General features: G+C 39.2%; 1 protein-coding gene across 1 annotated transcript; it reads left to right on the top strand.

Annotated features, from left to right (window-relative positions):
- Positions 1 to 5,766: 5,766 nt before the first annotated feature.
- LOC121328098 (collagen alpha-1(VIII) chain-like) lies at positions 5,767 to 55,642 on the top strand. Its single transcript, XM_041272586.1, has 4 exons — positions 5,767 to 5,826; positions 13,524 to 13,633; positions 49,526 to 49,832; positions 52,495 to 55,642. Exons 2-4 carry the CDS (start codon positions 13,622 to 13,624, stop codon positions 54,411 to 54,413), a joined length of 2,238 nt encoding a protein of 745 aa, XP_041128520.1. The 5' UTR covers positions 5,767 to 5,826; positions 13,524 to 13,621; the 3' UTR covers positions 54,414 to 55,642.
- Positions 55,643 to 72,089: the final 16,447 nt, after the last annotated feature.

Raw genomic sequence — 72,089 nt, forward strand, 5'->3', positions numbered from 1 at the left:
TTCTGTACTGGTTTGACATTTCCCTAAATGAAATAAACTGTACAATTTCTTTCTTATATCCATGCACATCTTGTTTTTTTTTTTTTATTTTATTTTATTGTTAGTATTTTAGCTTGTCTGTTTTTAAAGAAACAAGCTTGCAACATAGTTAAAGGTCAACACTTAGCTACAGGGAAACAACCCAAAATGATGACCATTTAGTACTAGAACTTCTGACAGCTCTACAGAGCAGACCTGCAAGCCCACTCCTGTCCTAAACCATTATGCACCTGAGAAAGAATTCAGTAATAGCACATGCCTGTAGTTGCTTTGTTACTAAACCAACATCTTGAATTTTGTGCCCTCATAGTTGCAAAACATTGATATAAGTGGGTTTAAAATTGTTTATTTACCATAGTATTTTGATGGACATTTTTCTTCTACCGATTTTGCCTCCATAACCCAGAGTCAATGCATTGCTTCCTATTGAATCTCCAGCAAAGAACAGCAACTGCACACAACCAGGACACAAACCTGCGCCAGAACCCCCCCCCCCCCCCCCCCCCCCCCCACTGTGCACCCTGCATCCCACAAGGCTGTGCCTTCACCAGGTGATATCCTTGGAGCCCCTGTAGATTGGTTTATTATGCTGTGTTTATCTTTCAGTTGCTTCACATTTCAGCACAAATATTATAACCACATCTGTGATCAGTCTTTTAAAAGAATAGGCTGACTAATGTTTAAACTCTTCCAAAACTTTGACAACAAAACCAACCCCCAAAATAGTCTATATAGCTGGAGCCTTAATAGAGTGTAATAATAACGTAATCAGGAAATGTATATCCTCAATAATGGTTGCTCATTCCTGTCTAGCAATGTAGAATATTTTAATATGAAATAGTATCTCGCAATGAAGGGTTTGGAACAGATCAGATGTTGTAGTTATACATATCATCTAGCTTGGGGAGAAAAACAGTACTGACCTATTTCTTTTGAAATGCACTTACTTGCTTGAAGCTTGACCCACTTTAAATTTTCTGTTGGAATAGTTTCCAAGCCATTTTAGTACAAACAAAAAATCGACATTGTCTGACATTGTCCAGAATGTTGGCTGTGATTTTTTGCACTTTATACATATTAATATCCTGTAATTTACCAAAGTTCTGTATTTCAGTGCTTCTATCTTGTATATTTCTATCCTGGATATATAGCCTGTTGTTATTGTGATTATTAATTGTTATTAATAATGCACGCCCTCCATTCAGTAACATGCAATGTCATACCTCTCATTGAGTCACAGGTAGACATAAGATGCACATTTCTTTGTGCAGTTGTACTATTATTGAGGAATGTGTCACACTACATTATATTCAATTCAATTTAATTTTGTAAAACAGCATGTTGTCAACCATATATGTAATGTGTTATTATATTGTTATTACGATGTGGTTACATATTTAATTTCAAGCATTTCTATACATATTAATTTGACAGATTTGTTTCCATACTTTGGAATCACTGTTGTCCTTTAATGGACAAGCTTTGGTGACATCTGTGAGTGAACTTGTTCTGGACCGAAATTCCTGCCGTTCAGCCTGCCTTGGGAACTGTTACCTTAGCAACATTAGTGAAAGAAGCAGATTCAGGAACAGGAAGAGAAAACACACACTTAAAATGAGAAGGGAAATCTACTTTTTATTCACATTGTTTCATACCCACCATCCCTTCCTCGTTAAATGTTACTCAATGTTAATCTGCTGTATCTCTGTTGGAAATGGGCACAGGAATTTAAGAAGTATCTACTTCCAGATTCATTTTCTAGATGGTATTTCCCAAATAAATGAAAATGTTTTTTTAAAACCCTGGTTTGTCCATGTACATTGTATTATTATTATTATTATTATTATTATTATTATTATTATTATTATTATTATTATTATTATTATTATTATTAATACAGATACATAGCCTGCCTTACATGAAAATTTTCTTTTGAAGCATTTTACCAGCTTGCACATGAAACTTGCTTTGAAAGGAGGTTGGTAATAACCCTATTTACCCTCGGTGGTGACTTTATGTTTAGACTAATAAAGTATTATGTATTCAGTGTATGTTCTTTTTTAATTTTTTCAAATTTTGATTTTGTCAGCCACCTTGACAAGAACTTTCTTGTAGAAGAAATCGTGATCGTTTTAATTGATTGCAGTGTAATTATCACAATTTTTTATTACAGTAATATCCCTTGGGTCCACTCTCCCAACACAATTTTACTATTTTTTTGTGTGTATGTGTTTTCCGTTGCAACCTGTAACACAAAATATTCTGTTTCTCTCATTCTCACTATACCAAGCATGTATTTGTATTGTCAGGTTAAGTCTGTTAGTATGCTCTATATTGCCATATGGTTTCACCTGCAGACTATATCAATGAATGATGTTTCACAAAGGTGATGTGCCATGCTGTAGATTTCACTGCTGTAGATTTCCACCAACAAGCCCTGAAAATACACTAGATGGTAATCATTGAAAAATGGGTAAATGTCCCTCCACAAAAATGTAAACATCTTGCAGATTTGCCAAACCAGTTTTATCCTGACTTGTCGTAGTCAATCTTGTGACAGGTGTGTCCAGTAGCAGTTGTTTCCATGTTGAGTGGCATCATTTCAGCCCATTGAATCTTCTCCCTGGGTTCTGTAGCGGGCAGTGCTGTGTAATACACTGCCCTTATGGATTCTGTCCTCTGTCAGTGAGATGAGAGGAGTTTAAAAGCTCTATAACCACAAATACAGGCAAGTCTCTTTTGCATAGTGGTTCACACCCTTTACAGCTCATTAAGCTCATTAAGAGTTACTGAATAACCAATAATGTTGAAGAGTAATAAGCCAGTCAACCCACTGTCTATTTTACAAGCACACCTCAAGCATATGGCAATGTTCAAAGGGGATGCTATTACACACCCCAGGCCTAGTCCCCAAGTTTCCTGAGGTTAGATTTTACTGTGGGGTTTATAGATCTATTCACTGATGTTAGCAATCACCTGATCCTACTGCTTAAACAGAAGATAAGAGAAATACAGTACATTCTTCGATAACATGTTGTGTGGGTTCCTGTTTCAACAGTGATTATAACACATTTTTAATTCTTGTAAAGCAGCCTTTAAATAAAACAAATCTTCTCTTAGCTCAAGATATCAAGCAATGTTTGATACAATTAGATACTCAGTTTGTTTTAATCAACCTTGCTATTTGATATCCCATTCTTTTAGGATTGATTTGTGTCCTGTCTGTTCAACACCCTTTTGGCAAGCTCACAATGCATGGCATATTCTCATTTTGCCTGGAGTAATGCAAGACAAGCCATCACTGTTTACTGTATCTCGCAAAAAAAAAAAAAAAATAGGAATGCAGTGGCACTAAAATAGCAAAGCAATGGTTAGATACCTCATTGGTAGAATAATACCACATTCACATTGTTTTTATGTTCCAAGTAGTATAATATATCTGTTATATTTGTTCCAAACCTTTTGTGTTTTAATGCAGGTCATGCTATTGCTTTATATAGGTTCCACTCAATGATTCAGGGATGCACACACTGCTATTATAATGGGATGCCAGTGCTGTTGTTTTTTTCATACATTTCTGTAAACCAGATTTATATATATATACAGTGCCTTGCAAAAGTATTCAGACCCCTGACCAATTCTATCATATTACTGAATTACAAATGGTAAATTGAAATTTCGTTCTGTTCGATATTTTTTTTTTAAACACTTAAACTCAAAATCAATTATTGTAAGGTGACATTGGTTTTATGTTGGGAAATATTTTTAAGAAAAATAAACTGAAATATCTTGCTTGTATAAGTATTCAGCCCCCACACAGTAATATTTGGTAGAGCCACCTTTCGCTGCAATAACAGCTTTAAGTCTTTTGGGGTAAGTATGTACCAGCTTTGCACACAGTGTCGGAGTGATTTTGGCCCATTCTTCTTGACAGATTTGCTCCAGGTTGTTCAGGTTGGTTGGATGACGCTTGTGGACCGCAATTTTTAAATAGTGCCACAGATTCTCAATGGGATTGAGATCAGGACTTTGACTGGAACACTGTAGGACATTCACCTTTTTGTTCTTGAGCCACTCCAATGTTGCTTTGGCCTTGTGCTTGGGATCATTGTCCTGCTGAAAGGTGAATTTCCTCCCAAGTTCCAGTTTTTTAGCGGACTGAAGCAGATTCTCTTGCAGTATTTTCCTGTATTTTGCTCCATCCATTCTTCCTTCAATTGTAACAAGATGCCCAGTCCCTGCTGATGAGAAGCATCCCCACAGCATGATGCTGCAACCAACATACTTCACTGTAGGGATGGTGTGTCTTGAGGCATGGGCAGCGTTAGGTTTGCACCACACATAGTTTTGGCCAAAAAGCTCTATCTTGGTCTCATCTGACGACAAAACCTTTTCCCACATCGCAGCTGGGTCACTCTCATGCTTTCTGGCAAACTCCAGACATGCTTTCAGATGGTACTTTTTGAGTAACGGCTTCTTTCTTGCCACCCTCCCATACAGGCCAGTGTTATGCAGAACTCGTGATATGGTTGACTGGGGCACCATTACTCCACTCCCAGCCACTGAACTCTGTAGCTCCTTCAAAGTGATTGTTGGCCTCTCTGTGGCTTCTCTCACAAGTCTCCTTCTTGTTTGAGTACTGAGTTTTGAGGGACGGCCTTTTCTTGGCAGTGCTGGGTGGTGTGATGCAGCTTCCACTTCCTGATTATTGATCCAACTGTGCTCACTGGGATATCCAAACACTTGGATATTATTTTGTACCCTTTCCCTAATCAATGCATTTGTATTACTTTATCTCTAACTGCTGTAGAATGCTCTTTGGTCTTCATTTTCCTTCAGATTCACAGCCTTACCAATGATCCTTCAACAGTGGAGTTTTTATCCATAAAATGTGACAGCACCTTTAATGGTTCACAGGTGGAGGCCAATGGTAAGGTAATTGTGTCCTCATTAGGGCAATTTCTTTCATCGGTGCAAACTGGGAGCTTCCACAGCACAGGGGTTGAATACTTATGCAAGCAAGATATTTCAGTTTTTTATTTTTCTTAAAAAATATTTCCCAACATAAAACCAATGTCACCTTACAATAATTGATTCTGAGTTTCAGTGTTTAAAAATAAAATATCAAACTGAACGAAATTTTAATGTACCATTTGTAATTCGGTAATATGAGAGAATTGGTCAGGGGTCTGAATACTTTTACAAGGCACTGTATATATATATATATATATATATATATATATATATATATATATTGTGAAAGATCCATGCCACTCTCACGGTTCGTTGCCCCTTTAAAAACAGACCCAGGAAACTGAAATGAATTGTTACTGCATCCTGGGTAGATTTGTTGTTTGCTAGTTATATATTTATTGTTAAATGTGAATAAATAAATAAATAAATAAACACTGGTACTGATGAATTTAAAACTTGGTGAGGGTTTGCCTAAGGACAGACTTTAGCTAGTAACAGTTGAGCTTTGACTGTAACTATAAAGGCCCAGTTACTAAAACAACTGTGACTCTTATGAGATGAATACGAATCTCCCCACACTGTCCTCCCCACCCCAAGCACACATACTGTACTCCACTCATCTCCACATCCCCATTCACACAGTGCCTGCCTGCATGTCTAACCCTCTGACTGCCCACCTCCTAACGGGGACGAAGGAGCTCCACCCACCTGCACATAAAAGCCAAGTACACGCTGCCAGCAGCTGATCAGAGTGCATTTCCAGTCCTCTGCTTGCAGTGATCACTTCTCTTAGTGGACTTCGCACAGCTTAAGGTAAGCAGTTATTTATTTATTTTTGCCCCAATCAGATCTTTCTGTTAGATTGCTGCTTGCAGCCAGCAGCCCTCAGTGCCACCTGTTCTGCTGGAACCTTTTTTCTGGGTCTATATGAAAATTATGCTGACCTGCTATTGCATATGACCAAGGGGTCTCAGGTGAGTGCAAGGACTTTTGAAAAAATGAAGCTAGTTTGGGGAAAGGTGCAGTTTAAAGGAAATATGCTGTTTGAAACAATATTTTGCTTTGTATTAGGAAGTCTAGAAGTGCTTTCTTTATTCATTTAAACAGAACAAAGTGTTACAAAGCACTAAAAGGTAGCAGAACCTCTATTTGATTTATCACACTAGTCATGCCAATGCAGAACACTTTCTCACATTTAAAACGTGAACAGTTTTCTATTTCAGTAGCATGGAATCCACTGAACATTGTGGTTGGAAATTATGTTGCTCCTGATTATTATTCAGAATTTGATGTAGTAACTTGTTTTACAGTGTTAACAGAAGCTTGGATGCCTTGTGTTTTGGGAGATACTGTACAGTAAATGTTTTAGCAACTTAGATGCTAACACATTTAAAGAAAGTGCATCTGCTTTATTTAATGTTTTGTACTTTTAAGACTGAAGCAATGTGACTCATCTATTAAGACAAAACAATCTGGGATTCATTGTAACTCTAGCAGAAAATCAAAAAGAGAACAGCAGGATTTTACATTGGCAGGATTAGTTTTTTTTATGATTATCTTCATATGTGCTGTAACTGATATAAATCTTTGTTCTGAGAATGATTGAAATTACAAATATGCTTAATGATAATGGCAAAATAAGATTACCTCTACTGTGTATATGCATGTGTACATATGCTCATAGATAAACACACTCATAATTCTAGACTAATCTTAAGGTATGCGTGTGTGTCTTCTGTAAGCAAATTGTGCTGCATTAAAACAAGCATGTGTTTTCAGCCCAGAGATGGTAACTTATTCACTCGATTCAGCTGTACTTCAATATTTGATTTAAAACCTATTTTTGTATTTTTCTACCTTTCCACTGTATTGCATTTTTTCATCAGTCGTTGTCTTGTTAAGTGTTTCTGGTAACAAAAGGACAGGATTTTGTTGCTCAGGCTCCCCTTAGTTACCTCCTGGCACAAACCCCAGGTCTGGGATGGTTGTCACTTTTCTTGTCTTGCTTCCCAGAAGGCTTTATTTCTTGACCCCATAGCATGTGGAGTGCTACCTCTGTATGCTAACCTCATAAAAAAACGGAAAAAAAAAACCTCGGCTTCCACAAAGGTGCTTCATAAAGGTGCAGAATTTGAAACTCCGGTGTGGTCTCCCTTCAGCTGCACTTTCTTGGGGAAAAGTCAATTTCCTCTGGAATTTTGTGGCTTAGCCTTAGCATCTGTAACGTGTGAACCGGGACCCTCGGCTCTCTTTGGTGCTTGCAGACAGTGTGTGTGTGAGAATGCTGAATGCTGCTCATCTCCCAGGTGCTTCTCAAATGTCGTATAAGTGTGATGAGTAACTTTGGAGGCTTAGGGCTGGGGTTAACATGCCAGCTCCATTCACATCCATGGTGCTGGTGAGGGTATTGGCAAAAAACTGTTTGTCCAAAGCATTTCAGTTGTGTGGGAAGGATGTACAAGGAGGGACTCACCCTAAGAACGATCATCTCCTTCATAGACCCAGCTTCTGTTATTTTACTGGGTTAACTGTACGGTTCAACGCTAAAGTAGAAAAGTGTTTGCTGTTTCAGTCCCCACAGATGTCCGCACTGATGTTGTTTGTGAGGCAGAGACAACCCTTAAAAAAGTTTACTGCACTACACCCGGGTAAAAGCATAGCAACCAACAAGGCAATGAAAAGAAAAGCATAGTAAAGCTCAGTTAATGGTCAACGACCAAAAAAGAAAATTGAAAATGTAACATGGTAACTGTTAAATGGATATATAATTTAAATGAAATCTTTTTGAAAATAAAAACAAGACAGACAGTGTTAAAAATTGAAATATAATTACTTATTTTCTCTTTTTCAGTTGAAAAGAGGTTTTAAGTAATTTGCTATATTTTCTTGCTAATTTGCCATTTAAAATGATTATTACTTAGGACTAAAAATAAGCAGTTAAAAAAAAAAAAACTTATGAACGTAGCCCTTATTTTCATGTCAAATGTATAGAACACACAAATCAATTAGTGTGCATATTTTAATGAGCAAAGACTAAAATAATACTAAAGTAAAATCCATTAACAAATACTCTGAATAAAAGTCTTTATTAATATATAAAAGTTATGGGTGATATCATCTATGAAATATATGCTCTGTTTCTATTCACTCATTTTTGCATTCCATAAATTGTCCAGATTACTGTATATACAGTTATACGAAAAAGGTCCTGCACACATATACATATTATATATTCTTCTAAACTACAAAACATGCGCATGCTGTGTGATTGTGTTCATTTTATACTGTAGTATGCTGCCGAGGCAGAGTATTTTTCTTTTTGTTATTTCAGCAAATGTCCTCTTACTTGACTGTGCCATGCAGTGCCCTAAAACTGATTATTTAAAAATCTGCGTAGCTGAGGATATTTACAGGTTGCTGTGGAACTTTCCTGTAAATAACTTTGAAAAAACTGATTGTCTTTCTGCAGGCACAGTTAAGCCTGAGAATGACAAACATCCAAGGCCTCCTCACTTCTCCCTTTTTAGCGGGGGGCAGCCTGTGAGGTCACCTCCGTCCTGAAGGGATCAGCGTGGAAAGTCGTAGTTTGCTGATGCATTTAAACTTCAAACTCACTGCTGGAAAGTCATTGGTCTGTTGTTATTTTTTCTTTTTCATATTCTTTTTTTATTATTATTCAAGAAATTCCAGCAATGACCAGCACTTTCTTTTTTTTTTAGTCAAAGCTGGTTGCTGTGCTGGTCATGCTGGTTAAAGAAAATGTGAATTTATCAATGACATAACACTTTTGTCGATGGCCACCATTTTTTTTTTTTTTTAAGAAATCCATCCAGATTGCATTAACCGATTGTAATCCAGGGTGATTCCCCAGTGCTGTAAGGTGTGTTATCCCAGTTGGGTATAGATTGATCACATCAGCCCTCAAGTGTGTAAAATCTCATGATCAATGAATCAAATCTGCTGGGGTAATATTAAAAATAAAAATATAAACACTATTAGTTTAAAAAAAACAACTCTTTTTGTTAAGGGTACTTTGAGCTTAACTTCAATTTTTTTTTTAATTTAGTTGTCGCCAATTACTTTTTTTTTTGTTATTTTCTCCCCAATTTAGTAGTGTCCAATAATTTTTTTAGCTTAGCTCACTGTCACCACCCCTGCACTGACTCGGGAGGGGTGAAAACAAACACACGCTGTCCTCCAAAGCATATGCCATTAGCCGCCTGCTTTTTTACACACTGCAGACTAAAAAAAACCCAAAAAACTCAAAGTTGCCTCAGTTGCTAAGGGTGCAGATAGTACAGTTTTACATTTTAAAACTGCCTCACTTCAGGTTGAAAAATGACTTTCTTCCTGGAAAAGTTAGTAATCATGGTAAATAATATTGTAAGCAACCACAACAAAATAGTGATTAAGAACACAGCTGTAATATACTCCTTACTGGGTAAGAAATACAAATTCTTAAAAAATGTATATTTAAAGTATTGCTTTGACCTGCCCTAAGTGCAACATATGTCTTACTTACACCAAAAATATTGCCATGCCAAAGCATTATACAGTCCATATTTTAGCTGTTAGGTTAAATTATTGGTCTCGCTTAATTTAGGAGCAACTTTCTTTGTTGATGAGATTTTTAAGATAAAAAGTCACAATGACAATGTTTTTAAAGCTGTTATTATACTTATTATAAGTATGTGATATATAAGCTTGATCCAGCATATAGAGCTCAGGAATAAAATGAAAAGAGTGCCTTGTGCTACAGTCTTCAGCTGTCTGATTGGGCCTAAAACAATAAAGCACTTAGAACACACTTATTACTGTCAGAAATGAGAAGTGTTCTGTGGAAAAGTTGACCAGACACAACTATAAAGATCTATGGACATGTATCCCTCATTTCTTTTGGCAGGACAGCATGCCGCACACTGCGTTCTAACTGTTTTCAAGTGGAAACAGCTGTATGTTTGTTTAGGAGAACATTCTTCTGTGGATCAGATTGTATCTCCAATTTTCTGGAGATACTTTCCTTTGTTATCTATGTGTTATATATAATTTATTAACCATGGAATCATTTCCATTTGAGTTAAAATAACTTGTTATAATTGTGGGCTGGAAATGTCTTTTTGGTCACTACTATAGGTCTGTTCTCTATGCCAGGTATTTTCCAGGTTTAATAGGTAAAATTAATGAATTAATTACTTTAGCGCTCGTATGGAAGTTTTATTGGTCCAATTAATCAATTTAGAAAATTGCTGGAACAAAGAGCCTGGCTGGGTCCATTTTGTTCACCTCTGCTGTGTGCAGTTCTGCTTATGACTTTAAGCTTCTTGCTACATTAGTTAAGCCATGTCAGGTTGAAACGCTGGAAAGATGATTTCAAGAACACAGAAATTACAGCATTTCTGCCAACAGCTTACTAAAGGAGTTTTTGTTTGTTTTGTCAACCAGCATTCATGATGGTGAAGGATTAGTGCAGCACTATCTGTAGAGTGTCTGCAATAGAGTAATTCACTGTACTGTTAAAAAAAAAAAAGGCTAATTAAAGTGCATTATGCAAAATTCTTTATGGTGTAGCTAGTGTTAACTATGGTTACTAATTAAGAAACAGCACAATGGATAGGACTAGGGGCATAGATGGAAGTTGAAGAGAAACAAAAAACAGTCCCATTTTGAAACATTTTCTCTAGAATAAAAGAATGCATATTTATAAATATGGTTAATATAAGGACACTATTTTTAAATGTCTTTAGAACAGTTGAGTGAAATGGTACAATGATACTGCAATGCAATACTATTATTAATGGTGGTATGTCACAGTATGACACACCATGGGATCATTCTACCAATGTAGCTACCCTTATGTTCAGAAACATTGCAATGCTATCGTAGTGTTACTGCGTTGTCACTGAAGATCATTTGGTAAGAACATTAGTTGGGATTTTGTCCTGTGCCACAGCAGTTGAGATATTGTTTTGTCCTCCAAATGGCTATTTTCCCCTTTTCCCAAAGCATTCCCAATTGAAGATCTCCTCTCTGGAAATTATATCCGCATTATTACATGATCAGTTGACAAACATCTGCATGCTTACATCACAAAACCTCTGTCGATAAAGTCAAGAGGAAAATCATGCACATTGTCTTTAAGCAGGTTATGTACAAAATAAAACGTGGTCCAGCAGTACATGTCCTACCTGACCAATGCTATTTTTTTAGATGAGGTTTTACAGCCCACCAGATGTTTTAACAGTGCTCGACTATAAGACACCTCATGCAATTGGAAGCTTACGGCATAGCATTTTATTTTTTAATTCAACACTCTAAAATTACTTTCCAGCTTTGCAGTCTAAACAGTGTTTTCTTCTTTACTTCTGGCCAATCAGTGAATTTCTTCGCCATGTACATTTATTTGCATTAAACTGAAACACAAAAGTACATAATGTTACATCAGATATGTATTGAAATACTGGTAAGCATTTACCTACAGCTTTAATGTTCAGCATTTAAAAAAAAAAACAAAAACAAAAAAAAACAAACACACAAATGTAAAATGCAGCAGGAGCAACTGTTCTCTCTGTAACTAATGCTGTCCCTTTACAAATACAGCAGTCAAAGTGACAGCTGGTATAATGCTGTATCCCTAATTATAATAATAACGATACACTTTTATAAAAAAAAAAAAAAAAAGAAAAAAGAAATGCTGTTGTGTTTTATTTCTTGATGCCACAATATTCAAAGAAACTACTTTTAGAGACCTTGGGTGACGAATGAAGGAATAAACAGACTAAATGTCTTCGTGATAAAAATTTTAAAAATGAATCCGGTAGGCCTTTGAGTTTATTCATCCAAGATGACACTGCTGCACATGATGTCAGGCAAATTGTATCCTAGCAACCTGAGCTGCTACTGTCTGTAAAACTTACCCCAGGGAAACTCTTGACTGAAAATATTAGATGTATCTACTGACTTTTATTGTGGTGTGTCTGGTACTACCTGACCGGAAAGAATGAAGACTCCAGTACTGCATCCAAACATGTAAACAATCCACCAAGCTTCGGGGATAAAAGGAATAAAATGAAAATGCCCAAAGCAGTTTAAAATGCCGGAAAAAGTACTGAAAGTTATTTCAAGTCATCCAGGAAGAAAGGAAACACCACAAGGTCCAACACATCATACAGGTATTGTTATAGCTTATATGGACATGATACTAGCTCTTTAAAGAGTTAGATTAATTTAACCTCCTCTATTTAGTCTATCAGCTGCTACGTCTTTACTTATAACTGCAGTCTGTTTTTACATGTAGAACTGTCAGAAGTTGTTGTTGCAGGCTGCCATTAAAATGTCAGAAGCTGTCTACTAAAATTTTTTTTATTTTTTTATGAATTTGCGAGATAGAAATTAGTCTTAATCTTACCTCTATCTTAATTGGTCAAAACAGGTCACATGGAGATGTGAATATTACAGTATATGTCAATGTGTTGAAACTTAAAAAGGGCGATTCACTTGTAGATATCCATACACCACTAGAATTTTGAAAAAAAAAAAAAAACAGTAGCCATATTTAAATTTATATTAATAAACATGACTAACCACATTTAATAAATAATTTTAGAAAAAAAAAACTGTAGCCATATTTAAATTTGCAATAAAGTTGACTGACGAGTGTATCAGTTTTGATCTTTGATAAGATTTTGGATGAGTCTGAATCAGACACCAATACTTATTCAAGTGGTGAAAAAAAAAGTAATACCACTAGGCATCGAACTTACCGAAGCACAGCTTCTGGACATAGAAAAAGAAAAGGAGAAAAAAAATCACACAGAAGTCCACCGCCTTGGCATCATGCCACTGTTCGAGTATTTCAAAATGCAAACATCTTTGTTGCCACTGTGAAACTGTACTGTAAATCTGGTATGGATACCTCCTGTCACTACTCCCGGATCACAAAGGACATATTAATAATAATAATAATAATAATAATTTTTTAAGTTTTGAGGGATTATTTTTTAGGTCAGAGGTGGAAGGATATTTAATTTTTTTTTTAAAATGTGTTAATTAAAACATGTTTTTACAGCTGTTAGTGTGGATATTATAGTATATCCCACATCCTGTCATGCCTTGGTGTGTGTGTGTGTGTGTGTGTGTGTGTGTGTGTGTGTGTGTGTGTGTGTGTGTATATATATATATATATATATATATATATATATATATATATATATATATATATATATAGTTTAATTGTAAATTAAGTCTCTATACAAAACAGTATTGTGAGATTATTAGTACCATGTGCCACAGTCTGCAGGTCAGATTCTTGTTAGCATTCTCTACTTTATGTCTAGACTGCTGGTGTAACTCTAGATCTTCCCTTTTTTGCATTGTACTGTATGTAGCAGAGGAGACAGATGGCATTGAAAGCACCCTGTGCAGCAGTGCCATCCAGTCAAAAAAGATTTCCATCTCTATCAAATAGAAATACGAGCCCTTGAAAACCCACTGTTGTCTATCTCTCACTGCAGGTTTCGGAGCTGGAGGCTTTCCCCAGTGCATTCCCAAAGTAAGTGCAGAGAGTTTCAATGAGAACACTTCGGGGTGCCTGACTAGAAATTTCGCAAAGATGCAAGACAAGGTAAGGCAGGTTTTTTTGGTTTGCTTTTTAATTTACAAGGCATCACATCCAAGGAATCTAGTTTAAAATAAATCATTAAAAAGCATTGAAGTTTATAATTCATGAGAGTTGAAGTTTAAAAGTATACTTATTTAGTCCTATTCAGTTTATTCAATATGGGCTACTATTATTCATTAAGGCCCCATGAATTAGGATATTTTTTCAGTGTGCATGATACAACCAGAATGCAATGCTGATGGTTAAACATTGTGATGGGTGGCTGGAGCGTAATAACCACAACTGTGTACTTTTATATTGGGGGGGGGGGATCAAGATATTTTAGTCCATTTTTTTCTGAAATGAATTAAATGCCTGCTTTAGTTACAAACATACAACCTTTATGGTATGGTTCTTAAATAGATAGTGGGGTTAAGTAATATTACATGTCCCCATGTGTTGCTACAACTGCTTAAATAATGTACCTTTAATTTTTCTTTTCATTGTTAGCATCCTGACAACTTTCTACACTTATATCTTTAAAGTCTGTTTCAAAGCTGTTTTCAAAATGACTGCTCTAATGCACCGATAGTGTAAGGATTATTGCTCACATTATCAAACAGGAAACAAAGCAATAACAATCCACAATGTGGTGTGGAAAAGGAAAGCCAGAGCGCTTGTTGTTATGTTTTTTTAGGTTTTTCTTTTAATCTCTCTTCCTGCAGTGATTTAGAGGGCAGATCTCAAACCCCGCTGCACTGGAGCAGCCATTTTGAAAAAAGCTTTGAAATAATAAATAAGTGTTTCTCCTTTCAGATCTTACATCAATGCCATACTTTCATTTTCACTTATATCTAGAGAAAGACTTACTGTATCTATTTGCCAAAGAAGTATTATAGAGAGTATCAGGGGCCCGTTTCATAAAAACAGTTTGCAACAACTTGCGATTGTAAGCACCTCGCAAATAAAGAATAGGATTTCATAAAACTTTAACCTGCGACAGCCAGACAGCAGCTACAAGTAACAATTTTCATTGCATATCCTACTAGAACATACAAGGGCGCTCGTACTACTAGTCAAAACCATTAGTTAAATCCTCTTGATGCATATTCAGACTCCAAATTAATATAAAAATAAAAACGATTGCCAAAGGTTGATAACTAATCTTCTGGTGGTCAAACATATTTTACATTTAAACAGAAAATAATCTAAATTGATTTTTTATTCATCAGTTTTAACCTTTATTTTGCTCTCAATACCAGCAATAGCTACTTAACCAATTACAGTGGCTTGCGGAAGTATTGACCCCCCTTGGCATTTTTCTTATTTTGTTGCCTTACAACCTGGAATTAAAATTGTTTTTTTGGGGGGTTTTATCATTTGATTTACACAACATGCCTACCACTTTGAAGATGCAAAATATTTTTTATTGTGAAACAAACAAGAAATAAGACAAAAAAAAACAGAAAACTTGAGCGTGCATAACTATTCACCCCCCCCAAAGTCAATACTTTGTAGAGCCACCTTTTGCAACAATTACAGCTGCAAGTCTCTTGGGGTATGTATCTATAAGCTTGGCACATCTAGCCACTGGGATTTTTGCCCATTCTTCAAGGCAAAACTGCTCCAGCTCCTTCAAGTTCGATGGGTTCCGCTGGTGTACAGCAATCTTTAAGTCATACCACAGATTCTCAGTTGGATTAAGGTCTGGGCTTTGACTAGGCCATTCCAAGACATTTAAATGCTTCCCCTTAAACCACTCGAGTGTTGCTTTAGCAGTATGCTTAGGGTCATTGTCCTGCTGGAAGGTGAACCTCCGTCCCAGTCTCAAATCTCTGGAAGACTGAAACAGGTTTCCCTCAAGAATTTCCCTGTATTTAGCGCCATCCATCATTCTTTCAATTCTGACCAGTTTCCCAGTCCCTGCCGATGAAAAACATCCCCACATCATGATGCTGCCACCACCATGCCTCACTGTGGGGATGGTGTTCTCGGGGTGATGAGAGGTGTTGGGTTTGTGCCAGACATAGCATTTTCCTTGATGGCCAAAAAGCTCAATTTTAGTCTCATCTGATCAGAGTACCTTCTTCCATATGTTTGGGGAGTCTCCCACATGCCTTTTGGCGAACAGTTTGCTTATTTTTTTCTTTAAGCAATGGCTTTTTTTCTGGCCACTCTTCCGTAAAGCCCAGCTCTGTGGAGTGTACGGCTTAAAGTGGTCCTATGGACAGATACTCCAATCTCCGCTGTGGAGCTTTGCAGCTCCTTCAGGGTTATCTTTGGTCTCTTTGTTGCCTCTCTGATTAATGCCCTCCTTGCCTGGTCCATGAGTTTTGGTGGGCGGCCCTCTCTTGCCAGGTTTGTTGTGGTGCCATATTCTTTCCATTTTTTAATAATGGCTTTAATGGTACTCCGTGGGATGTTCAAAGTTTCGGATATTTTTTTACAACCCAACCCTGATCTGTACTTCTCCACAACTTTGTCCCTGACCAGTTTGGAGAGCTCCTTGGTCTTCATGGTGCCGCTTGCTTGGTGGTGCCCCTTGTTTAGTGGTGTTACAGACTCGGGGGCCTTTTTTTAGAACAGGTGTATATATACTGAGATCAAGTGACAGATCATGTGATACTTAGATTGCACATAGGTGGACTTTATTTAACTAATTATGTGACTTCTGAAGGTAATTGATTGCACCAGATCTTATTTAGAGGCTTAATAGCAAAGGGGGTGAATACATTTATTTTTTTATTTTTTAGAATTTTTTGAAACAAGTTATTTTTTTCATTTCACTTCACCAATTTGGACTATTTTGTGTATGTCCATTACATGAAATTCAAATAAAAATCAATTTTAATTCCAGGTTGTAAGGCAACAAAATAGGAAAAATGCCAAGGGGGGTCAATACTTTCGCAAGCCATTGTATATTTAGACATTTGTTTCCTCCTCATTTGAGGTCTGTATTAATCTCCCTTCTTTTCCCTTCTTTTTATTTTATTCTAATTGCTAGATCTATCAGTTTTTTTTTCTTATTTCAGGTACCATTCTCTGCTCCACCCGTGATTATGTGCCACTTTTTTTTCTTCTCTTCGTTAGTTAAATTGCCAGACATCTTCCAAATAGAACAGATTTGTGCTGACCAACTATATGTATAATTATATCAATTTCTTCACTGAAAAAAATTGTTTTCCTTTGCACCTCTGCCATTGTGTAATCAGTTACTGGGCTTAAAATGGATTACGAAGTTAGTGATTTTTTTGAGCGCAGATCACAAAAGAGCGATAGCAAGCGACGGCCTGTGCAAAATGCTTTCTGAAACGCATGACCTCTATGTCCTTGCAACTTCATCGCAACCACATTGCAATGGCAGGAATTTTATGAAATGGGCCCCAGGATTAGAAAATGCACGGATGAGCTTGTCCTTCTCGCTTCAGTATGTCTCACTTATATTTTGACATGCACATAACATGAATAAGGTGCAGGTCTGTATTTATTTTATTTTTTTATATACAACTGTAAGTCGCCCAGAGTAAGGGCATCTGTTAATAAATAAATAATAAAAATAATAATATTGCTCTACTTTTTAATAATACTGATATCGATAGTTTGGTATGAGCAGCCCTTGTGAGGTGTGTATGCTACTAACATTACTGACAATTCTATACAAGCCATGGAAGAAAATGTGCAGATTTTATTAGAGGTAAAGGAAAGGGAGAAATAGGTAAGACAGTTAGGAATTTGTATCTTTTTGGACTGGGAACTTTTTTTTGAACAGTAGGCCTATGACTCATACCTGGAGTGAACACTTTTCCACTGCCTAGGCCAGTTTGGCCAGTTTGGCCATCTGTGTGCTGTCCCAATCTCTTTAGCAAGATACTGTGGTGGAGGCATCTGTTTCCAAAAATCAGTTTAAAAAAAAAATTAAATAAAAAATAAATCGTTTCAACATCACAATACTGTATCCTCTGCTGCACTATCCCAAAAGATCCTAAATTAGTAAGGAAGAATGACAGTTACCACATGAAGAGAATTACGGTTTACACATACTGCATGTCTTCTATCCCTCCATAAGATAAAAATCGGAGTTGCATGGTAAAACTGCATCAAGTAGATAAACGTTCTGGCTAGTGCCTTCTTCACAACACAGTACAAAAATGTGTCTGTCTGAGCAACTCAGTGCATATCTATCTATCTATCTATCTATCTATCTATCTATCTATCTATCTATCTATCTATACCAATTTAAACAGTGATGTTATTTACATCTGCTTCAGTTTAGATCAAGCGAGTGGTTGAAATTAAGGTCAGGTTGTTACTATTTAGGCTGCTTTGTGTGTCAAATTATTTCATTGAATTATTTCATTTTTTAAAGTGAAGAAGCCAATCAATGTATAAGGAAGCCTACTGATCTTTTTGTAGTGCAGTTGTGTGAAATACTATTAGCAGTTGTTTTAGATTGCTAACAATTCCAATTGCAGTTGTAAAGTGCCAGGGCTTGAGAAAGAAACAAATAAGATAGATGGATACCACTGTACAAAAAGGTCTTCCTCCCCTTATACCGATAGTTAAAAGTGTTCCCCTTACCTCATCTCACCTGCAGGGGTCAGACGCATTGCTTATCACAGAATGACCTGTGATGCTCTTCAATCTCAGCAGGTAGTTTTTAACAGTTGAATCCCTTTGTCTTGTCCTTTACAAAGGGACCCACATGATCCATCAATGAGATACGTGTTGTGTTTGAAGTCTATTATGGAACAAAGAGTAAGAAGAGAGGTTCTCAACCCACTGCCTAATTCACTGCGCTAAATGGGTTATAGTATTGAATTCTGTTGTGCTACAAAAAAGCAGTGGATTCCAAAGCTACAGTTGTAGTAATGTGTAGAAGCAGCTTCTTTGCCAGAACAAAAATATTCAGTTTTACACCTTGACAAAACACATCTTTATGAGTAATTACAGGAACAAGGTTCAAGATGCTTTCCTTCCTTGTGTACTGTATTGTTTTGTATACGCAGTTCTTGTGCCTTTTCAAATGTGCTCAATTTCTATATCTCCATAGCTTATTTGGAAAAGACGGGATTAAGTCTTTAAGTTAATCAAGGTGGAAAATGTTCATTTTTGTTTTTATATTAAAACTAATAACAGAGGGGCGATTTCCAAGCATTACTCCAAAGTTGACATGTAAATATTTACTTATATAAAAAATAGGTCACTTGCTTACTTTTAGAAAAGGGGCATTCTAATGGAACAATTAGTGTGGTTTATAATAATATTATATTGTACAAAAAAAGTGAATGGATACAGGCCTACCTCAACACACAACTTGAGGATCTTGGTCATGACTTATGGGAGAGGTCATTTCTTGGTAATGATGGTGGCCAACAATTCATTTTAGTGTGCAAGGAAACAAAAAAAAACAGCTTTGCCTGAAGGAAGTCATGCACTGCTTTAACTTACTGTAGAGAAGAGCAGACAGGAGCCTTGGAAAATAAAGTTACAGTCACTCCAACTCCGTCTCAACTGCTTTAGCTGACAGAAGCAATGTCTGTTTTTATGCCATTGAAAAACATCTCATTTAGCGAAACCCCTTTATCATATTCAACATACAACAAAACCATGGTTACCAACATTCTAATTGAAATAACGATTGGTCACAGCTGAGCTGTACATTTAAAAATGGTCTCAAATAAACCATAGTAAACGCAGCATATCAAAGTGTATTACACGGACCTTTACAGCATAAATTTACCAGTAAAAATTATATGTACAGAACAAAACATTAGATAGTTGAACAGAACTAACTTGCACTTATTATTTGGAGTCTGAGGTCCCTCCTCTCCTGCTTCAGCACAGCCAGACTCAGAGTCACTGGAAGGCAAGGCAGACAGGCCCACTTCATCCTACCATGGAGACTTCAGCAATCTGCAGGGTATTGTGCACAATAGTCATTAAGTGTTTTTCTCTTGCCCCCCATTTTCAAATCAAACTAGTAACTGTCACCATATACCTACAGCAAATGCTTACCTACACCTTAACCCACTAACTACAAAGTAGGCACTTTGAATGACAGGCGCTGTAGCTGGCAAATCAGAGCATTCTAGCACTGCTTCAGTCAGTGAGATCTGTCAGAACAGGGTAAAACTACAATACTAACAGACCACTGAGATGACTGAGCGACCCCCAGCCATTCAGAGCGGAACGGAGATGATTTCTAAATGATTATTTTTGATAAGAAAATAAAAAATAGCGGTGGTTTTGCCGACATTTATTGTATATAAATTTATTTCTGTGGCATTGAAGCAATATTTTGGGGGAATTCGACGTTTAACAAGCTTTACAGATTAATTTCGAAATGTAGCAAGCCTACTTATACCATAATTGTTGTGACAGAACCAGTTACTAACAGTAATAGGTAGGTTATTATTAAAACTACCTTCTTACATGCACTCCTCATCTTGAACTCTGACATAATTACACAACAGCGTAGCCAGGAATGATTTTCTGACTGGGCCCAAGGATAACATGGACAGGCACAAAGTATACAGACCCTAGCTGTGCTACATCATAATCTCAGTTACTAAAGTCATTCTAATGTTCAATTACTCCTGACAGTATTAAACGCTTCCAGAAGAAACACTGAAATAACATCTTTATGTGCCGATTTCTATTTAAACAGGCTGCAACAGTATTGATTTTAAAATAATATTATCCATAACTTCAAGCACACACTCACTAACAGTTTTTAATGCTAAAAAACACAAATGCTAAAATACACAGCCTAGTGGAAACAGTTTAAACTTGACAAGTCACAAGTCTACCAGAAAACACTTTCATTTCACCCATAAGTTCAAATACTTATTAATGTATGTTTAGTAAAATACAAAAACAACTAGGCTAGGCAAGAACTTAAATGTTTTGAGATTTTTTTTAAATGTTATACCATGTGTGGAAGGTAGTGGGTAATTCACTGAGACACAGGAGACAGAAGGATAAACTTGAAAACACCGCAGAGGTGTCCAGTTTTATTCGGTTATATGTTTTGTTTTTTTTTCTTTTTAGCCCCCAGAGGGCGCTGTTGTCCGTAGCCTGCCTACCAGCGATGGTAGACAGGACCACAGGAATACCACTTTTGGTAAACAGTTCAAGTGTGGGCGCACTCGCAGGTGCTCAAAACAATAATCAAAAACAAAAGGCGAAACAAAATAGGAAAATAAAACACAGTAATCAAACTACAAATGAAAGGTGCTGCACTCAGCAGTGTTACCCCGGCCCGCACCGCCCGGGTCTCCGTCCTACACTCGCCACTCCCTCAGCCTGCTGTAAATATACATATGGGGTCTGCCCAAGGTTTCCCCGCTACCACTATTTCTTTATGTTTTCTTCTCTTTTAGATTTCTTTCCCAGTTTTTCTCCCAGCCATTCTCGGTCCCAGACCAGAGCTTACGCAAGCTCAGCACGTCTTAGAGGGACAGACCTGAGAGAACAGCAGAATGTTATTTTATAGGGCTCACAATCCCCTCAAAACCTGCCTCTCCGCCACTCAGAGAAAGGGAAAGTCCACACACCCTCTCTCCCACCTCTCTATGTCACTGCCATGACCGACAGACGGATATAGTAAGGCTGCTGCCCTCTTCCTGTAACACTATGAACATACCAGAAGAGTCAGCACAGATCTCCCCCCGTTACACCATGTAACAGTTAAGAGGATGAAAGACCTTTTTTTCAAGTGTGTTCTATGACATCATTAAATACTTTATTAATCTGTATTAATAAAAAAGCAAATACCTTTTAATGTTTTCTTCTCTCAGCTCCCCTCTCCTACATGACAAGATGTCGTGGCTTGCTTTTGAATATAGCAATAATGCTGTCATAGTCCAGTGAATCACACAGTTCCCTTTTGAATGACAACAATGACAGATTATTGAGGCGTCTTGGGAACATTGATGCTCTTGTTGCTGTCCTGATCCTATTCGCAGTAAAGAAGAGCCTTTCCACACTGCAGGTTGTCATGAGAAGAGTGATCAGTGCTCTTAAAAGGGCGTTAACATTCGGGAAAATATCCAAATTGCAACTGTCAAATACTTTGATGAGTGATGGGTAACTTTTACCTTCGACTACTTTGCACTTCAGCTGTTGAACAAATACTGTAAATCTGGTGTCCTCTACATTGATGCCGTGCAGACTACATGTAAGCTGCAAACTTTCCCTTCAGCTGAAGGTCTCTAAGGTTGGCAAACAGGCAGCAGAAGCTTTCATCATACCACAGGCATCTTCCTGAAAATGACTGTTCAGTTCAGAAATCTGTCTACCTAAAATCCTATTCCACAAATGTCTCAAGTTGGCATTGCAATGTACATTCAAATTTCATTTTATTTTGTATTATTACACATACACATTAATAAAACAACTTGAATAGATATATATATATCAATAATAGTATAATATACATCATGTTTTAACTACATACATATTTTAAATTAAACATTATCCACTTTTTTTTTTACATTTTGACATAAACAGACCTTGCACAGAAAAATAATTTAGTTACCATAATTCTCATTTACAGTAAATACTGCCCATGCCCTGTAAAAATACAGTAAGATAAAATAAAAAATATATATACATACACTGCCCTACTATTGTGGTTCTTCATAGTAATTGCACATACAGCAATCTACCCATTAAAAAAACGACAGAAATTGTATTTCAATTCCATTGCACTGAAGCAGGGCTCCAGTACAACAAGCTTGGGGGTTTCTCAATATTTAAACACTAAGCAAATCAGATTCATTCATTCAAATCCATTCAAAACCAGAACAGCATTTGCTCCAGTGCAAAGTTTGCACCACTTGAAATAAAACAAAGAATTAGCATACTAATACAAAATATAAGTAAACAAGTCATATTTTCCACAAAAGGAATAAACAGATAATGCTTAATGATCTTTCAACTCCCGTTCCAGCCGACAGTTGCAAAATCTGCATATCATTATTTTGTCACTGTCAACTGCATACAACCCCTCTTTCAAGTGCTGTTTCATTGTTAAGGCTGCTTCCCACCAGACGCGATGCATCAAGCGAGACTGTGCAGCGATGCGTCAAAATGATTAGAACCTACACATTTGATAAGTATCTTCCACACCCCAGGTCAGGCGACGCAGGAGCAATACGATTGAATCCTATTTTTTTGGGCGATTTGACGCGCATCAACTAGGGCATTGAGGAATCATAGAACAGCTTCAATGCACGTGTCCAGCAGGGTGAAGCAGTATCCAAAACGACAGAGGAAACAATAATACTTGTTGTTGAAAAAATACCCAGAGCTTTATGACAAAGGGCATCACAATTATAAAGATACAGATTATAAATGATAATGTATGGGAGTCCATTTTGAAGTGTTTGTGATTTATTGCCATATATGTTGAAATACCGTCAGAGAAGACACTCAAAATGTCCCTATCACATTGACAAATATGTACCAGTCTTGATCATAGTTTTGTCAATTAACAGTTGTATAGATCCAGCACTTTTTAAACCTGTCGCATCATCACTTCTGATATGTATTGTCATGGTTTGTGGAGACCTTTATGCAAAATTTAAGCATTTTAGAAATAAACATCTCTTCCATCACAATTTGAATTCCCAAACGACTTGCTTCAAATTATACATCTGTGATTGCAAGCATTTATTGAACTACGATTGCATCTATCAACTACGATTGCAAGAATTTATTGAAAGTATTTGTTTGTATAAACCTCACAATTGTAATTCTATAATGATGTTTTGTTTTATTTCATTTTATATTTACATTTAGTTTTATTTCATTTTATATGTTGCATTTTGTTTTATTTTGTGCTATTTCGTATTTGTGAAAAACACGGGGCTCTACCTTCCTCTATTACAAGACCTTACAAAACACCACAGAATCATTGCCCCAGCAGAATTTGGCTGGTGTAAATTCTTCAGAGCGGTGGTTTCCAAGTACTGTACCAAGGGTATTCAGGTTTCTGTGGAATCACATCAAAGAAGATTGTATTCAAGGTGGAGTAAGGCAAAGTAAAAGGGAAATAAATACTGACACGTATGATTTTCATTTAGGCCACAGTTTCATTCTGCCTGGAACTACCTCAATGAAACCATTTGATACCCAGAAGTCAATTAAAACAGACGGCAATAAACCTGGTTGCTGGCCCACTTAATAAAAGGATGTCCCATAATTCTAATGTAACATGTTTCGGTTCATCTGTTTTTAAACACAGTATTAGCACAAAGTACTGCAGTGATTTCTAAACATAACCCCCCCCCAACACTGAAGCTGTCTTTGTGGAACACTCCCTGCTGTGCTAATTATTCCCAAAGCTTACCTAGTGCCTATCTTTATCAGCTTATATTGTGTCACACATTTGGGTCACACATTTTCAAAGTCAGCATCTGTATAGTGTATATAGGCCACCTAACTTATTAAAACTGAAATTGAAGACATAATAAGTTAGAAATGGATGGCTTGAAGTTCCCATTAGTCACAGAGTCTAGTGCTCCACGAAACGATTATTCGTGTTCTCCACTAAGGTGCTGACACTCAGGTGTTGATTGGGCTAATTTACCATTAAAAATTAAACAAGTAAGAAACAGCTGCTTGGATTTGTGATAATTGCTGCTTTTCATAGACACAGCAATCATCACAACTCCAAACAGCTGTTTTCTTCAGCTGTTTCCCATGGAATGGCAAATTTGTCCAATGAACACCAATGACCCTCACCTGTGGAGAGCTTCCTCCAAATAATCGAATAATCAGTCTGTGCAGCTCCAATAGACTCTCCAGTTGAGAATATATCACTATTTACATAATCAACTTTTGGCAAATTTCAGATGCCTGTAAGTACTTTAAATGAAGTGGATAATTTCACCCTACAGTACCACAGTACATGCCACATACCTTAACACAGACTGTACAGTAAGATTCATGCTAGGCTGTTTCATCAACATGCTCACTAGTGAGCGGAATGAAATTCAGTGGTCCTTTTGTACATCAGTACTGCTGTGGTCTGGAGCTGTGTCTAAGGGAAAGAATTGCAGGGAAGTTCTCTAATTGAAACAAGACCGAAGCTGGCAAGACATAGTCCATCCTCCTGTGCAAGTACATACTCAGACAAACAACAAAGAACTCCAGACTTCTTGTGCTGACGTAACCCAATGGAAAAATGTGTATGATCTATGTTGAGGCTAATACAAATGAGTCACTTGAGGTATTATTCTCTACATCCGTTCACAGGGTGAGCCGGCCTTGTTGCAGCTCATTCAATCACTGTATATGGGAACCATCCAGACTCTGGAAATGGGTAACAGGACATATTTGGACAATGAGTTTACATCAATATGCAAAAGAAAAAAAAAAGGCTTGAGACAATCCAGTAGCCTGTAAAAAAAAGTCTGTTCAAAAGTGTAAACAACTTACACCAGATTATACTTCAAAGGATACATAAGAGGATAAATGAAATAAAACCAGACCATAAAAATAAAGACAGATGCACATGGACGGACAGACCTGATGATAGACGCTTTCTACTGACATGTCTTTGATTTCCTTGTTCACAGCACATTGCGTTGCTTCTGCTTTCTTCTTCAGCCAGATACAATGTTTCATCACTACAGAAATGATATGGAATAGGAACATTGGGACCATTGCTTTTCCTTGGGCTATACATTGAATGAAATGAGAGCTGCAACATGCAACACCCTTCATTTAAGTTACACTCAAAACCAATACATTTTATTTTATGGCTGAGCCACATGGGGTGTCAAGTGTAAAAATAAAAGTGCAAATATTTTACACAGACACAGATCCCTCTGCCACTTAAATGGACGGGCAATCAATTTAAAATTTACTTTAAAATGCTGAAAGGTTATGTATTTCAGATTTATCTGTTAGCTAAATGTTGGGTGCCTATTGTAAAATCAAGATTTAAGTTCCAGGTATTTTTTTTTTTTTTTATGGATTCATTTGTTAGACTTCCCAAGTGTCAGCTAAATGTTGACTTGACAAGTATAAAAAAAAGATTTAAAGACTGAAGCATTTATTTTTTCCAGATTTAATTGTTGAATTTGTGATACACATTTTCAATATTTATTAACGATATCTAAAAGTACAGATTTCAAAACGTTCAAATCTGATTATTTTTTTTTTTTTTCTACACATGGCGCCCCATTGGTCTGATTTGGACAAAAAATGCTTCTATTGACTTGACTACATTCATATGATCATCTGAGAGCTGGGTATTGTTTTTAAAGAATTTAAAATACCGACTTCACTTTGACTATTTTTTTTTAAAAAAAAAAAGAAAAAGAAAATGCAATTAAATTTAAAAACGTTCATACTTTAAAACTAGATATTAAAAATACATATTTTGTGCAGCCCATGGTGGATCTTATATGAGGTTTTTTTTTTGTTGCTAATATTCATTCTAATACAGCCAAAAAGCCACAAATTTTCTCGAATAGAAAAGCTAATGTGGAAACTTTTTAAACAACTCCCTCATTTATTGGAATAAAGAACGCCCAAGACTCCAGCAAATATTCAGCAAAGTAGCATTTATAGAGCACGTAACAGAGCTTGTCCTATGTTTCTTTCAATGTGTTTCTACATTTCACTCACCCCTAATGCAAATTGTACTGCAATGCCAAGCTAGAAAACTCCTGGAGAGTCATGTAATATTAAAAGATACAAATTGTAACTTTAATTAGATCAATTTCATATTCTGGACTGCAGTATTTAATATGCTAAACTAGAGTCTATACTGTTAAATCCCAGTATGAACTGGGTCTTACATCACCAGAGGGTGGAAATTCACAGCCACAAGCTACATTAATGAGTACAGTTCAGACTGAACTGCAGGGAAGAAAGCCAGCACCATTAATTAGCAAACTCTTGTTTTGCATTTGTCTGTAGAAATCCCATTTATAACTAGCAGGATGTTAATAATACAGTTTGTTCCAATTAGTTTTTTAGTGCATGACTCAGTATGGCAGTGGTGCATTCATAATTATTATTTTTTTTGTTTGTTTTTTACATAATGTAGACCATTGAGTTCCATCTGCATACCACCATGGATAGAACTGCGATTAAATTACCTTGTCTCGTCCTCAGTGGGCCTGCTTACTTCACTTGAAGTTTAATTTCTGTTGATATGGTCAATTAGGCTTGACCTCCCAGGGGCACCTTTGGCTTCTGTATGCTTGCAGTCGTCCTGCAGTAATAATTAAATTGCTCTACGGAGAGCATTCCAGTTCTGCACTGCTTCACTTCAGCCTCTGAGTCTATCCCTGAGATAGTTTCAGGGGATACGTCACAGGATTCCTATGCATTTGCACAGGACACAAGTAGTACGAGATTACAATAACTTGCTTCAAATTGCATTGCTTTGACTTGTTGTTTGCACTCATTTTTTGTAGTTCCATTGCAATTACCCTGTGGAAGGGGTGTGGGTAATTCACTGACAAGGAGACAGACAGGTGTATTTGGGAAACACCACACAGGTGCCCAGTTTTATTTCAGGCCGGCTCTTTTCCTTTCCTTGTATTTTTTTTCTCTCCGGTAGAGGGCACTGTTGACCGTGGGCTGCCTATCAACGATGATAGACAGCACCCCGGAAATACCACAGCTGGTACACGACCTGCAAATGCACTCGCAGGTGCTCAAAGAAATAATAATGAAAACAGAAGGCGAAAAGAACAAGGGAAAATAAAACAGTAATAAAACTACAAATAAAAGGTGCTGCACTCGGCAGCGTTATCCCGGTCGCCGCTACCCGCACGACCCGGATCACCGTCCTACTCTCTCGACTATCTCGCCTGCTCTTTCACAATACGCCGGGGTCTGCCCAAGGGTTCCCCGCTCTCTCTCTGTCTCGCTGATTCCCGGTCCCGAATCAAAGTGTCCGCACCCTTAGCGCGTCTAAGTGGGCAGACCTGAGGAAACAACAGAGCGTTATTTTATAGGACCGACAATCACCCAAGACCCGCCTCTCGGCCATTCAGAGAGGGGGAAAGTCCACACTCACACTTTCCCACCTCCCCGTGTCACTGCCATGACTCACAGGCGGTTGTTGGGCGACTGCCACCCTCTTCCTGCAGCGCGTGAACACGCCAGCAGAGTCAGCACAGATCTCTCCCTGTTACATATCCTTCCCCTCAGAATGACACCACCGGTTCATTCGAAAATCTTACACCCCCATGCCTTCCCGAGAGAAAAAGTCTGCGTTTTGATGCAGCTTTCCTGCTCGGTGGACTACCCTGAAGGCATAGGGCTGCAAGGCCAAGTACCACCGTGTGATTCTGGCATTGCTATCTTTCATCCGGTGAAGCCATGCTAAGGGGGCATGATCTGTAACCAGGGTGAAGTGTCGCCCCAGGAGGTAGTACCGGAGTGACTCGACTGCCCATTTTACCGCGAGACACTCCTTCTCGATGGTGCTATAATTTTTCTCGCGGGGAAGGAGCTTCCTGCTGATATACAGGACTGGGTGCTCGCTTCCCCGAACCTCCTGCGACAACACTGCCCCGAGACCTGTCTCTGACGCATCCGTCTGCAGGGTGAACCTCTTACCAAAATCCGGGCTGCATAGTACTGGCTTACTACACAGCCTCCGCTTCAAGGCGAGAAAGGCCCTCTGGCACGACTCCGTCCACTGAACCGTATTTGGGGCAGCCTTCCGGGTGAGGTCTGTCAAGGGAGCAGCGAGCGTAGCGAAACTCGGGATGAACTTTCTATAATAGCCCGCTAGTCCCAAGAAAGAGCGCACCTGGGTTTTGGTTGTAGGAACCGGCCAGTCAGCCAAGGCTTTCACCTTAGCAACTAGCGGTCTGATCTGGCCGCCCCCTACTCGATACCCCAAATACTCCGACTCACTCTTCCCAATGGCACACTTCTTTGGGTTAGCAGTGAGCCCCGCCTCCCGCAAGGATTGCAGCACCGCCGCTACCTTACACAGATGACTCGGCCAATCCTCACTGTGGATAACCACGTCATCTATGTAAGCAGCGGCGTACTGCTGATGGGGCCGCAAGATGCGATCCATCATCCGCTGGAAAGTGGCGGGGGCTCCGTGCAACCCAAAGGGCATGGTCCTGAATTGGTACAACCCGAAGGGAGTCGAAAACGCCGTCCTCTCTCTAGATTCCGGAGTCAGGGGTATCTGCCAGTACCCCTTCGTTAAATCCAGTGTCGTCATAAAATGAGCCGTGCCTAGACGCTCCAGCAACTCATCTACTCGGGGCATCGGATAAGCGTCAAATTTCGATTTCTCATTGATTCGTCTGAAATCAATGCAAAATCGAGTTGACCCGTCTGGCTTATCGACTAAAACGATCGGACTGTTCCAGTCACTTTGGGACTCTTCTATTACCCCCAGTCTCAGCATTTCGTCAATTTCCGCTTTTATTACCTGTCTTTTACGCTCAGGTATACGGTACGGCCTCTGGCGAACTAGCGCCCCCGGCTCAATATCAATGTGATGATGGGCTACTCGAGTCTGCCCCGGGACGGAAGAGAACACGTCAGGAAACTCCGCCACCAGACCGCGAGCCTGACATTTCTGCGTTGGTGTCAGATTCTCAGCAATCTGTACCGATCCTTTTCTTGCCAACACAGAAAGATCAGGTCCCAGGTCCGTGACGTCATCTGCATGCGCCACTAACAACGCCTCTGGTTGTAACCAAGGCTTTAAGAGATTGATATGGTAAATGTGTTTCTCTGTCCGTCGCTCCGGCTGGCAGATCTCATAGTCCACCTTCCCAACCTGGCGTGTAACCTCAAAGGGTCCTTGCCACTTAGCCAAGAGTTTCGACTCAGAACTGGGTAATAATAGAAGTACCTTATCCCCCGGCTGAAATGTGCGCAACCGGGCTCCTCGGTTATATTGTGTCTCCTGTCTGTGCTGCGCCTGCTGCAAATTGTCATGCGCCCATTTCCCCACAGACTCAAGACGTTTGCGCAGGTCCAACACATACCGGACGGTATTGGTCGAATTGTCCTGCTGCTCCTCCCACATCTCTCTGACCAGATCGAGCACGCCCCGGGGTCTCCGCCCATACAGCAGCTCGAATGGTGAAAACCCCGTGGAAGCCTGGGGAACCTCTCTGATCGCAAAGAGAAGGGGAGGAATCAGCTGGTCCCAGTAACGCACATCACTACGAATAAATCTGCGCAACATGTTCTTAAGGGTCTTATTAAAGCGTTCCACCAAACCGTCTGTCTGAGGATGAAACACAGAGGTCCTAATGGTCTTAATTCCCAAAAGCTTACATGTTCCGCGGATTAGCCGGGACATAAAATTGGTGCCTTGATCGGTTAGTATCTCTTTGGGAATCCCCACCCGGGAGAAAACCTTCACAAGCTCGTTGGCAACAGACTTAGCGGACATAGATCGGAGGGGAATTGCCTCTGGATAACGCGTAGCGTAATCCAGAATGACAAGTAGGTGGGTGTATCCTGCCGCACTCCTTTCTAGTGGCCCAACTATGTCCATCCCAATACGCTCAAACGGAGCTTCCACTAGGGGCAAAGGCACCAGAGGGGCTCGTGGAACGGCTCTAGGGCTGGCCTTCTGACATTCCCCACAACGCTCACAAAACCGCTTAACATCGCCATCCAGCCCCAGCCAGAAGAACCGTGACACAAGCCTTGCTTTAGTTTTATCCCTTCCCAAATGACCAGACAGGGGAATAGCGTGAGCCAGCTGCAACAAATCCTCCTTAAAGGGCTGAGGAATGAACAACTGATGACGCACTTCACCGGTCTGGGGTAATTTATCAACACGGTACAGTAGGTCTCGATCAATTTCAAAGTGGGGGTACGTGGCGGCGCGTCTGGGCTCGACCACCCGACCATTAACCACCGCTGCTTGGTCAAAGAGCCTGCCCAGCACGTCGTCACGCCCTTGCTCGAGTCGGAAGTCACGGGAGCGAGCTAAGAAATCAGCTCCCATGGCTTCCAACTCGGGGTCAGGTCGGTCCCGAGCAGAGGCAGCCGAGCCAGACGCCTGCGCTGGCTCTGCGACCTCCCCCCCGGACTGAGGAAGCAGGTAACTAGCCCACCGGGCTGGATCCCACCCGGCCGAGGTCGCCATAGCTTCAAACACCTCCAAATAGGCGTCAGGTCGATCCTCGGCCGTCATTTTTGTGGGGCGTTGCAACTGGGGGTCTGGAGCTGCGGGTCTTGCCGCCCCCTGCACTGCTGCGGTGAGCGTCTGGCGCAGGAGGTCCATCATCGCCGCAAACTGCGTAGCATCCATGGCTCGTCTGCTCCTTCTATAGCTGCACTGCTTGGGGCAGTGCCAGTGAATCCCACTGCTGACACCACGTGTGGAAGGGGTGTGGGTAATTCACTGACAAGGAGACAGACAGGTGTATTTGGGAAACACCACACAGGTGCCCAGTTTTATTTCAGGCCGGCTCTTTTCCTTTCCTTGTATTTTTTCTCTCCGGTAGAGGGCACTGTTGACCGTGGGCTGCCTATCAACGATGATAGACAGCACCCCGGAAATACCACAGCTGGTACACGACCTGCAAATGCACTCGCAGGTGCTCAAAGAAATAATAATGAAAACAGAAGGCGAAAAGAACAAGGGAAAATAAAACAGTAATAAAACTACAAATAAAAGGTGCTGCACTCGGCAGCGTTATCCCGGTCGCCGCTACCCGCACGACCCGGATCACCGTCCTACTCTCTCGACTATCTCGCCTGCTCTTTCACAATACGCCGGGGTCTGCCCAAGGGTTCCCCGCTCTCTCTCTGTCTCGCTGATTCCCGGTCCCGAATCAAAGTGTCCGCACCCTTAGCGCGTCTAAGTGGGCAGACCTGAGGAAACAACAGAGCGTTATTTTATAGGACCGACAATCACCCAAGACCCGCCTCTCGGCCATTCAGAGAGGGGGAAAGTCCACACTCACACTTTCCCACCTCCCCGTGTCACTGCCATGACTCACAGGCGGTTGTTGGGCGACTGCCGCCCTCTTCCTGCAGCGCGTGAACACGCCAGCAGAGTCAGCACAGATCTCTCCCTGTTACATACCCAAATATATATTTTTAATTGATAAGCCTGTTTAGATGCATTAACTGAGTTCAGGCCCTGCTCTTCAGTTCTAGTGGCCTTCCATTTACATACTTGAATGTAGGTTAGATTTCAGTGTCTTGAAACAAAAGAAAACCCCAGAGATGGTGATGGCTCTTCTATAAAGACTGATGCAGTGTAGGTTACATATGTCTGAGGAATAAAGGTGTACATAGTCTACAAAAGCAAGAGAAATGTTATATGAGTACAGATCTTTGAACTGAATTTTGATGCTGTATAACACCACTTCATTTCAACATATTTACTTTAGGTGTGTAAAGTTTGGCAACCTTGTTTAACATTTAAAAAACTGTTCATTTAGAAAGGGCGTCTTTTTTTAAAATGTTTTGTTTAAAGAAGCTAGAAGCAAAACAGGATATCAGTGACTTATTGTGTGTGATTAAAGAGTCACTATAACATTCTTTAAATACAAATTAAAAGGGGCAGCACTGTTTCCAAAGACATCCTAGCACCTCTAAGAGCTCTGTTTGAAATACTTGATTTTGTGGCAGGTTTGGATTACACCCTGAGATCCTAGAGAAAAGGTGATATTGTCTACAAAATCACATTCTGTTTGCCTCAATGGGTCATTATAATAATTAGCATGTAATCTAGTCTGGGGCAGTCGTTGGCTTTTTTTAACGCTTGTGTTGAGATGTTAAAAAGTGATTCAATGATAAAATAAAACACTTAAGAGCTAACCAGTGAACAATACTGTACTTTAATAGAATAAAGTATTCTCAATGAAACTCATTGGAAAATGTCTAGAGAAATCTTACTCAGTAAGTCCATTGTAGAATGTCATCCACATATATTAGAAATAAAAGAGATGTGGTGAATTCAGCTGTTTCAATTATATATTCCACAACCACATATAATAACAGAGGTTGGGGTCAATTATATACTGAGCTGTTGTTGCTATTTGCAACCACTTACTGTAAATATTGTTCTTCAGAAAAGTGTTTCTTTCTTGAGACTGTGATAGTCGTTACAGTTGCACAACATTGAGAAAGACTTATTTTGACTAATTTAGCAAAAACATTTAAAGCAAAAAAAATGTACTAATGCTAGTTACTATTAGTTATTATTATAACCTTTTCCCTGCGACAGCAGTTTTTTAAAATCTTACATTGTATATTTTCCTACATCACACTTGCACATCGCCAAATAACATCTTATGAAGTCAATCTATAATGTATGTTTGGAGGACCACATGCTAGCCCTATTTCCTAGATAAATAAACTTTTGGAAGCATGCATGACAGTGCTATAACGCTCTGATACAGTATCTCCACCACAGAGAGGAGCCAACGTGCCCGAGGTTTAATTCTGTAAAATGAATCACTGAGCTTCTGTACTTTGTGAGATATTTCCATATAAAAAAAGGTAGAGATCCCATTCCTACAACACATGCACAGCTAAGGTGCATGATGTCAACTCACGTTCCAGGTTTGGTGATGGACCAAATTGGCCCAAGTTTTCTCCACAGACTAAATCACTTCAATGACCTAATGCACCTGAGAAATTATAGGCAGATGTGTGATTGTCAACAATATGGCTGTCTGGAGCCCAAATGTATGGTAGATTATAACTTTCTCAGAAAATGCAATTATGTGTTCAGAAAACAAACTCCCTGGAACTTGCTAGAATACTGATGGATTATCATGAACCAGGTCACAGGATTCATCAACTATAGTTTAGAGGTAGTTTAAATCCTGGACTACCATCTGGTCTGTCTTCAACCCAATAACAGTTATCCAAGAATGGAAATAGTCCCAATAAATTACCTTTCTATAACAAAATGCACTTCATTTAGCGAAGGAGCACAGTATTATTATTATTGTAGTGATTAAGTTTATGACGTGTGCTGTTGATGAGATGAGAGTTTGCTCAACCCATCATGCAAAAGTCATGGACTGGCTCAAAGTGCTCTTAAATCTTAATGTTGGCTTTCGGGGGAAGAGCTTAGCCATGATGATATGCATTTTTTAAAATAAAATTATATTTCCCTGTAAGTTAATGGATGTAGCGAGACATGTGTGTTGTACCTGTTGCAGCTTCCTGTTGCTAGGGAAATCCCTCCCAGGGTGGGGAATGTGCAATAGAACAGCTTCATCCTTTATTCTGCTGTCTCTCATCCACATCTGCTTTCTGAACTATGGACAAGCGTTCTGTTGAGCTGCTGAGTAAGCAGATCTTTATTCCTTTCTTTTATTGCCCCAATACCTAGCCTGACAGTGGAAGGAATGGAGGTTTAGTTCACTTTTGATTGAAGCTTGCCTTAGTGTGAATGAGAATACATTTTCATGTTATAAAATAAAATTTATGAACGTTTTATGTAGGCCTCAATGCACATTATAAATATGATCTAATCGTGCCAGAATGCCTATTACATCCTATCATCTGTATTTGAATGAACTTGCACTGACAAAATGATAAAATGAGTTAATCAAAACAAATGATGCTGCAGCATGCTGGCTTTCTTGTTATGTATAATAGATGCCTTTAGATGTCATTTAACTAGATCACCCCTCCTTCCCATCTCCCACTGATTACTTTAATAAGACTTGCCTCTATTTTAGTGTAATGCAAGCAGCTCTTTCTCCTTCCTGGTGCCTAATCAATCTCTTCCCATGTTAAAGGTCAAAATTACTCAAATGGCCTTCCTGCAGTTATACCATGTGACCTATAGGATTAGGTACCAGTAGCAGAAATTATAAGATCTTTTCAGCACAAATATTAAAGAAGAGTATAACAAGGTGAATACTGTATGGTACTGTCTGGATGGTTAGGTACCCATAATTCCAATATTATAAAAATTGTCAGTGTCCCTAAATCTGAAATAAACTTATTTAGAGGTGTTTTCCACTTTTAGATTGATACCCCAAGGCTTTAAAATCCATTTTGCTTCTTATTAAAAGGACATTTTGGCACAAAGTAATTGCCTGAAATTAAGGTTTCCATTAAATCAGAACACCATGTTTTAGACCAGCAAAATAAATAAATAAAAACATTCTTGCTTATTTTTGTGGTCAGCAGTTGTTTGCACCAAGGTTTGGTCTCCCGCCACAAAAAAACTAGGGTGCGTCTATGGCTAGCACGGTTTTTCTCACATAACATTTGTGCTACAGTTTTGTGTGTTAGTCTGTGCAAACATCTTGTTTTGTCTGCATTTTATGTCAAACGAGCTGTAAAGAGGAAGCCCGCTAATTTAATTTTTGACAGGCTGCAAATGCTATGGTTGACAGGTCGCTTACTGGAACAAGTGTCCTGGGATTCTTAAAGGAAAAAGTCTCTCCAAGGCAAACATTTCCTTTTAACGATCAGAAATGAAACTCTGTGTCATTATGTGTGCAAAATAAACACAACATTGCTGTTAAACTATGTTATTGCGTTTACTAAGACATTTGCAGGATTTTGTGCCAATAAGTTAAGAGGTGAATTCCAGGAATGGCATCTTGTTTCTAGCTAGGGATTTTGTTTTCCTATAATGTGTGTGTGTGTGTGTGTGTGTGTGTGTGTGTATATATCAGGCCTGGCCCCCCAGTTTCAGACTCTAGACTGATTCAATACCATCAGCCAATTAATTTCCAGTTCTAACGGTAGATGCCCATTGTATTTTTAAGTGTAGTTCACATCTATTGGACAGTAAATACTAAACAAAGACACAAATGGTCCAAATTACGACAAAAGCACCCAATCCTGCAACTGCCGGGAGCCAATCACAGACTGTAAGCTCGACTGGAGATAAGACACAGCATGTTTCAACAACAACAAAGCGCGACGCAGACAGTTCAGTAATATTGCTTATAAGAAATCAGGTTGTTAATTGCACCACTGATTACTCAACTTAAAAAAGTTACCATTTCCATCCACTCCCAAAAAAAAAAATCCTAGCTACGCCACTGCTGCCAGCATTTATTATTTTTAAATTAAAAAAAATATATTTTTATGTTTTTCGTAAGTGGATAGAGAATATGTAAGTGTGCAGTTTATTTCAAACTTTTAAAACTTAATAACATATCCAAATAGTGTCTAAGACCTTTCACAGTCATATTTGTTCTCGTGTGAGACTTTCACTTTTTCAGTCAGAGAAAATATGTGCTAAAACAGTGAATTTGATGTAGCCCTTTTAAAATGGCAAAAAGACAGCTACGTTTGGAGTTTTTCTAGAACAAAAAAGCTAAACCACCAATGCCAGAGATATCAACAGAAACCGAACCTGACTCTTGTGTAGTTCAGAATGTTATTAACAGCACAAGAGTGACAATACATCCATTTCAAATGCTCAGGTTAATACAGGTGCAGCTGTCAATAAAAGAGACCCTTGCCTGTAAAGTGTTGTTTGCAGCTCTCTTGATTGTGACAATCTGGTATAGAACTATTTGTGGTGAAAGATCTGATAATGTTAGAAAGCTAGCTTAATGTTTACATAACAGTAGTTAAAATTGGGCATTGGGTTTGAGTGCGGTTTTGCTTCGTTAGTTCTATTTTTTTTTAAATAAACAAACATGCATTTGCACATGTTTTTAGGCACGTAGGAATCTGACCCTCCTCCTTTCACCTTACAATAGTGTAATTAACCCTTTCCAGGAATCTGGTAACCTGGTTCCTAGAAAGCCTAGAACCGACTCTGAATTCTTCTACCCGATATCATGCTTAATATATATTTGTATCAACAATGTATAGTAACTATATCATCCAATGATGTCCTGGTAAAGAAGAAACATCTTTAGAACAGGTTGATGTTGAGCATCCTCCTCTCAGTGGTGTGATGATACAGCTTGCTCACTGCTTGAATTCAGGATGGGGTTTATTGTGCTTACAGTAATGATCTTTTAAATGTCATAAAGCACTGCAGCCAACCTCAACAGCTAAGCTTTTTTTTTAGCATACAGTTGGTCATGTGACATGTCTTTGTAGTCTCAGGAAGTTAAAGACAGGAGATCATGCTTGGTTTCCCATCTGGCTTTATAAGACCCTTAAATTCTTGCTTCCTAATTCCAATGATCTGGGTTTCATAAAACACTGATATTTAGAGCTAAGAATCCCAAATGAAAGGTAGAACAATTCCATTGAGAAGGGCTGGAGGGGCTTGTTCTTATACTCTGATGGTTATGCTGCTAAACTTCATAAAAGACAGGCAGAATTTTTTTTTAATTCCCCATGTATATTACTGGTCAAACAAATGGTATCATATGTAACACAATCATGTAGGCAACCATAAACAGCATGTGGATCATACCAGAAACAAGGTGCTAGATAAGTACTTACAATGACAATATGAAGATGCTTAGGGATTTGCCCTAGGTGCGGTATTGTACAGGCCACTTACAGATTTTTTAAAATTATTCAGCAAAGTGCAGTATGCTAAAAAAAATAATTTGGAGGCACCTTCTTTAAATAGCTTTAAATAATCAGACTTTCCTAGACTGCAGTTAAAGATGCAGACTAGAGTCTGGAACAGGAAGATAAATATTCATGAAACAGACTTTGAAAAACAGTCTAAATGACTCATGAGTCTTTCAGAGCTTGTTTCAATGTGGTCTTTTTCATAAAGGCATGTTTCTTAACAGTGCACTCATCCCTGTGACTGGAGTGGAGGAGTGAAGTTGTTTCTGGCCAAGGCACAGAATATAAAATCATGTCTGTCTTTGACAGAATGAAAACAGCAGTCATCGATTGTGACCTTGGCTTTCAAATGACAGCACCTGCATAAGAACAACTCCACCATGCTCCCTGCTGTGGTACAGTTTGATTCAATGCCTATTGGGCATTTTCATCTGCTTTAAATAGGGCAACAGCACTATTCATTATTTTACTTTCACAAAATTGAAGACCAAATAGTCTTTTGATTAACTCTAAATAACTTTTCTTTCTTTTTTTTATGAACGTTTAGATGCATAAGGTGGCTGAAATTTAACTCCCTGCAAGAGGTTTTACTCCTTGCCTTTTCTGCCTCCCAGTTTAACTGCACCTCTGAGAAAGTTGAAAGTGTGCGGGTGTTTTACAAAATCCAGAAACCGCTGATCATGTTTTCATGGTTTGTCAGTGATTGCATGTGCGCACGTTGGCAACTCTGGCCTCCTTTCATGAGCTAAAGTGAAGTTTGAACAAGGAAGGGCTGAGAACCGGAGCTGTCTCAATCCCACCTTTTCACACCTGGAGTCAATATTTAACTGTTTGAATTACAAGAGAGAACTGGTTGGAGGTTTCTGCATTTGGCGTATTTCACATGACATTATATATACTGCACATACACAATTTGATCTTCTATATTACAATATGTCCTCATCAGCGTTGAGTGCTAAGGACCATTGTTTAATTTCAAAGCTTACTGTACAATTACTTTCAACAACGATAAAACTATTTGAATAAGTATATTATAAAGCACTATTATCCTCAGTATGTATAATCCCTCATTTACTGGGATGTAATAGGGGCAGATTTAAGTACAGCATACTTACATTTCTGTAGTGTCCAACCCTTTCATACTCAGCATTGTAAAATCCACAGCTTGCCAGGTAATATTATTTTGTTTCTGATTAACAGCTTGCTCCTCCTTTCATTGATTTCTGATGTCCATATATACATTTTTGTTTGCTACCTGGAGGTTGCATGCTTCTTGCTTTGGGGTTATGCCCTTTTGTGACCTTGCTATTTCCAGATGGTTTTCTTTGGATCATGCTGGATGCTTCCATTTCATTTTGTTTCTGTTTTGCTCTGAAAAAGGGGATCCAGCAGATTCTTCCTCTGGGGTTCCTGGTGGTATATTTGTGAATGTCACGGTGGAGAGCCTTTGTGTTTGTGTTCTCAGGGATAACTGAATGGGGAGTAAAACTGACAGAATGAGGAAAGGGGGTGAGATTTAGCTTGCAGTTGGTGAGCAAAGTCACAGTTTGAAGAAAAAGGCCAGAACGAATTCTTAAATTCCTTAGACCTCAAGGGGTATAAAAAATGTTTCTTAAATGTTTATTTTTATTTTTTATTACGTCTTCTGAAACAAAATCTGGAAATGTTTTCATTCTTTTTTTTATTCTTTTTTTTTACAAGTCATCAAAGTAAATTGACTTTATGGATGAGACAAACTCTTCCAAGTGCATATGCCAGAAAAAACAAACAAAAAAACAAAAAAAAAGCCACCCAGTTCTAGGGCGTACAGATCACATTGGAGTGTTATAATTGACACAAATATGGCAAAAGTCAAACTGTATTAGTAGAGGTCCTTTATAATCTTAACATGTCTCTTGCCTATATAAATAATTGGACGATCTTAACTTGCATACTGAACACACTGAAAGACTTTAGCATAATTAGATTAGAATAAAATATGGAAGTATAAAACACAAAATACATGAATTCTTGGTAATGTTTTTTTCTCTGCGAAAATGCAGAAATTAAAATTCAACTATACAGCAGCTCTGTTCATTTAAATTTTTTTCCAAATATAATACAGGTCTTTCTATGGAGTAGAGTCCACAATTAGGAACCTACCTGCTGTAGCGTCAGAGGGGGTCATAATATCATTCTATGTATGAAAGTAACAGAATTGAAATATACAGAGGGGAATCTTAAAAACAGTTTTCTGTGTCTTCTTGGTTTCTGGTCACAAACTCCCCCACTGATAAAGAATACTTTTAGAAAGAGTTGTAAACTTAACTGCTGGACAAGTGTTTTATCTTCACCTATCACTGAATGAATCATTTAGGCACCAGCAGTATATTGCAGAAGGCAAACCAGACAGGGGTCGAAACCACAGACCAATTGAGAGCAATGGGCTGTCTCTGAACGAGAATAACCGATAAGAAACACCCCACATCGACTCGGGCACAGCCCAAAATAACCACACTAACCAATCACAGGATGGAAGTCAGGACAACAAAACCAGCCGCGTGACTTTCAAATAAGTGCTGCCCATGTGTGTTCTCCACAAACGAAGAGTTTGCCCATGCTTGAGTTTACCCATGCTTGAGTTTACCCATGCTTGAGTTTGCCCCACAGAGGAACAGTGCTCCGGGCAAAAGAAGTGAGCTCCACCTGCTAGAAGTGGCTTGGAGTTGGGAGGAACGATATGGAAACTAAACTGCTCTGAAGAAAGTTTCTGAATCACAAGAGCGTAAGTGCTTGAATTCACGGAAGGCAAGGAAAAAACAATGTTCTGAAGAATGGCTAAAATCAGCTTTGAAGAGAGTCATAGCTCTTTGCCCTATGAGAAACTGAAACAGTAAATGGAAGAATAGCCAGCCATACAGAAGAACTGCAACAAGAACACTTAACATAACTTTCCAATTGCAATGCATTATCTGAACTGAGTTACATCTGATCAACTGAGCTATTTCCAGATGGAAAACTGTCAACAACAACTATAATGCTGCAAGGCTTGGAGATCAACAAGCTGATCTCAATTTGAAAAGAACTATTTGTTTATTGTGAGTGTATGCAATACAATGCATACAGCAAAGTATGCATCTTCATTGGAACGTCGGATCCAGAGAGCTGCAGCGTTCACACAGACTGACTTCTTTATATGGAAATTGATTCCTGTTTTAGAGTGTGTAAGAAATGTATTGTTTGTTTGAAATGTGCAACTCAAAGGAGTTGCCTCGTAAATGCAGAGAATTTGATCATCGCCCCATTTCTGAGTTAAATTGAATATATAATCAACTGCAGTTGATAACATATTATTAGTTTGGTACATCACATCTAAACTAAATTAACACAGTTAAACTAATGTGCTAAATTAGGTACTAGAATGTTGCATTCCATTCTGAATGGGAAGTTGAAGTAATTCTCGTGCATATTGACATGATCAATTACAACGAGAAACGAGTATTGAAATTATTAATGCAAAGTAGACACTTTGTGTGATCAGCCATAACTAATATTAGTATGTTAACCATGTATGCTAATGATGTTATGGTCATTGTAATCATTTGACTATGGAATCAATTAACTGTACACTATTGACGCATATCTCTAACCAATAGCATTGCCCTTCTGTAATATTAGATTAGTTCTGCACCCCTTTCTATTCTTAAATAAACTATTGTTTTATATTTCTGAGACGTGTGAAAGTCTGTTATTGTCAAGGGAATCCGATTTTTTCATGATCTCACCAAACTATTATGGTATGTCTCAGTTATTAACATTTGGACGTTCTTAAACAGGGTGCCTAGAGACTAATTTATATATAAATAAATTGTACACCGAATTTACTACACTACTGAAAAAAAAGCTAAATATTTTAAAAGAAATTCATTCAGACTCTAATTGTGGAATTGAACCAACTGAATTGGATTGGAGGTCAAAGTCAAGCCGTTGTCCAAAATCTGTCAACATTTTCCAATCTCTAGCAGCTTCCAGTTGTCCTGGGCGAGGCTTGGTTTTAACACCTTTTCTTGGCAGTTGCTCTCCTGGGCGTAGGAATGTTGTCTTTTGTGTGTAATGTTTTGATGGAACTGGTGACAACTTATTGGTCATGTTATGATTGTCTTCCAATGCTAAGGCCAAACATTGTAGCACCTAGTCATGGCACAAAGTAAACTGTCCTTGGCTAAGACCCACCTTACATCCTGTCAAAATCTGTCTTAATGTTGCAGGTGATGGACACAAATGACATGAGGGATTATCTCCTACCCAGAGGTTTAGGTTCTGTGGTGATAGGAAAAGATCATATGTTGACCTGATGAGGAATCTGATCCTGCTCTGTTCCATTGTCCTTAGGTCTTGCCAGTCAATATTTTGTTGTTCCACACTCTCCCATCTCATCCGTTCTCAATGCTTGGTCTGGGAAAATGCCTTTATGTACCTCATCCTCTCCTCCTGCTTTTGCACGTTGTTGACTACCAGAAACGATGCATCATGCCATTATTCCAGCTTCTAGGCATTACCATGTAGTGCTGAATTCTGAAGTTGAAAAACTACATTTCAAATCTCCAAAGTAGCCTTTCACTAAATTTGTTATTGTCATCGGTACACTGAAAAAATCATATGTTGCCCAGAAGTTCATGTGGCACTTAACCATATGCATTAGCCAAATCCAGGAATGTCACATGGAGCTCCTTCCACTCCTTTTTTGCTGATTGAATTTGTTGCCAGATCACACTGATGTGTTCTAAGCATCCTGGGAAACCTGGAATGCCCACTTTTTGTATTGAAGTGTCAATGAAGCAGTTATTTAATAGGTAAGTTGACAATCTCTGAGCAATAATGTTGAATAGAATCTTGCCTTCTATGTTTAATAGGGAAATAGGGAGAAAGTGACTGATGCTTATAGAATCTTTTTCTTTTGGTAGAAAGACTCCACCTGCTCGGCGCCATGCTCTTGGTACAACCTGTTTTTTCCCATGCCTCGTTCACCAATTTCCATAGAATTCGTAGAACTTCTGAAGCACTCTTGTACACTCTGTACGAAACTCCATTAGGCCCTAGAGATGATGACTTCCTTGCTTTTTTCATAGCTTGCTCTACTTCTTTCCACTTAGGTGCACAGTCCTCCATTCTGGTGTATTGATAGGTTGGATGACTGAAGAAATTGACATAGGCTCCTGCCTTTTTGAATCTGTATGTGTTTCCTCCTAACATCTCTCTAGCTCAAACTTAGATGCTTTTAGTGTGCCATTTTTCTCACTGGTGAATAACTTTGTTTACAAATTTCAATGGATCTTTATAAAAGTTAGTTCTCAGACACTCCTTCTTTTTGTAGCGTTTCCATAGGTGCTCAGCTCTGGGCAATGTTGCAGCTTATCTTTTATGACCCTTTGTAACAGATTGAGTCCCTCCTTCTGACTTTGTTCTGCTCTTCTCCAGTGCTTCCTCAGCTGTCTCTTTTCTCTAACTAAGCATTCAATCTCCTATTGCACATTGTACTTTTGCTACACATGGGCTAATCAATTTTATATATTGTTTATATACTTTTTTACTATATTGTTGTTGCCTTCTTCTTAGTTTCAAGCAACCAGGCAATTTATCATTTCCATACTAGTTTTAATGAAAGGGTCATTGATCTGTTAAACTCAAAGATTAGATTTATGTTATTTTAAAAGTACCATTTTATTTTGTATTTGTTTACTATCCCCTGCCCATCTGGCTCTGATTACTGAGATATTGGTTCCTATTCACAAAACATTAAGGACTGTTTTTAACAGATTGTTTTTTGTAGAGCGTTCATAACCATTCACTTAGATGAAACAGTACTTTAAAGACATATAATAAACTAGCAAACCTTTCCTAAATCAGTTCATGAATTTAAATAATCCAAATGGACTTAGCCAAATATGTTGTCCCCTGTTTCTCTATGATTGATTTACTGGTTTATTTTGTTGCAGTTTGGCAGGGATAGGACCAAACTTCCCTATCACTAAATGTAAATTGGTCCCTGGTTCCCGCCATTCCAGATGTGTGAATGTGGCTGGAATGAAGGAAACTGGCACATTAATTGGTTGGCCAATTAATTAATAAATTATTCAGTTAGGTAATTATACAGGTGTGTATGAAAGGTGGCAGGCTCTAGTGCTTTGTTGAAGGCATATAATTTTACCAGGGAAAGCTACATCTTCCCTTAAAATCCTGAAGATTGCCTCTGCTATTTTGTTTATTTTTGCTAATAAATTGCACAGACGTGCTTGAATATATTTGTGTGTTGTGTGCTTACCAGTACCACTCGGTCTACCCTGTCATAGACCTATTGTGTTTTTATTGTGTTGTAATTATTGTAATATTGATTATTTATTGTCATGTTATACTTGGCTGATTGATGTGGTTTGATGCTGCTGCTGCTTTCTTTCAAGACCCCCAGGATGGATATTTCAGTGTTTTCTCATCCTGGGAAACAATAAAGTGATTTGAATTGAGCAAAACATGTGTTACTTGTCTGTACTTGGGTAACTGTTTCTGTATCTTTACTATGAGACCTGCCACACATGTGCACTCGTACTGGGAGGATGACAACAATAATTATTAACTGAAGCTCTACACATGCAAAAATCTATTGACACACATTTCAATTAATCCACAGTATAGTATAAAATATAATTTACAGCCAGGAGAAAGGAAGCAGTAATACTGTAGTGATCAAACTTAGCCCCAGGCTTTCCATTTCTGAGGCAGCTGTTTACCAAACCAGGGAGGCTGGGTGGTGGAATTCCATCAGTACCGGACAAGGAATTCATTTAAAGAGCTGCTGAGCCAGGCTAGACGCAGGTACTGTATTTAGTTATTGTTTTTAAATAGTGACTCTTGAGCTATCTTTTCAGGTCTCAGTTAATTCATTTACATTGCATTTCTTGAAGAGTAAGAATACAAGGACTACTGGTTTACACAAACAAGTACATAATGGGGAATAAATGCTTGTGTACCCTGAATAAACGTCTCTGAAACAAGCATATATATATATATATATATATATATATATATATATATATATATATATATATATATTATATATATAATATACATGTGTACACACTAGTTCATTAGTTAAAGTTTCAGTGCAATAAAAAAAATGCATTATCAGACATTCAGTATATTTAAAGATCCAGTGCATCAGTTTACCATTTTACACTGAAGCTAAATTAATCTGGACAAAGCTTGGATAAGAGTTGGAAGGTTGGACTAGTCATATCAATTGTATCTCTTACTATGACATTGATAAGATTGCAACAGGAGTTACTGTAGAATGTTCCTGTCCTGATCCGTGGTAGATGAAGAATGAGTGTGAAGTTGTAATGCAGTTTCATCTCCACTAGAGGGCTGAGCCTTTCAAATATTATCCATTTAAGTTTTTTTTTAGAGATCCCAGTAATAGTGACTGCAGCATAATAACTAAAATGCCATAGGCACAGCACAATAAACATTCCATAGGCACAGCACAATAACTAACATCCCATAGACACAGCACAATAAACACCCCATAGGCACAGCACAATCAAACCTGACACCCCTGGATAATGTCCTGACTAACTGGAATGAAAGACTTACCATCTGCTAGGCCAATAATGAAGCTGAATTCAGAGCTGCTCTGTCATGTTTTTTTCACACGGGACAGATTACAAATCACCTTGTATTGTCCAGCATGTCAATTGCTTGCACTGGAAGTAAGATTTAGTTATAAAATCTTGATAATTAATGTTTCATAAGTTATGTTTAATGATTCCACTGAGTACCTCTCAGTCAGTGTTGTTTATATGGTCTCAGTGGCCACGATGTTCATAAGGATCGCTTTCACCTAGGTAATAAGAGGAGGCTTCACTGCACTGGGGGTGATAATGAAGAATACATTCACAAGTCATTAAAAAAAAATCTATTTAAACTAAGACCTCTGCTTTAGCAGAACACCAGCAGCCCCATTGAATGCTTATTTAATTGCTAGGTGATTCACAGACATTGTGTTCACACAGTTGTTTAACAGAGCCCAGGTTGCGCTGAATAGATCTATTCATCTCCCACCCTTGAATAGAACATTATTCTGAAAAAAAAAAAAACAGAGGAGACCAAATGAACAAAGAGGACGGATGAAAAAGAAGGAATTTAACTGCAGAGTTGACTGTATTTTCTAACCAAACAAAAATAAGAAATGAGGAAAAGAAAGAAATCACTGAGCATATTACTGAAATCCATGCCATTGTGAATGCTGCAGTAACTCGCAGACTGGAAATGCTGGAGCTGGGTTTTGTCTGCACTGTTTTAGACAGCACTGCTGTGGCAGTCCATTCTCTAATGGTTACCAGAAACCGACAGCCCAGTGCGTCCAAGTTTTTTTTTGTTTTTTTTTAACCTTGGCTGAATAACTCAATGCTGTTTTATGTGTTTGTTATTATTTGATTAGGGTTATACTAACTTCAGCTGAACACAGATATTTTAATATGTATCTGATTAAAAATGGGAGGAGTTGAAAAAACAGAAAATGTTATCCAAAAATAATCCTCAGGTCCACCTCATCCTGATGTTGGTAAATCTTAGCTGAAACTGGTCTATAGAACGTCAGGAATTTCCTTCAAAGTGCAGTGCATTTGTCAAAAGCTATGTCCCTTCATTTTTATTATAATGAAAAGTGGCAACCCTTGTTTCCTACTGGGCAGGCAGCATTTTAAATAAACTGTTGCTCAGAGGTTTTGAGTTTCCCTATGCTGAGCTGTACCATAAATTTGCTGTATTTTGTTCTCCATTTTTTTTATAGTACTACAAAAAGTGAAATAGGATCTTCATACTAAAATATCAGAGGAGAGAATTGTGTGACGTGTACCCATTTACTGAACAGTGAGTTAAGAAGTAAAACATTATGATGAAAAAAATAACTCAGTTTGATATTATTAATGTACCTGTGATGGGGTGTGGGGAGTATAACACATATAGGCCCAGTCCTAGATCTGAGTTAATCCGCTACAGCCTATCACTACTCGACACTGTTTCTGAAACCTCTTGGTCTTAAATAGCAGGAAACTTAGCACACCTGTATAACTGACCTTCCCAAGATGGCCACCACAGCAGGACTCTATACCTACTGTGTGCACCATCTTTTTGAGGTCACATCTGTCAGGAGGCCAGTTTTCCACCCTCCAGCTTCCTTCCCCCTGTTGCAGTCTTATAAAAGATGTTATAAATAATATTATACCCCATGGGAAACGTTGCTACACTTGCTAATGCTTCCTGTGAAAAACAGGGGATTTTGGTTTAATCATACAGTTAATAATAAAACAGGCTAAAGCAATCCACTGTTTTAGAATGCGTAGGTTACTAAGAACACCTAGAAAGAAATTGTATCTATAATTACTTTATAACTTGGCATGAAGCATTACACTTATAATGTGCCATTAAATAATTCTATAATAAGCTGTTATATCTGGTTAATAAACATTTAGAGTGAACTTTGGAACTGAAAATATAAGGAAAGCAACGAGCAAATGTATCTATTTATTTAAATTCAGCAACAGCTTAGTAAAATTATCCAAAAATGTTTTAATTTAAATTAAGCTTCTCAGTAGAAAAAAATAAATGAATGGTCAACAAAGCTGATTAAATGTGCTAGCTTTGTAATTTCTGTAATAGATTGCTTAATAATAATAATAATAATAATAATAATAATAATAATAATAATAATAATAAAAATAATAATAATAATAATGTGCTAACTTAGATTACACCTCCTCCCAGCTGTTCACAACTGTGTTCTTTGGAGAGAAAGTTTGTTTAAACATATTGGGATCAACCCTACTGCTTTCCATCAGGTGGCAATGAAACTACTGACACAGTAGTGGGAGATGGTTGGAATAGAATTTTAACTTTCTGGCCAACGAATGTGATTGACTTTGATGGCTGCTGACATCTTCACAGCCAGGAATAAGACTTGAGAAATGTAGTTAACTTTCCAAAAAATTCAACCGTGAGCAATGACAGAAGTGAGATATGCAGTTTTGTTTTAAGATACTCCCTAGTTCTTATTCTGTTGATTAACATTAACCAGACCACTGCCTGGTCTTAATAACATATTGTATTTGCATAATTTTTTTTTTTTTTTTTTTTTTGCAGAATTGTGCAATTACAGCTGGCAAAGCTTCCATCTTCCAATAGTTTTCGGTCTTGCAATGAATCCAAGTTAGTTTCTTGGAGTTGGATTTCCAGAAAATCAACTAATCAGACAGATCTGTCCCCGATTAGTCTGGTTGTGAAGAAACAGATAACGTGTAAACGACCTGGCTTCCCTAATATACCCCTGCTATGCAACCTAGGATAACAAGGTGCACTTCCCTCGTTTCACCACAAGAGGCTTGTGAAATCCCTACAGTATGCATCCTCTACAGCGTTATGTTTGCTGCTGATTTTATTGTATTAGTGATTGTTTATTTATCAAACTATTAATTAAATAGAAACTGCAAATCTTGAATTGTTCCCGTTATTGCTATTACTTTTGATTTTTTTTAAACGCAATAGTGGTCTGTAATTAAATAGAGCTAGTGTTTCTACATGGAAGTTTGGTATAGCTGAATACCGCAGCTCTATTGCATAAAATAAAGCAGGTTCACATTTAATCTTGGAAGAACAGAGTATTCCCTCTGGTTATGCAATCAGTTTTACAAGCTGTTTTATGAGCAGTGTTTAAAGGTATTTACTGAATTACTTAGCCTTTCTACATTAAACGTAAAGTAAAGCCTGTTATTTACAGCCTACCAGCAACCCCGCTCACCGCAAGAGAGCATCTTAACCACTATGCAAAAGAGCCAGCTCCTCTGAATTCGTGGTTATAGAGCTTTTAACCTCATCTCATCTCATGACAAGGGTCCGTACCTATAACAGCAGTGTATCCACAACACTGCCGTTACATTAGCTACCAGTCATTTTACAATAATCCCAGCTTTCTGTAACTACCATTTCTTTTAGGTGAAAAGCAGTAAAGTATTTTTTTTTTTCCTGTTAGAATTATTTCAGTAAAAAAAATAAAAATAAAGCTAGAACATTGAAAAAATATAATTTTTAAATCGTGACCAATCTGACTTGCACAGCATGTAGGCACCTTTGTTGTGAGAAAAATAAACACTAATAACATGAGTAGGCATAAAGAAACACATGTTTAAATATGAAATATATTACTCTTGGGATGGGCTGTGATGTGAAGCTGAGAGATAATATTGCTGAATTCAACTGTTAAAAAATTCAGAGACCTTGAATTATGAACATGCAACCGCTTTAGCTCCCTGTCGTGTGTGTTGTGTATAGCACTGTGCTTTTAGTAACAGGAATTTAATAATCTATGTTGTTGTTGTCTTTGCTTGTATATTACATTTTAATACTGCATTACTGTCATAACGTGACTCAAACATTCTAGGGTCAAGAGCAGGCACTTATTTGCTGAAGAAATGGGAATGTTATTGTGCTATAAGCTGGCTGTTAAATGTTGATTTGTATGCAGCTCATGAAGTGATCAGACTTCTTGGCCATTGTAAGCTTCTGGCGTGAAACCTGCTGCACAAACAGAGCCCTGCAGGTGGCAGATTAACTGCAAGACTAATAGTAAGGGACAGGACCAGAGCAAGCACTCAGCAAGGAGTACAAACCTGCTAAAACAGTCATGCTTTTTGTAGACTGTTTATTATGTGTTCACACATAAAGAAATAATACATCAAGTAATAACATTCATATTATTTGAACATTAATTATTTTAAATATATTTAAGAAAATAAATGCTGGCTTAAATATGTCGCAGACTTGCAATTACTGTACAGAATATGCAAGACTCGTTTATTTTTTATATGGGATTGGATTATTGGGCAGGTGCACGTCATTTAATTTTGGTGTTATGTTTCAATTTTCATTGCTAAACATGAAAAAAACTCCCTGCTAAGAATTTTTTTGAAATAAGCCTCATTGCTATGATTTATACTTTTAGATATATTTTTTGTATCTTTAAAAAAAGTGTGTTAGACCAAGCAACAAAAAAAATCGAGTTCTATTCCTCTTATTGATATTCAAAACACGTTTTTCCTTTTTTTTTCACTTTTCAATTTAGTGAGTTTTAACTGGTACAGAAAATGATGTATATTCTTGTCAAATCTTAATGATCTAGATGGATTAGTGTGATTGATCTCTAGGTTGCCACAAGCCACTGACATAGATAAATTCTGGCAAATTCCTTCATCAATATAAACAGAACAACTGAATGCCAATTGGCTGATTTTATCAGGAATGTGTACCTGCATGGCTGAGGGTCACATATAAAAGGGAAGAAAAAAATCGCTGTAAATCTGTGGGCAAATAACATGATCATTCACCTTTATCCTGGTTTAGATACTCACCAGATCTCCTCAACCTTGTGTCTCCTCATATTAGGTCATGATTATGCCACTAGTCCCTCTTCGGCTGCTCGCTGTGGTCCTCCACCTAGCCCTTTTCAGGACGACCCTCGCTGGGGTGTACTATGGGATGAAACAGATACCCCAGCAGCAGCAGCACCACCAGATGCAACAGTTACCTCACATGCCAATGGGCAAAGAAAGCTTGCCCATGCAGCACCCGGGCAAGGACATGTCCCACATGCAGTACGGCAAGGAGATCCCAATGATACCCCAGTACAGAAAGGAGATACCCCAGGTGCCTCTGCCTATGGGAAATGAAATGCCAAGGAAAGAAGTTAAAGGTAAGAGCAATGGAAATGCTTACCCGTCAACAGAACCCTCCAGCATCCTTCCATTAACGCTGTGTCGTTATACCACTTATTTGAACCGTTATTTTATGGCACATACAGCTAAATATTATACTAATCAGAACTACTGTAGCAGGCTTCTACTGTAAAACAGTTAATGAGGTCTATCGGAAACAGAACACTTGCTCTGGTATTCAGAGCTTTCGTGAACCATTAAAAATGGGCAATGGTAATTGTTTTTGAAGATATTGCCATTGTCTCAGAAGGGGGGTAGAATGAAATTCATAAACTGGGCCTGCAAAAGGAGTTGCTTGTTTTGTTGATTCTGCCTTTTTTACATTATGGTAAGAGTTAGAGCATTATAACGACAAGTAAACATTCCTGGCAGTATACATGAAGATTATTCCATTACAACTCAGGTTCTGGAAAATGTACTGTATTCATTTAAATGAGAGCCGGCAGAGGAAAAAAAAAAGTAAGGTTTACGACTCTGCGCATGTCTGCGCATGTGCTGTTTGCAAACAGACAAGATCATACTGGGAGGCAGTCTCGGTTACCAGGACACCCCTCAGAAACAACAAGCTCACTCAATGTGCTGTCTTTTGGGGGGGGGGTTACGTTATCCTGCATCTTTCTGAAGAATAAAAACAAAGGGCTTTTTTAAAAGCACGATATAAGAGCGAAGTGTGTACATTAGCTAATGAAAACACAAAAGTAAAACGTGCAATTGCTCCTTTGCGCTACAAGAAAAGGCACACCGGTCTGCCAAGTGTCATTATTCACAATGATGGAGCCTGAAAAGAATGCCCAGCACACGCTGAGAAGAACCCACTGGTGCTTTTCTTGCAGTAAATTAAAATGTCAGAAGAAAATGTTCTGCAGATTACAAAGCACACTGAAGTTTTTATTACAGTAAATCAACACATCTTACAGACATTTTGCTGATGGATTCAGTCATTTGGTACATATTTTACTGTTAGAGGTATTAGGGGCCTACTTTAGCCCTGACTGACTGTCTGTCTTTTCTGCATGCTGCACAGACTCAACAGCAGCAGCTTCATTAGTCATGCAGGGTCGCTCTTCAACTGACACATACTGTGGACCTGCATGTACATAAAGTCCAGTGCATTTGCCAGTGCATTAATGCATTATGGAGATACCCCAAGTTGATTTTTAATCAAGAAAAAAATAGGGTTGGACAAAAAAGGGTTGGACAATCCATTGGGTGTCAGCCACCATGGGCATCCCCATAGAGGGCACTGTTCCTTAATGCCATAAAGTATCACCTTACACTTCTTGCTTTCCTGTTCACATACCTATTTAATGCCTATTTTCTCAATATTAAATATATTGGACATTGGGCAGCAAAGGGTTAAACTGTTCCTTTGTAATTTGTGCAGCTTTGGGACTGACGTACCTGCCAATCGAGAACTGTGACAGTCTGTGATTTCTGCTGTCTTGCAAATCATGGCTGAAACTGACTAGGAAAAGCAGGAAGGGCTCTTTCTACAGTAATCCTTTTCCAGCTTTCTATGCAAATTCACCACCGTTAATTTTAAAGAGTAAGTTACTTCAAAAGTTGATTCAATTTATTTTACACATTTCTCATATTATTTTATGGTATTCGTTCCATTCAAACCATGAGACAACGTGAACTTTTAACTCTGCCAGTCCTACCTACTCTATATATACACTCTATACTCTTTATGTAAATAGTGGTGTTGATTTCCTGCATCATGCATTTACTGTGGAGTGGGCAATTTGCCAACAGTGTAAAATATAGGTCACATGATTGGAATGTTATGAGGAAACATGTTCAGTGCTGGCACTTACGAATCTCCAGACAAGATCAAAGCATATCCAGGTAAAGGAAAATTTTGATAAAATTATAATAAATTCAATATTGGTGCATTAGAACCCAGAACTGTGCAGAATGACTACCAACACCATAAAATAATTAGGGAAGGTAAAAAAAATACAATAAATTCACATTGGAAGTTACTTGCTCTTTAATAAATAAATACACATCCAACAACAATCAAGCCATATTTCTGCCAACAAATGGTCTGTGTTATTCTCATCTACTGTGTAGTTTGTATGGTCAATAACACTTTAAATGCATTGTGTTAGACAATGCCAGACCCTGCCACCCCTTCTTGTAAAATGCAGATACGCTTGGAATGCTCAACTATACAGAACCTAGTTCTCTAGAGGAAAGTTTGATCTTAAACTAACTGGGATAAATATGATTTACTTAAGAATGTTTGGCCAGTTTGGAAAATTGGGTCACAGGAATGAAACCAACACAAAAGCAAATGAAAATATTTTCCCAGTTTCCCTTTTTTCTTGATAGTGGAAACTATAGCTCCCTATATAGAACAAACTAACATAGCTTGTATACTGCATAGTACAGCATTCAGTGCTCCCTTATTATAATGCAACCCTTTATAGCATAGAACTAATTAAAGGGTCATTTTTTGGTGACACTGATCCACCCATTTGGCCTTCAAGGATTTACCAGGTGAATATGCCCCACACCAGGGTGATGCCAAATCGAATCGGGGAGACCGGTATTGGACAGACAATGGATGACCACCGTTAAATGATAGGTTGTTCCCACAATTGTTTTTCTGACCATTATGTTTTTCATACACAGGTATTATCCCAAGGGGTGAGATGGGCCCCCCTGGAGAACCAGGCCACAAGGGTCTTCCAGGACCACAGGGCCCCCCTGGAATGCCAGGCCGTGGCTTACCAGGACAGCCAGGAAAACCTGGCCCGCAAGGACCCCCAGGATATCCAGGCATTGGGAAACCTGGGATGCCGGGGTTACCAGGTCCACCAGGCGGCATGGGACTTCCAGGTCCAAAAGGCGAGTTAGGCCATGCTGGAGAGGGAGGGCCAATGGGTATGCCAGGACCACAGGGACTTCCAGGGCCACCAGGTCTGCCTGGGATTGGGAAACCCGGTGGCCAGGGATTACCAGGTCAACCAGGGCCTAGAGGCGAGCCGGGGCACAAAGGACCACCAGGACTGCCAGGATTGCCAGGGCCAAAAGGAGAAAAGGGCATTGGACTGCCAGGGTTACCAGGGCTGCAAGGGCCAGCTGGTCCACCAGGTCAACCAGGTCAAGGCGGTCTCCCAGGGATAGGGAAACCTGGACTAAATGGACTCCCTGGGGCCCCAGGGGGGCTTGGAAAGCCAGGGCTTCCAGGAGAGCCAGGATTACAAGGACCAGCAGGACAAGGAGGACAACCAGGACCACCAGGCCTTCCTGGCATTGGTAAACCAGGGCATGATGGGTTACCAGGGCGGCCAGGATTCCCTGGAGGAAAAGGAGAACTTGGTCCACCAGGCTTGCCTGGGGGCCCTGGTTTACCTGGCTATGGCAAACCTGGTTTTCCTGGGCCAAAGGGAGAACAAGGGATGGGCGGCATGCCTGGGGCACCTGGGCCTAAAGGAGAAAAGGGTCATGAAGGCATTCCTGGAATGGTAGGACCCCAAGGACCAATAGGTCCACCTGGTCTGCCTGGTCCCATGGGGCCGCCAGGAGGTGTTGGCTTTCCAGGTCCAAAAGGGGAGGGTGGGGCAATGGGGCCACAAGGGCAAATGGGTCCAAAAGCAGAGCCTGGCCCACCAGGTTTGCCAGGCCAACCAGGGTTCCCAGGGGAAGGAGGCCAACCTGGACAAAGGGGTTTACCCGGCCCCATAGGACCCAAAGGGGATAATGGGCATAAAGGATTGCCGGGTCTTCCTGGGGCCCCTGGCTTGCCAGGACCAAAAGCAGAAAGAGGATTTCCTGGTGAACAAGGTCAGCAGGGCCCAAGTGGAATTCCAGGAATTAAGGGCCCAAGTGGTCCAATTGGGCCTCCAGGTTTACCAGGACCAAAGGGAGAACTTGGTCTTCCCGGCCAGCCCGGCTTTCCAGGTGTTGGTAAACCAGGACCTCCAGGATTCCTTGGGCCTCAAGGGGAACCAGGACGCATTGGACCACCTGGACAACCTGGTCAGCCTGGCCAACCTGGCCCTCCAGGGCCTCCTGGGCCTCCTGCCCAAGCACCAGGCCTCGGTCAAATCATGCCAGAGATGGGTCCAGGCCTGGACGGCGTGAAAACCCCACCTGGGGGCTACAAGAAAGGAAAGCAGGGAGCAATAATGGGGGAAAATGATGGCCTCTTAGAAATGCCCGCCTTTACTGCTGAGCTAACATCACCATTCCCCCATGTGGGGTCCCCTGTAAAGTTCGACAAGCTTCTCTATAACGGCAGGCAGAATTACAACCCCCTGACCGGCGTCTTTACCTGCGAGATCCCTGGGATATACTACTTTGCCTACCATGTCCACTGCAAAGGTGCCAACATCTGGATAGCACTGTACAGGAACAATGAGCCAGTGATGTACACATATGACGAGTACAAAAAGGGCTTCCTTGACCAAGCCTCTGGCAGTGCTGTGCTCCCGCTCAGGCCAGGAGACAAAGTGTACTTGCAGATGCCATCAGAACAGGCATCAGGACTCTATGCAGGCCAATATGTTCACTCATCTTTTTCTGGGTATTTATTATATCCAATGTAAAAAATGTTTAAAAAAATGTACACAATTATAGATTTTTAAGATCTTTTTTTTATACTGTTGAAAGCTACAGTTACGATTGGACCATTTTGACCAGCTCTTACAATGACATGTACGAGTTTAAAGGTTTATATATGCACAGCTTCTTATAGTCACAGTACTCAGTACATATTTACAGTATCCCATGTTTAAAAAGAGAAGTAAAACTACGCAATGCTACCATAAACTGTACTGCAAGTTAACATTATACTCAATTTCAACTGCGAACATACTTACTGTACATCCAATCAGTTGCACATTATCTCATTCTTACTTTTCATACCAACTCTCTTTGTATGTCTATAGTACTTCAAATTTAGAGAAAGTAAAATTCCAGATCCTGATTCACTGTAAAAATATGCATTTTGGCTTCTGTAGAAAATAAAAACTGAAAGCACCAGTCAAACTAAAATATGGTGAACAACATTAAATGAAAAACTACATCACAGAGTGCACATTGGATATTTAATAATACATGCAAGCAATATTTTTTTTTTAGGCACAAAACATTCCATAAATGTATATTGAGAAAAAGGACAAAGTATGGGGCTTTATAAAAATAAGAAGAAGAAAAAGCATTTTTTTTCAAAGACATTTTGAAGTACATAGTCCAGTGTACTATGGGTCAGTTCAACAGAAGGGTCAGTTCAACAGTCATAAATCCTTAATCTGTCATTCTAAAAGGATGATATGCGAGAGAGAGGGGGAGAGAGAGAGAGAGAGAGAGAGAGAGATGTCCGTCCGTCAGTGATTTTTAGTTGTGCTAATTTCAGACTCTACCATGTCTTGCAGACTTACATTGCAACAGCTGAAATAACATGATGTATCACTAACAGGGTTAAGAAAAGTAGTTATGAATCACAGAGTGCCATGCTGACTTCAACGTAGTCAACCTAAAAATGTTTTGTTCAATTTGTTATTTTCTTACACTGATATTTCTTATTTTGAGTCCATTATGATTCAGCCACATATGTAAAAAAGAATGACGGCACTCTGATATGTGTACCCCTTATATTGTTAAGAGAATTTAAATGTGTTTTTCATTTTCCCCTGAAATATAAATCTACTCCATTTTATACAATCGATTACTAAAGATGGCTACCTAAGAAAAGTACTAGAAAATTTTGAAAGATGTTGGCTGTAGTTGCTGGGAATAGCACAGCCAGCTAATGTTTTTTTTTTTTTTTGATGTGTGGGGGGGGGGGGGGTGGGGTGGGGTGGGGTGGGGGGGGGTGGGGGGGGGGGGGGGGGGGGGGGGGGGTAAACTGCACCAGTATTTAAGTGTGCACGTGTCATAAATTCACAACGTCTTATCATACACAATGTTACTATGGAACAATCCAAATTTCCATTGACATGCTAAATTAGCTACCGAAGGATTGGTTCCAACATTTATCTCTGTAATGTATTTGTTTGACTACTGATTGCCTACATTTGTATATGAGCAGAAGGGCAGATAGGCCTCAAGCCAAAATCAAAACTAAAACTAAAAAAAACTAAAAAAAAAAATAAAGAAATCTGTGTATAATACTTTATGTCTGACAATGGTGCTAAACTTATAACCAAGTGGATTACTAAGTTACTTTTTTTTTAAAATTAAAAGTGGATTAATGAACCCTATGGTGTGTGTTGTGTATTGTCACCCCCCACCCCACCCTCCTCCCTAGGTTTGTGAGTCACAACAATTATTTCAAGGAAGAATTTTCAAGAATTAAATGACGTTGAATGATCACAAAATATTTTTCAACTGTGTTAGAGAGGGATCCCTAGTGTATTCCCATTCAAAGCACTGTCTAATCTAAGAGAAATTTTTTTAGATAGCCTTAAAAATACATACTACATTACCTAAGGTTTTGTGAATAGAGGTGGGTACTAAATATACAGCCCAAGATTTATTTATGAATAAGATTCAGTATATTAATGAAACAAACAAAATAATTCTAGTAAATAGAACCTTATATTTATTAATAGCATGTGTAGCTCTGACATGTCCTTATATAAGAATGTATCACACACACTTTTTCCACAGTTTTTTTTTTTTTAAATCAGTGCATAGGAAAAACAGCAGTCGGTTACTGAGAAGGAGACACCAAACTGGAGGTCACAATAGCTTCTTGGGGTATTTTCTTACCATAACTTGCTGTCCTTTTATGACAAAACACAAGAAACGCACACAATGCACCTATCATTGAAATTTCCAAAAAAGAAATACTGTAACTTGCGAAATCATTACATCTTATCCAGCACTCTAAGATCGAGGCATAACTGTAATAGATGTAATGTATTATGATTTGAATAGGATACTGTAATTGGACTGTTCGTGCAAAGATCATTTGACAATTAAGAGGTTTTATTTTTGTAGCCACTATGCCACGGGAAGAATTTCACCTCCAGATATAGTTTAAGTTTCCATATATATATATATATATATATATATATATATATATATATATATATATATATATATATATATATATATATATATATAGTCCCCTTATATATATCGAGTCCCCGTCACCAGTATACAACAATAAGACAACTAAACAATCTATTAAAGTCCCGGCCCTCTGCTGAGCGATGCTTGTCCTCATTCTTGTTGCTTTCGATCCACATAGGCCGCTTCCCATCTCAGCAGGAACAGGAAATGACACGTTGCATTAAAACAAGAATAAAATAAAAACAAAAACCAATAAGATACAGCGTTGTGGCCTCCAGAGTTTAAAACACACGCAAGCAACAGTTCAAAACCCAGTCAATTCCCAGCTGATAAAAATAATTTTAAAAGACACATTTAATTTCTTTGTCATATAGCACTGCCGCAGCACACGGGTCCCAGATGCCTCGTCTACCAGTCCATCTGCAGCAGCTGCTCCTCTGTCCTGTGTACACACCAGTCCAGTTAAGAATCGTGTAAGTTAAAACAGGTGTCGATCGCCCCCCGGTAAAACATCTTTTGAATTTCGTTGCTGTTTCTGTTGCTTGGTTTTGTCTCAGTTGTTGCTCCCCTTCTCTTGTTTTAGTGTCGTTTTAAACAGTCTCGCACTCAAGCCGCTTGAAGTGCAGGTAATTAGGGTTATAGTTTCAATGGTCAGTTGGTGATTAATTTCAGTTCTTGTGTGACAAGTCTGTTATACAAATTAATGTGCAATAAAAGAAAAACCACAATCAATTAAAAAATAATGATAACAAAGGAAATCAAAATTACATGTGCAAATCATAATTGTGATTCTTAAAACATAAATCAAAGTAAATTAAGTGGTTAGATAATAAAAACAAAAGGTGCTGAATTAACTATACTTGTCACATCTGTGACAAGCTGTCTTCAGTTAGGGTGTTCCCACCAAAATCATTCAGATATAACTGCAAGGAGGCAGCGGAGACTGGCTTGCAGAACATTTTTGGCCTGTAAAATGGGTTGGGGGCGGCACAGTGGCAATGGCATGGTGGTTAGTGCTGCTGCCTCACAGCACCAGGGTCCTGGGTTCAAGTCAAGTCTAGGGGTCTGTCTGTGTGGAGTTTGCATGTTCTCCTGTGTTCTCATGGGTTTTTTCCAGGTACTCCAGCTTCCTCACACAGTCCAAAGACATGCTGTTCATGCTGATTAGTCACTCTAAATTGCCCTCTGTGTGTGTGTGTGGTGCTCTGGAATGGACTGGCATCCCATCTAGTGTGTAATCCCACTTTGCACCCTGTGTCTGGTGGGTTAGGCTCCAGCTCACCACAACCCTCAAAAGGATTAAGCAGTTAAGGATAATGGATGGAAGATGGGCTGCTTTACCAATGGGATATGGTGGCTCTCATCCCCCATGATATATTTTGTTTCTAACAATTTGAATGGAAGTTGATCAATTTTACATATCCAGACATCCATAACTTTAAACTTACAACAATAGAAAATCAATCACTAAAGTAAACATTAATAAAAGCACGATAATAATTGTATTTTATTAGAAAATTCTGATCTGTATAAAAATAAATACATGTAAGAAGTATCAACTAAAACATGAACTAGGACAGCAATGTTGCCCTCAGTTTCAATATCCCTAGTGTGTGTTACATATCACGTATTTTGACCTGGAATTTTTTTTTTAGTGTAGGAATATAGGCACTGAACCCAAATGTGCCTTATTAATAATAATAATGCTAATAATAATAAAATGTCCTCTTCAGTCTTTCTTGGTAGTTTCTCTCCTGTCAGGTCAATGATTTCTCCCATATCGGTAAGATAACTGAGAAATGTCTGCTCAGCAGTGATGTTGTGATATTCATTCTGGAAGAATTAAATAATAATTATATATTTACACAACTATTACTAAACAACTGAGTAGCATAGTTTATTTGTTACTTTTTAGGATCCTCGTTGAATATGTTTCAGAGTTCTGATCATGTCAGTCTTTCACAACCTCTTCAACTGAATCTTTTTCCAAACTTGTATCACTGACTATCTAACCTCCCATTGACCTTTTTGGATTGGACGAAGGTATAATCCGGTAAATAATCTGTTTTTTTATGCAATTATTTTGATTTGTTTCAAACACAACCCAATATAATAAAACTTCAACCCCCTTTACCCACAATGTTAAATGCATTTACCCTTGTCATCTCAAACATTGTCTCGTTTCCATAATAGTGCAGGTAATTGTTTGAAGATAAGTTGTACTTGAACTCTGCTATATATACTTTTTCGCACACATTCAGGGCCATTGTGATTGCAATAATTCCTGATGTTGGGTGGGTTGGTATCTGAAGACACAAACAATAAAACATAAGAAACATATCAAAATGAACATAGAGGCTACCGTTACTATTAAAAATGATAGTACTATTCATATCCCATGACACATAAACTAGAATATATTAAAACAGGGCTACTCAAATTTTGTTCTTTATCATGCTTTTCCAGGGCATTATGTGCTAATAATGGAAATCCCTCTTTCAAATAATGCCCTCAACCTCTTGGGCTTTACTGACCTGGGACTTCCATTATTACCTTGTAACACGCAGCAGCAATTCCGTTATCCCATAAACTGCGTTTACTAACACTTGCATACAGCACTACAACACTGTGCTTTAGCTTCTTTTTATCTTGCCAGATGGGAAGTATACAGGAAAGTGTAGATGTTCATGGGATGCTTTATTCACATATACAGGACTCAGCACCCTGAGTTGCTCTGGCTTGTACATTAGCTTTGTAGCAGGCTTTGCCCAGAAACCTCTGATGTGCTAGCAAATACAAAACAATGTACAACTGTGACCAAAAGTTTTGCATCATCCTAATTTTGTTTGATAAGGTCGAATGAAACCTGCTAAATAATGTTACGTTAACATATTGAATTACATACTGCTTTGTAGTTTTCCTTATACTTAAATTAAAAATCTAAAACTAGTTCAGCATCACCAGGAGCAACAATACAACAAACAAGCACGAATTCTGACTTTTCGGCCAGGTGATAAAGTACTGTTGCTACTTCCCCACATTGGAATCTAAGTTGTATGCTAAGTGGCAGGGGCCATATGAGGTCATACAGGGAATTGGTAATGTAAATTCTGAAATCAGACAACCCGATAGCCGAAATAAAACCCAAATTTATCATATTAATTTTCTAAAACCCTGGAATGAAAGGGAGGCCCTATTTATAGCTGGTGACAGTTAAGAAGATGATTTTGGTCCCACTGTCAATCTACCGGCTACAACTAATATTCCGATGGGGGAGCAGTTACTTCCAGATCAGAAAGACAAGCTCTACCAGTTAGTGGAAAGGTTTAATGATGTTTTTCTGGCTTGCCCGGCAGAACCACATGCCATTATTACTCCACCAGGTGTCAGGACTCAGGAGAGACCGTACCGCTTCCAGAGAGTTGCAGGAGGACAATTCACAACGAGGTGGAGGATATGCTCAAGCTTGGAGTCATTGAATCTTCCCGCAGTGAGTGGTGCAGCCCGATTGTGATGGTAGGCAAGAAGGACGGCTCCACTCGGTTCTGTGTGGACTTTCGAAAGGTTAATGCCATCTCAAGTTCGATGCGTATCCAATGCCCCGAGTGGATGAACTCCTTGACTGTCTGGGTAAGGCGCGGCTAATCTCGGCCCTGGTTCTGACAAAGGGATACTGGCAGATTCCGCTCACTCAGAGTTCGAAAGAGAAAACTGCTTTCTCTACCCCAGATGGCTTGTTCCATTTCCGGACCATGCCCTTCAGGTTGCATGGAGCCCCCGCCACCTGATGGATCAAGTCTTGACTCCCCATCATCAGTACGCAGCTGCGTATATTGATGATGTGATGATTTTTAGCTCCACCTGGGAGGAGCATATTATTAGACTGTCAGTCATCCTACAGTCCCTAAGGGAGGCAGGGCTAACAGCCAAGCTGGGCAAGTGTGCATTTGGCAAACAAGAGACAGTTATCTTGGCTACATTATGGGTAATGGCCAGGTAAAGCCGATCGCCTCCAAAGTCCAGGCAGCATATGAGAGAGAGAACAAAATTGGCCCAAGAACAGAGCCTTGTGGAACACCACATTTAACTTCTGATAAAGCAGAGGAATCTTTGTCAATTTTAACATATTGAAAAATATTTGAAAGATATGATTTAAACCATCTCAAGAAACTACCTGACAGTCCAACAAGATTTTCAAGACATGCAATCAGAATTGAATGGTCAATGGTTTCAAAAGCCGCACTTAAATCCAGAAGAATAAGAACAGAGGGCGAACCCTTGTCAGAAGACATCAGCACATCATTTACCACTCTGATAAGAGCAGACTGAGTACAGTGTCCAGGTCAAAAGCCTGACGAAATTTTTCATTTACATTATGTACCACAAGGAATGTGTTCAGTTGTTTAGCCACTACTCTCTCTAGAACTTTGGATAAAAAGGGGAGGTTTGAGACAGGTCTAAAATCATTAAGTGGTATATAATTTATTTATATATAAATTAGTCTCTAGGCGCACTGTTTAAGAACGTCCAAATGTTGATAACCGAGACATACCATAATAGTTCGGTGATATCATGTAGAACTCGGATTCCCTTGTCAACAATTGACATCCACACAATGTGTCAGAAATATAAAACAATTGTTTATTTAAGGAAAAAATGCGTACACCACTAATCTAATAATATTGCATTTGAAAAGTCATGTAGTTTGTAAGTGTTCTTGTGGTGATTCTCTCGGAATCTTCCAAAAACATAACTGTCAGCTTCGCTTCAGTTTGTCTCGTGCAGCTACATCGAAACAAAGACCTACTTTCCGATTAATGCTGTATCCCGCTTACTAATCCAGTCTCTCATAGGACAGATGGCAGGGCCCTTCCTCAGAAGATGATTCTAGCCATTATTCAGAACATTGTTTCTTCCTTGCCTTCTGTGAATTCGAGCACGTATGCTCCCATGACTCTGCAACTTTGTTCAAAGCAGTGTAGCATCCATTTCGTCCCTCCAAACTTAAAGACAACTCTAGCGGGAGGACACTACTTGTGCACACCTCCTTTGCAGTCAGCATGCATGTCTGGGCGCAGCCGCTCGACTGGAAGCAGCAGCACGCACCAGAAGCTCGCTCACACAGCAGAAGCTTGCTCCACTTTGAAAGTCAGCGGGCTTTGATTATCTCTTCAACCCTGTGATTGGCTAGTCTGGTTATTTTGGGTAGTGCCTGAGTCCACGTGAAGTGTCTTTCATTGGTTGTTCTCGTACCGACATGGCCTTGTTCTCCATTGGTCCGCTATTCTGCCCCCTGTCGGCTGGATTTATTTCAAGGACTGGTGCTCGTTAGTGTCAAGGTACTCAGAATTGGAAGTTGCCCTCAGAAAAATACTACTGGTGCCAAAATGACTCATTCACTGATAGGTAGAGATAGAACTCTTGTCCAGCAGTTAGTTTACGACTTTCTAAAAACATTCTTTGTCAGTGGGGGAGAAACCAAGAAGACACAGAGAATGGTTTTAGACTCCCCCCTGTATATTCCAATTCAGTTATTTTCATGCACAGAATGAGAGATATGATGACCCCTCTCTGATGCTACATAAGAACATTTTGATCTAGGGTTGTTTTTTTAAGCAGTGACTTTATTACAGCAGCTTTAAAGGCGTTGGGGACAGTACCAGAAGACAGGGAACCATTTATAATACTTAAAACCATGGTATCTATTTTAGAAAATACTTCTTTACATAATTTAGTGGGAATAGGATCAAGCGCACATGTAGTTGATTTTGTCCTATTAACTGAATCAGTTAGATCAAGTTGGTTAATAAGTGCATGTGCTTTATAAATTGGCAGGGATGGGGTTAAATTCCCCTACCTGCCTGGGTTTATTGTGTTCAGCTGGCTGGGGTTGATTAGAGTAATTAACGATCAATCAGCACCCAGCCACCTGACATAAAAGGAGGCCTCAGCTTCCCATGGAGAGATGGCTTTGAGGATCTGGAGGACCTCCTCGGTGGTCTAGAGGACCAAGGCTGGTGCCTTGCCTGTGGGGAGATTGGGCACCCGGTGGTGCGCTGCCCCTACCAAGAGGGAGAGTAGGAACTGGCCCAGGAGAGGAAGGTGAGGAGGAGGCAGAGAAGGGGAAAGGAGAAGAGGAAGGCAGAGCGTCCACCGCCCAAGTCTCCACCAGCAGAGGAAAAATGCCTGCTAGTTTTGCCTCCAGAGCCAGAGGGAGAGAAGCTGCTGTCCCGAGAGCCAGAGAGGGAGGAGCCACCGTCCCAAGAGCAAGAGAGGGAGGAGCCACCGTCCCGAGAGCCAGAGAGGGAGGAGCCACCGTCCCGAGAGCCAGAGAGGGAAGAGCTGCCGTCCCAAAAGCCAGAGAAGGAGGAGCCGCCATCCCCAGAGCCAGAGAGGGAGCAGCCGCCGTCCCCAGAGCCAAAGAGGGAGGAGCTGCCGTCCCCAGAGCCAGAGAGGGAGGATCCGCTGCTCCCAGAGCCCAGAGGGGAGGAGCTGCTGCTTCCAGAGCCCAGAGGGGAGGAGCCATGGACCAAGGAGCCAGAAGGGGAGAAGGCTGATGCTCTACAGCAGCCTCTACATGTGCTGCTGAGAGGATCCCAGCAGAGGCATACCCGATTGTTAAGGCACGTACCAGCCCTGCCTCAGAGGCCATTAGAATGGCCACAGCCCCCACCGCCGGTGGTGGGGGGGCTGCAGACGTTGCTGCCGGAGGAGCTGGAACTGCCTTCACTGGCCGAGAGTGAGGAGGAAGTCTGGACTCTGCCACCCTGGCCAGAGATTCCTGCACTGTTGGCCATGCCTGCACCGCCCAAGGATGCCTGCCTTGCACCGCCCAGGGATGCCACGCCCGCTCCGCTCAGGGTTGCCACATTTGGATCGGATGGGGTTGCCCACTGTTACGCATCGCCTGGGGTTGCCTGCTGCTCCGCATCGCCTGGGGCTGCTGGTGTCTCCTTTTTGTCTCCTAGGGTTGCTGAGGGTCCGCGGCCGCTGTCGCCTCCCGAGGGTTCGCTGCCTCCGTCCCCACCTCCGCCACCAGAGGGAGCTGGGCCGCTGTCCCCGGAGGGTCCAGCGCCACTAAAGGGTCTGACGCCACTGGAGGGTCTGCCACTGCTAGGGGGACTCACACCATCCAAGGAGGCCATACCCACACTGTCCAGGGGTACTGCCTGCCCACCAACGCTGCATCTGCTGGAGGGTCCAGGTCCCATGACAGCATCGCCATACTTACTTGGAGATCCGGGGCCCCCTCAACCAAAGAAGGCTTGGGGGCTCCGACATCAACCCTGCCCACCACCGCCCACCGAAACAGCCCACCCAAGGGACATAATTGGACTCTTGGGGGGGGGGGGGTTGGCCGATTGCGGCCTGTTTACTTTGTACATAGGGGGAGGTGTGTGGCAGAGCCCTTTATAAATTGCCAGGGATGGGGTTAAATTCCCCTACCTCCCTGGGTTTATTGTGTTCAGGTAGCTGGGGTTGATTAATTGATTAGAGTAATTAACGATCAATCAGCACCCAGCCACCTGACATAAAAGGAGGCCTCAGCTTTCCATAAGAGAGAGGAGGGAGCTGAGAAAATAAGCTGGTGTTTGTGCTTGCTGGGTTTTTTTTGGTTTACTTTTTTGTGTTTTTTTTGTATTTTCTGAACCAGTGAAGGCATCGCCCAGCCTGGAAACCTTTATCTTTGTAAGTCTTGTTCTGTGTCTTTCTATTTGTGCTCAAATACATTTGTTTTGGCCCTTGTGCCCTTTTATTTTCCTCTTATTTATAATAAAAGTAGTATTTTTTGAACTGCAGTTTGTCTCTGGGCCTTTATTTACTCACCAGTCTGTCACAGAGCAAAAGATATAAAGGTTTCATCTGCTTTAGCATGGTCTGGGTAACTAGTTTTACCAGTATAGCAGAATGTTTCAACTAGGCTGAGTGTGCTAATTGATATCTGGTTTCTTATATTAATAATTTTATTGTTAAAATGATCCATGAAGTCATCACAGCCTGCTGGTAGTTTGGGTATTTATGGTGGACTACTGTTTATTTGTTAGTTTTTCAATTGTTTCAAAGAGAAAGCGAGGATTATTTTTATTGGTTTCTATTAAAATTGAGTAATATGATGATCTAGCTAAAGTCAGAGCAGCCTTTTAATTAATTATCTTTCCAGGCAACGTAAAAAACCTGTAGTTTTATTTTTCCATTTATCTTCTACCTTCAACATGCACGTTTAAGCTTTTGAGTTGTATCATTGAACCACAGGGTGCCACAGTATCTAAGATGCTACCAAGGGTTGAGTTGTAGCTGTTCACCAATACATTGACTGATCCTGAATGAATAGGTGCTCAAGTGGATAAAGCTTCCAATAAATTTTCAGTAGTGGAGGAATTTAGGGAACAAGTTTTAATACAGCATTCTAGGGGTTTTATTGGGCTAGGTATTACTAGTTCCATAATAATAGCTAAATGTTCTGAGATTGCAAGATCACTGACAAATTCTGAATGTCAATACCACGGGTGATAATTAGATCAAGTGTATGGCCATGGATGTGAGTCAGGCCTGATACCTTTCCAAGGGGATCTCTATCTACGTCAACATGCACATTGAAGTCACCTAGAACCGCAATTCTATCATGCCTGACAGCAAGTGTCAATAAGAGTTTGCCAAACTCAGACAAGAACGGAGAGTTGAGTTTAGGAGGGTGGTAAAGAACAACAACATAAATTGGAGTAGGACAACTAACTGCAAAAGATAGAATTTCAAATGAAACGAGTTTCACCTTATGAATAAGGTTAAACTCATTCCCAAATATTGTAACAAGGCTGCCGCCCCCGACCTGTAGTGCGTAGCCTCTACTAGTGGTATATTATCATCTTGTTTTAACAAAGTCTCAACTAACATTAGACTATCCAACATTGTTTCCAAAATGAAATTGTTAATTAACAGAGACTTGTTACCAAGAGATCTTGTATTGAATAATGCTAACTTGAGAGATGTTAGTGCCGGGCTACTGGAATTGCCCCTTGCTGAGGTTTTAATTTTGATTAGATTTGCAGTACAAGACGCTCTTGAAGAAGTTGGTAGTTTACAGCGAGGGACATATATTATCTCAATATTATATTTAGCTGGTGAATTAATTGGGACACCTCTAGGCAATATAATAAGTCATGCATTTTTACAGTACTTCTCTATATTTTGGGTGAAGACCATCTCTTTTAAAAAACCCAGGTCTCTCCCAAAAGCTATCCCAGTTATCGAAGAAGCCTAGATTCTTAGAGGCACACCATTTAGCTAGCCAGCAATTTAAAGAAAAGAGTCTACTAAAGGCTTCACATCCACGGGAAGAGGGCCAGAGAATTATATTGTTACATAATTGTTTTGCTTTTAGACAGAGTGATTTAAAATGATCCTTGAGAACCTCAGACTTCTTAAATCGAATATCATTTGTGCCCACATGGACAATCAACCCAGACACTTGTCCATGGTTTCCAACCAGGTTTTCCAACTTTGCAACAACATCAAGGACTCTAGCACCAAGACAGCATTTAACAGAGACCTTTTGTGCACTTGCAAGTACTGGGCTGATGTCTCTAATAGTAGAATCACCCACCAAGAGCACCTTGCTAAAAGTAGTTTCATGTTGAATAAGATGGTGAAATCTGTTGCTTGTCTCAATATGACATGCTACAGGTGCAGAAGCCCTGGTCTTTGAACCTTTTCTGACGGCCATCCAACGATCTCTATTTACCAGCTATGATGGCCAAACAGGTTGTTCATGCTATGCCCTAGGTGCAGGGGGGCCTGCTGGGGTGGAAGCGGGAGCCCCCAAATTCAAAGTATCTTCTATAGCGGAGATCCCTTCTATACCGTCACCAGTAGGATTAGATGAGAATATGCATGTTGTATTTTCGAAAAGAAAACTATCATCAATCCATTTCCCAGCCTTATAGATATCTTTGAGGGTAGATAAGCCTTTTTCCAGTGAACCTACTTTCTCTATCAGAATTTGATTAAGCTTACATTTTTCTCAAATGAAACTATTGTCATATTCTGTACAAGTAACTACAATAAACATCCTACACGATAAGCATTGCATAGCTTGTGATTCGGAATTTTCAACAATCATAGTTAATTTACAAATAGAATACAAAATATATTCTATTATATATTTTGTGAAATATATATTTCCTGTTGCTTCAGTGACATAAAACAGGTGTTTGCCATACAGGTAGCCCTTTGATCTTATGCAAGGATACAACATAGAAAGGGTGGGTTTCTGTGGTTGTGTTGTTGAAGATCAATCTAACATGAAATACTGTGTCACTGTTATGGCTTCCGGTAGACCTTTGCGACATCAGTTTGTAGTTTCTTTGATTACATTATGGTAAATAAAATATCTAAATTATGTTTTGTTTTTTTAAATTATGTCTCAATCCAAAACTTCTAGGTGATGCAAAACTTTTGGCCATACTGTACACATTAAAGAGGTCTTGCATGTCTTCCTTGCTCCTAGCAAATACTTGCTTTTCTTTTGTTATGGGACATAAGTATACTATATCTAAATACCGCAGAACGCAAAAGTCAGCTTGCAGTATAGATATCAGAGAATAGTATATTGCAGTTTACTATAGCCATAGGGTTATAGGATGGTGAATATCTGTGTATGTGGGTATTATCAGCACAAGTAGAAGTGAACGCTTGCAGTCCAGTAAATCTGTTATATATGGCTTTATTATTAATATACAAGTTAAAAATCGAGCTATATTTGTTTTCTAATTACCAACCTTTATTTAGTCCATTATCAATTTCAAAAACTGATGTGTTGTAGAACACAGAAGGTGAAACATGCGCTCTGATTGGCTGAAAAATCCAGAGCAGTGCATAATGGATTTTACAGAAAAAATTACTGCATTTTACAGCAATTTCCTGTTGTAAATTGTAGTGCTGCAAGTGTCTTTCTGTACTGGCTGCATAGGAATAGAGCTCCTGTCTGTTACCATGGTGATTAATACTTACCACAATAATGGCACAGCACATAAAAACAAAAGACTGTATCTTAATTTAGGAGTTTACATGTTCTCACTCTAACAATGTACCATAAATACTGCTGGGAGAGGTTGAATACGCGTCACATAAAACTAAAAGATAACATAGATTTCTGATGGCTTCCATTGGTAATATATAATAAATCTCTTACCACTGGTTTGTGTAGTAGTACTTCAGTCATCCACCTTAAATCATGTGGTTTAAATGGGATGACGACGACAGTTGTGTCTGGATCAGAATCTCTGGAATCTTTAAAAATGGATTCAGGGTAGCACAGTCTGAAAGTGGTCCTTTTCCCAACATTACTCTCATACCCGTGTACAGGACCACTGTTTATCCTGAGGACAAAGAAAGAAAGAAAAAAAGAGAGGTTTGCATAATCAAACCTTTATTGTTAACATATTTAACGGAGCTACTGTGCTACAAATGTTTATACGTATTTATACTGTACATGCAGAAGAAAATGCAGGTGATTTGTCTTTCAACATTCAATCACTGGGTGAAATTACAATATTTGACCACCAGATGGTATTAAGTGGCAAGTTCAAACTAAAAAGATCATTAAAAAAAAACCCCCAAAAAACACTCATATAAAAATAATTTATATATTTCATTTCCCTTTTTTCATGATCTTTAATTATTGGAGTGACAGTAGCTGAGTCCATCCCCTGCCACAGCTGTAAATTCATAATTAGAGCTGTCAGTGGGATGACAAGGCTGATGACATTTATCAACAGTATGTACAGAATGGTATGGAATAAGCCTGTCCAAGTTCCTTGACAATGTGATAATCAGTTCTCCAGAAATATGCATGAATATAAGTGTGATGTACACATGGAGAGATGAAAGGTGACATGCGGACTCCCCCCCTATGTCGCCAAAATATGAAACTCTTTATAACTTATTCTAAACAACGTTAGTACCAAGTTTCATGACAATTGGATAAGCGGTTTTGCAGCTATGATGGAATCTGTCAATTGTGGCACACTGTACAGTGTGTGCAACCAACTCCACCATATCCACTTCCAAAGCTTGCCTTGTGGTCGTGGTGTGACCAGGTTTTTAGAGAAGGTGCCACATGAAGCTTTTTTTCTTAGGATGCCTCCATTACCAACAACAACACACTTTCTGTGGAAAGAAATAGATCATGAAACAATTATTATTATTATTATTATTATTATTATTATTATTATTATTATTATTATTATTATTGTTGCCTTTTAAATGCTGATGTAGTCTGAATAACATATTATAAAACCTACAGTAATCTCTGATGTGCACAAAACTGATTACGTGGTGAAACTACGGAATGATTGCTGACTGATTGCGTTAGTGTTCTATCATTTTGCTACACTGTAATACAGTGAACACCAATAGTAATTACTGTATATGCTGCAGGCAATATATGTGAGTACCGCCTACCACCTTGTCAGTAAGAAAAATTACTGTATCAAGCAGAGAATGAGAACTGCTTCATTTACTTAATTTATTGAATCCACCACTTTATGTGATCAAAAAGAAGGTATACATTATACTGTACATCAGTGCATGGTTTGGAGATTATTGGTACATTGATTCCTAAATAAAAATCAATAATAAACACAAGATATAAAGAATTACCCACTTCTTTACTTCAAAAGGAAAGTCGCATCTTTTCATAATTTGAAGAACTCTTTGAAATTCTGATTCGGGGTGGGGGGGGAATGACATGATAACTTTAATCAGATTAAAAAAAAGAACTGGGATGAGATGCTTTCCTGCTGTTTTTAGCAAATGCCTTATAGAATATATTCCGCTCTAAAACAGGTGTGAAACATGTACCTTGGCTCTCATCAGTACAGTATATAAGGGGTATGCACATCCCCTTGTGGTAACCTTTCACACATAATGCTAAATGCTGCAGATAACCAACCATCTGGATAACTAGCAGGGCCCCCCTGACAGGAAGGAGTCATTGATTTGTTGCAACTCACCTTGGTACTGCCCAGTTCCTTCCTAGCTTTAGGGGTCAGGTGGACACATACAAATTTAGATTTCAGGGGCCAACTGGAAAATCTAAGGCACATAGGGGTAGATGTAATAAGGTGGCCAGTCAAAGCGCAAACAACGCAATTTGCATTTTTGTTGTGGAAGGCAGTTTAATCCCATCAGATTCTATACTGGGGCCCCCACCTTCACCCCCCAAAAGCTTTTCATAATCACATAGTAGCCCCTCGCTAAAACGGACATGTTTGTCCAACATAAGGAGGTGTCAGATTTAAAAACAATATAATAAAATCGCACGCACATACATTTATTGTGCTCAATACATTTTAAATGTAAACATTGTGCTGAAATCAGACTAATGTGTTTTGGGTAGGCTACACATTGCATTATTTAAAAATATAAATATGTACAGTGGGCCTATACAGTATACAGTACAGTAGAAAAATGAACACAACATAAATCATGCTGCTACATTGTAATACATCGTTTAGTTTTAATAAGCCGCTATTTCCTGCTAGTGTTGTCATAAAGTTAAAAGTAATACAATGAAAGAGACCTGACCTGACTTCAGTATTCCATATGGCATATGACAGTTTTCAATGTTCCTGTCTTTTGTTGTGCCATTGACATCAGAAAAACACAGAAATGGGTTCTTGTCAATCCTTGAAAGAAAATAGATGAAGACAGGTGAAATAAAAGAAGACAGATGAAGAAATCAATCTAATATTACATTTGTTGTTTCTTAAAGTGGTTATACAGAAGCTAATAGAAAAAGTCTGTATTTTACACCTTTTGTCTCATTAACTATACAGGTCTCACCCCTTCATCACTGTCTTTCCTGTCTTAAAACCAGCTGCTTCCCCTATTGACCGACATACTTTCAGCCAGTAATCCAGCAAACCCTTATTAATTAAAATGACCTAGTAGGAAGTGTAACAGATTTCCTGAGAGGAAGGCATGGAAACTGATGACTTTCTTTAAACTAATGTAGTATCAGATCATGCTTTAAAATGAAAATATATGTTTGCTATAGCAAGTGTTTCTTTCAAAACTGCACAATAGAGACCTGTATAGCTAATTGAGGTGCAAAATGGGTAACACTAATTAGCTACAGCACTGTGTGCACACTGAAGTTCAAAATGACCTGAATTGCTGAGGACTAACACAAGTAATATAAGAACGTAGGAACATAAGAGAAATTACGGACAAGAGGAGGCCATTCAGTCCAATTAAGCTTGTCCGGTTCCTAGTAGCTCAAAACTTTGTCAAGTTGGATCTTAAAGGATCCAAGTGTTTTCTCCTCTGTCCTACATCTATCTCCACTTAGTCACCTGTATCCTCCTTTCCTGGTTTCTATACTGCGCTTAAAGTATTGGTTAAGGTTAACTCTGTCAACTCCTTTTAAAAATTTTAAAGACTTTAATCATGCCCCCCTTAATTGTTCTTTGCTTCTTGGTAAAGTCCTTTAGACTCTGGGATTAGTGAGTTTGCTCTTCACTGGACTCTCCCCCAGGGCCACAGGGTCCCTTTGGTCCTGTGGTGACTAGAATTGGACACAGTATTCCAAGTGCAGTTTCAGCAGTGCATTATACAACCTCATCATAATCTCCATCATAATACTCTTCTCTTTTGTCTTTTTGTTGCTTCCCTGCTCCATCTGGTTGCGGACAATCTATTACAACACCAAGGTCTTTTTTCTTACAAACAATTCATGCAATTGAAGTCAATAATTCAGACAGATAAACTGACAGTCTCCATATACCCCCAGATTGTGATACACTTAATAAATTGGAAAACATGCCCTTAGCTTGTTTAAGTGGTAAAGCAACATTTGAAAACCTAGCAGCATTTTATTAAAATTGCCAATCATGGCAAACCATTCAGTAAGGTCACATTTTAAAGCATTGTATGCAGTCCATTGTTATTGTTTGCTCTTAGAAGAAGGCTGCATTGCTGTTGTGAGTTTGTCTTGCATAACAACAGGACAGAGTTGGGGACATTGCCATTGATACCCAGAGGACAGCATGCTTACCTACTTGGAATCTTGATAATGTGAAAAGTGAAGGCGCTCAGGCAAAAAACTAAAATAGTCACCCCACAAACATTCTGTAAGCGGCACAGCCTTCTCATATTTGGTAGACCTGCAATAAAAACTAACTTGAAACCAATTGCACTAGGTT

This window comes from Polyodon spathula, chromosome 15 (genome assembly GCF_017654505.1).
Source record: "Polyodon spathula isolate WHYD16114869_AA chromosome 15, ASM1765450v1, whole genome shotgun sequence".
Classification (NCBI taxonomy): Eukaryota; Metazoa; Chordata; class Actinopteri; order Acipenseriformes; family Polyodontidae; genus Polyodon; species Polyodon spathula.

What these genes read in the sequence shown, in the direction of transcription:
- LOC121328098 (XM_041272586.1), top strand. An exon ending in GCCAAGGAAAGAAGTTAAAG is followed by an intron (nt 49,833 to 52,494) that starts GTAAGAGCAATG and finishes TTTCATACACAG; the next exon opens with GTATTATCCCAAGGGGTGAG.